This window comes from Leucoraja erinacea, chromosome 37 (assembly GCF_028641065.1).
Source record: "Leucoraja erinacea ecotype New England chromosome 37, Leri_hhj_1, whole genome shotgun sequence".
In the NCBI taxonomy this organism is placed as follows: domain Eukaryota; kingdom Metazoa; phylum Chordata; class Chondrichthyes; order Rajiformes; family Rajidae; genus Leucoraja; species Leucoraja erinaceus.
In genome coordinates this window covers 11,247,374-11,318,475 of record NC_073413.1, presented here as the reverse complement: position 1 = coordinate 11,318,475, position 71,102 = coordinate 11,247,374, and the positions used below count along the sequence as shown (strand labels likewise).

Sequence of the window (71,102 nt, the reverse complement as noted above, 5' to 3'; positions counted from 1 at the left end):
TTAGTCCTGAGGGAGGAAAGATTTTAAAGGGAAATCGTGGGGATCTTTTTTTTGATAATGGCCACGCCGAGCTAAAAATAGACAGGGAGAAGTCAACACTACGTGAGTTGAGGACTGTGTTGTTGAAGATTAATTTTGTTATCCTGGTGCTTTCCCAGAGATTGTCCAGAGGTCAGGAGATTACACGAAGTGTCGAGTACACAATACAAGCCAATTTCACCTGCTGCGTTTGGAAATTTGCGAACACAAGCCCAAAACATCACCCATTCCATTTCCTCCACAGATGCTGCCTGACCCACTGATTTTTCCCTCAGTACTTTGTGCTTTCATGTCACCAGCCCAGTAATGAAGCTAATTTAAAACGCTCGCCCACAACCAGGTGACCAAACGACACGGTGGTGCAGCGGGTAGAGCTGCTGCCTCACAGCGCCAGAGACCAGGGTTCGATCCTGACTACTGGTGCTGTCTGTACGGAGCTTGTACCTTCTCCCCGTGACCAGCGTGGGTTTTCTCCGGGTGCTCCGGTTTCCTCCCACACTCCAAAGACTTGTGGGTTTGTAGGTTAATCGGTTTTGGTAAAAAGTGTAAATTGTCCCTAGTGTGTAGGATAGTGTTAGTGTATGGGGTGATCGCTGGTCAGTGGGCCAAAGGGCCTTTTTCCGCGCTGTATCTCTAAACTAAAGTAGACATACACTCTCACACACTCAAGATAGAGTCACAGCATCGAGAAGGGCCCTTCAGGCCCACCTTGTCCATGCCCACCCAGTTAGCATACTGGGTTAGTCCCAGTTGCTTGTTTTTGGCCCATATCCCTCTAAACTTCCTTCCTATCCTGAGTGATGTTTTGGGTCGAGACCCTACTTCAGACTCTCGATCTGAGACGTCACTTATTCCTTCTCTCCAGAGCAGAGATGCTGCCTGTCCCGCTGAGTTACTCCAGCTTTTTGTGTCTATCTGAAGATGTCTATCTTCGGTTTAAACCAGCATCTGCAGTTCCTTCCTACACATTTCGTGAACTGAAATGAGTTATTCCAGCACTTCTCTGCACCCACAAATCCCAGCGTTCAGAGCCTTTTGCGTTGGCACAAGATTCAAACCCTGATAGACACAAAATGCTGGAGTAACTCAGCGGGACAGGCAACATCTCTGGAGAGAAGGAATGGGTGACGTTTCGGGTCGAGACCCTTCTTCAGACTCAATCAAAACCTTGGCTAGCACAGTCGAGACCATCGGGCAGATCTGAACTGCATAGTTCACTTGCATCTTAATGCCCTACTTACAGCCCACTATTCTGCAGAACTGATCACTGAAGGGTTTGGGTGCTGTGTAGCGGAATTACTGCATCTCCCACCACCGACCACAGTCCACCGATGCTGCTTAAGATAGGTCACTAGTCAAGGATGATGCGTGGGGGAACTTTCCTGCTTACCCCCTGATTATCCTTAGCGTGGAACCAGCCAGCCAGCCAGCACTTCAATAACCCACTTAAGTATTATTTTTAGAATTCATCTATCACGCCATGCTGATGTAGACTTCTAGAATTTTCCATATAAATGCCCTGACATTTGATTGTCCACAGGACGTGGCTGTCGGTCACGGCGCCCCATTTATCATCCCCTGTTAATTGGTTTCAATAAAATTGTAAATTGTCTCCTAGTGTGTGTTGGATAGTGCTGGTGATCGCTGGCTGGTGCGGGCTCAGTGGGCCGATGGGCCTGTTTGTATCTCTAAACTAAAGAATGCCAGTCAGAAACACACACACACACACACACACACACACGCACACACACGCACGCACGCACACACACCCACACACACACACGCACACACACGCACACACACACGCACACTCACGCACACACACACACACACACACACACTCACACACACACACTCACTCACTCACACACACACACACACACACACACACACACTCACTCACCCACACACACACACACACACACACACACTCACACTCACTCTCACCCACACACACACACACACCCACACACACACTCACACTTACACTCACACTCACACTCACTCTCTCACACACCCACACACACACACTCTCACTCTCACACACACACTCACTCTCACTCTCACTCACACTCACACACACACACACACACTCACTCACACACTCTCACACACACACACACACAATCACTGGACTCCACACGTGGTTCAGCCTAAAGTAAACATCTGTGTACAAATAAATGAGCATAAATAAACATCACCATTTATTTTAATAGTTGGCAACGTTGTAATAAGTGCCTCTCATGTTACCAAATCATAGGATCAGGAATGTAAATTAACGTCAATGATTTATATCCCTATTTCCCTGCAGGATATGATCTCCTTAAATATTACAATAGACAATAGACAATAGGTGCAGGAGTAGAGGCCATTCGGCCCTTCGAGCCAGCACCGCCATTCAATGTGATCGTGGCTGATCATCCCCAATCAGTACCCCGTTCCTGCCTTCTCCCCATATCTTTAAGAGCCCTATCCCCTGACTCTGCTATTTTTAAGAGCCCTATCTAGCTCTCTCTTGAAAGCATCCAGAGAACCTGCCTCCACCGCCCTCTGAGGCAGAGAATTCCACAGACTCACCACTCTCTGTGAGAAAAAGTGTTTCCTCGTCTCCGTTCGAAATGGCTTACCCCTTATTCTCAAACTGTGTGTGTGGCCCCTGTTTCTGGACTCCCCCAAACCTTACGTGTAATACACCCCAATTAAAATCCCGGCCATGGGTTAGTTTAGTTTGGTTCAGAGATACGCCGCAAAAACAGGCCCTTCGACCCACCAGGTCCGCGCTGCACACTAACACTATCCTACACACACTGGGGACAATTTACAATTTTTAACCAAAAGCCAGTTAACCTACAAACCTGCACGTTTTTGGAGTGCGGGAGGAAACCGGAGAACCCGGGGGAAACCCACGCAGGTCACGGGGAGAACGTGCAAACTCCGTACAGACAGCACCGATAGTCAGGATGGAACCCGGGTCTCTGGCGCTGTGAGGCAGCAACACTATTCCCAGCCATTCATTTGTTGTTTAATCTTCTGTAGGCATTAAATCAGTTTATTCTACTGTAAATTCTACTTACAAAATTCTTAAGGGGTTGGACAGGCTAGATGCAGGGAGATTGTTCCCGATGTTGGGGAAGTCCAGGACAAGGGGTCACAGCTTAAGGATAAGGGGGAAATCCTTTAAAACCGAGATGAGAAGAACTTTTTTCACACAGAGAGTGGTGAATCTCTGGAACTCTCTGCCGCAGAAGGTAGTTGAGGCCACAGTTCATTGGCTATATTTAAGAGGGAGTTAGATGTGGCCCTTGTGGCTAAGCGGATCAGGGGGTATGGAGAGAAGGCAGGTACGGGATACTGAGTTGGATGATCAGCCATGATCATATTGAATGGCGGTGCAGGCTCGAAGGGCCGAATGGCCTCTACTCCTGCACCTAATTTCTATGTTTCTATGTTTCTAAATGTTTGTCTATAAAATGTCAGGTGGTGAAACATTAACCTAGTTAGTTAATTAGTGTCGGCGCTTGGAATTTTGTTCTGATCATCTGGCTGCGTTTCAGGGATCAGATTACCACTGACATACAACATGACTGTTTTCAGATTCAAACCTCGGGCAAGGAAGTTAAGTTATTTAGTTCACATGTGCTCCCAACTAATCACAAGGCAAAGACTCCACCATAAATCAGGCGGTGGATGATCAGGGCACAAGACTTTTCACACAGAGGGTGGTGGGTGTATGGAACAAGATGCCAGAGGAGGTAGTTGAGGCCGGGACTACCCCAACGTTTAAGAAACAGTTAGACAGGTGCACGGATAGGACAGGTTTGGAGAGATATGGACCAAGCGCAGGCAGGTGGGACTAGTGTAGATGGGGCATGTTGGCCGGTGTGGGCAAGTTGGGCCGAAGGGCCTGTTTCCACACTGTATCACTCTATGACTCCAAGACAAATGAGCAGAGGGTTCTGTTTCACAGCTTGGAGCTACTGACTTTACAATAAGGGTCTGAAGAAGGGTTTCGACCCGAAACGTTACCTATTCCTTCGCTCCATAGATGCTGCCTCACCCGCTGAGTTTCTCCAGTATTTTTGTCTACCTTTTGATTTTTCCAGCATCTGCAGTTCTTTCTTAGACTTTTACAATAAGGTCAGAACCAATTCCGTGCTGTGTCAAGACGCAGGAGTGTTCGTTTGTCATCTGCAGCTAAGATATTCTGAAGGTCGACACAAAATGCTGGACTAACCCAGCGGGACAGGCAGCATCTCTGGAGAGAAGGAATGGGTGACGTTTCCGTCCCAGTCCGAAGAAAGGGTCTCGATCCGAAACGTCACCCATTCTTCCTCTCCAGCGATGCTGCCTGCCCCACTTGAGTTACTCTAGCATTTTGTGTCTACCATCGGTTTAAACCAGCATCTGCAGTTCCCTCCAACCCTGCTGGGAGGTTATTTCTTCCTGCAGTTTTACGAGCAGATTAAGGACCACAGCACGGCAAACTGTTGGGATATTTGAGGCAAGCCTGACCATGGTGGAGCAAGCCAATGTACACAGTGGAGGGTCAGTCGCACAAAGTCCACAGCAGCTCGGTGGTTGAGATAGGGTTGTGGTCAGGGTGGGTTGAAGGGAAGAAGCCATTCATGAACCTGTCTCAGTCACAGCCTCAGGTTCCTGGTCCTTCTTCATGGAGGTAGTTGAGGCAGGTACTATCACAAAGTTTAAGAAGCATTTGGACAGGTACGTGGATATGGTGGGTCATGTTGGTCAGCATCGGCAAGTTGGGCCGAAGGGTCTGTTTCTAATCTGCATGGCCCTCTGGCTCTTCGACGGGGTGGTCTATGTCTTTGACAATATCGGCTGCCTTTTTGAGCCATTTCTGGTAATAAGGTCATAAGTGATAGGATTAGAATTAGTCCATTCGGCCCATCAAGTCTACTCTGCCATTCAATCATGGCTGATCTATCTCTCCCTCTCAACCCCATTCTCCCTGCAACTTTTGATACCCGTACTAATCACGAACCTGCCAATCCCTGCTTTAAAAATATCCATTGACTTGGCCTCCACAGCCGTCTGTGGCAATAAATTCCACAGATTCACCACCCTCTGACTAAAGAAATTCCTCTTCATTTCCATTCTAAATGTAAGTACTTGTATCTGAGACTGTGCCCCCTGGCCCTACACTCTCCCACTAGTTTACACATTCTCCCCACATTCACTCTATCCAGACCTTTCACTATTCAGCATCTCAGAAAATAATAAACCATTATCTATAGCAATATGTTTTCTTAAAAATGTATAATGTTTACAGTTAGGCTAAAGGTCACTTCTGTATCTGTTTTATTTAATTCTCTGGAATGGTTTTCATAAGATATGAGGCCACTGTGATATGATATGGATGATGAAATGTAAACATCATGATCAGAGAAGCAATGTGGAAGGTCATAGAGTGATACAGTGTGGAAACAGGCCCTTCGGCCCAACTTGCCCACACCAGCCAACATGTCCCATCTACGCTAGACCCACCTGCCTGCATTTGGCCCCTATCCCTCCAAACTTGTCCTATCCATGTACCTGCCCAAGGTGAGTAGATATGTTTAAATGATAATGTTTTATTTTTTAATTGTTTACTGTATATACGTGTTGTTACTTGCGAGCAAAGCACCAAGGCAAATTCCTTGTATGTGTACATACTTGGCTAATAGCATTTATTCAATTCAATTCAATTCAAAGCGACAATGAGGCAGGAATGGACTCCTGGTGGTTTGGCTTTGTACAGGATTATATTCCAACATTTGTTAACTGGCACTAACTAGCTTGCGGTTAAAAATAAAATAGGTGCAGGAGTAGGCCATGTACCTGTCCATGTACCTGTCCAAGGTGGGTAGATATTTTTAAGTTTTATTCTGGAGTCACAAAGAATAGCAGATGCTACAAAACTGGAGTGAAAATCACAAAGTGCTGGAAGAACTTCCCTTTTGCGGATTGACCAGACGATGTTTCAGGCCAGGACCTTCCTTCAGACCAACCCAAAGCATCACCTGTCCATTCCCTCCACCTGAATCATCGAGTTCCTCCAGCACTTTGTGTTTTATTGGAGTTTTACGATGCTTTTTCTATGGCTGCAAACATAGCGCTCAAATAAAAGTCAAATATCATGTTTCAACCATTAATTTCTCCAGATGGACAGATTAAATGCACAACAGTGAGTGGTTGATCAGGTTGATCAACTCAGATTATTCACTTTGCAAACTCTGACTGATATGACAATCTTGCATAACAAACATGCACAAAAGATAAGCCTTTGAGATTCTGACAAGCTTCATCAAGCTTCTGCCCACATGGGTTTTCTCGAGTTTTGCTCCCACTCTCCAAAGACGTGCAGGTTTGTAGGTCAATTGGCTCTGTAATTTTTTTTTTCTCTAGTGTGCAGGATAGTGCTGGTGTGATTGTTGGTCGGCACGGACTCAGTGGGCTGAAGGGCCTGTTTCCACATTGTATCCCTAAAGTAAAATCGCTTCAGGAATTATGGCAATGTTTAGTCTGTTGAGAACTAACACCGTCCAGCAGAACAGCCTATGCTACACTGACATATTCCTTTGGGATATTTCACAACCACATTCGTGAGGTTTAATGTCTCACCTCTTAAAATACAAGATCATGGGTGATTAGTTTTAATCTTTATAGATTAAGGTTGTGGCATCATCAGATTACGTTTTGAGTGAAGGCCAAGAACTTGAGTATTGGGCATGGAACGGTGGTGCAGCAGGTAGTTGCTGCATTACAACACCAGAGACCCAGGGTCGATCCTGACCGCAGGTGCTGTCTGTACGGAGTTTGTAAGTTCTCCCCGTGACCGCGTGGGTTTTCTCCGGATGATCCGGTTTCCTCCCGCACTTTAAAGACGTGCATGTTTGTGGGTAAATTGGTTTGGGTAAAATTGTAGATTTGGTACAATTGTAAAATTGCAGAAACACTTTTTCTCACAGAGAGTTGCGAGTCTGTGGAATTCTCTGCCGCAGAGGGCGGCGGAGGCCGGTTCTCTGGATACTTTCAAGAGAGAGTTAGATAGGGCTCTTAAAGATAGCGGAGTCAGGGGATGTGGGGAGAAGGCAGGAACGGGGTACTGATTGGGGATGATCAGACATGATCACATTGAATGGCGGTGCTGGCTCGAAGGGCCGAATGGCCTACTCCTGCACCGATTGTCTATAGATTGTCCCCAGTATGTGTAGGATGGTGTTATTGCACAGGGAGATCGCTGGTCGGCATGGACTCGGCGAGCCTGTCAATGTGCTTCTTCAGTCTGAAGAAGGGTCTCGACCCGAAATGTCACCCGTTCCTTCTCTCCAGAGAGGCTGCCCATCCAGCATTTTGTGTCTATCTTTGGTATAAACCAGCATCTGTAGTTCCTTCATGCATTGTTAATATGCTGTCTCTGTAAACTAAACCCTTTTGGATCGTGAGCCAAAGAAAGGAAGGTGGGTCTATGTTGATGCACCGCAGTTCTGGAGCACCACTTCACTTTCCCACCGATCGGATTAAGGAGGTGACTCACAGACCCAGAGGTAAAGGCTTATGCAGCTCAAGGTTCAGAGTAGCAAGTAAATGTTGATAGGACTGGCATTTATGGTCCCTGAACACATCCCACAGAGAAGGCAATAAAGCAGCTCAGGCAACATTGCGGTGAATCGCTTCTGTACCCGTTCCAACTTAGTGACATTTCACGTAGGTAGACAAAAATGCTGGAGAAACTCAGCAGGTCCAACAGCATCTATGGAGCGAAGGAAATAGGTGACGTTTCGGGCCGAAACCCGTCTTCAGTCCTTCACTCCATAGATACTGCTGCACCCGCTGAGTTTCTCCAGCATTTTTGTGTACCTTCGATTTTCCAGCTTCTGCAGTTCCTTCTTAAACACATAATGACATTTAACCACAGGTATAGTCAGATGGCACGGTGGTGCAGTGGGTAGAGCTGCTGCCTCACAGCGCCAGAGACCTGGGTTCGATCCTGACTAAGGTCGCTGGCGGTAGAGAGTTTGTACGTTCTCCCCGTGACCTGCGTGGGTTTTCCCCGGGTGCTCCGGTTTCCTCCCACACTCCAAAGGCGTACAGGTTTGTCAGTTAATTGGCTTGGTAAGATTGTAAAATTGTCCTTAGTGTGTGTGGGACAGTGTTAGTGTGCGGGGGATCGCTGGTCGGCAAGGACTTGGTGGACCCAAGGGCCTGTTTCTGTGCTGTATCTCTAAACTAGTCTGTGGAATTCTCTACCTCAGAGGGCGGTGGAGGCCGGTTCTCTGGATGCTTTCAAGAGCCAGATAGGGCTCTTAAAAATAGTGGAGTCAGGGGATATGGGGAGAGAGCAGGAACGGGGTACTGATTGTGGATGATCAGCCATGATCACATTGAATGGCGGTGCTGGCTCGAAGGGCCAAATGGCCTCTACTCCTGCACCTATTGTCTATTGTCTAACTAAACTAAACCCACTGAGTATTTCCAGCAATTTCTGCTTTCTTTCAGATTTCCAGCATAGGCAGGATTTTGCTTTCTGCTGTGATAGGACTCAGATCTCAGCTGACGAAGGACAATTTAGGGCAAGTGAACTTGGTTTCTCTCAGCTTTCCGCCCGTGTTATCAGCTCAATCAGTGTCGTGTTTGACGTGTTATCTTTCTAGGCTATCTTTCAGCTGTCTAAAAAAGATTGACGACCACATTTAACCTGCAAACACGCATTCCTCAAGAATCAAGCAGTGTTGGGTGCTCTGAATAATAGATGCACTGATCACAACAGGATTCTTGAGGTAGGAGCTAGCTGAGATACTGACGATCCCAATCAGCTATGGTGCTTTGTTCATGAACCACACTATTACCAAGAAGAGAGACTTCTGCTTTCCCAAGATTCAGTTCAGAAGAAAAAATGATAATGCATCTGTAAATAAAGCTCAGGTCTAATGTAATTGAGTGCAAGATTTGCAGAGGTACCATCAATGCACACACTTAGAGCATACCCTACAGTTCTGGTCGCCCAGCTAAAGGAAAGATGTCATTAAGTTGGAAAGGGTGCAGGAGAGATTCACCAGGATGTTACCAGGACTTCTCTAACCCTTGCTTTCCCTCTCTCCCCATCCCTCCCCCAGCCTAGTTCTTTGACCAGTCTGTCTGCCCTCTTGATTAAATTTTATCTTTGCATGCTTCGTTGTCAACTTCCCCTAGCTACCAATGATCTCTTCTACATTTCCCCTTTGATGGCTTGTTTTCACACCTTACCCTTCCATATCTCTATGTCTCTCCCTCTCCCCTGACTGGCAGTCTGAAGAAGGGTCTCGACCCTAAACGTCACCCATTCCTTCTCTCCGCAGATGCTGCCTGTCCCGCTGAGTTACTTTTCGTGTCTATCTTCGGGTTTAACCTGCATCTGCAGTTCCTTCCTGCTCAGCACAGAGGCTGGTTCAGCGGCGGGGAGAGCAGGCACGGAGCCGGAACAATGCAGGGCTGAAACTGAAGCCATGTATGTGCCATCCATCAGTGGCCCTTTGTGTCTATCTACAGTAAACTTGAACCTGACCCGACAGTAACGTTTATAACGTTTCAAAACAACATCTCTACGCCCAACAACCATAAGAGATTGTCGCCTAACATACATCTGAAGTTGAGATAAAGTTCAATAGAAACTGATACGGCAGCATTGAAGGAAGATTTTTAAAAAAAAGATGAATTGAATTTGTGATTCACCAAGCGATATCGGGGTAAAATTGTGTCGCATCTGATGCGATCAGTTTAGACATCATCGCATCACCACAAGACAACTGCAAACTACCTTTCCATACACTTCTCTGCAGAACTGCACAATGTTAACTGAGGATAAGAGCAAAGTCTAAAAGCAACACTTTAACAATCTTTAGCAAACATGCACGCTGTTTGTGTGTCAAGATTACACTCACATTACCATGTCAGTCCAGAGTCTACATAAACCGTCTGTGTGAAGCCACACCCAAGGTCTGTAAATCAGCACCATGTGGGTATCTAATCAAGTGCCAAGACTGTATGTTGACATATGTCCCAAACCGTAACTATGAAATTCTTAATTACAGCAACATAGCAGAATATGTAAACATAGTAAATAATATTTTAAAAAGTTCAGTATACATATAGGAATGAACTGCAGATGCTGGTTTAACACAAAGATACACACAAAAAGCTGGAGTAATTCGGCGGGACAAGCAGCATCTTTGGAGTAAGGGAATAGGTGACCTTTCAATAGACAATAGGTGCAGGAGTAGGCCATTCGGCCCTTCGAGCCAGCACTGCCATTCAATGTGATCATGGCTGATCATCCACAATCAGTACCCCGTTCCTGCCTTCTTCCCATATCACCTCACCGTAACCTAGAGCACACCTGTCTCTCTGCAAATTGGGTTCATAAGTTCTAGGAGCAGAATTAGGTCATTCGGCCCATCAAGTCTACACCACCATTCAATCATGGCTGATCTATCTTCCCTTCTCAACCCCATTCTCCTGTCTTCTCCCCATAACCCCCGACACCCATATGGATAAAAAAATCTGTCACTCTCTTAAGTTCCCCGACAAGTTGGCACAAACATGGATGTCCTGAAAAGATAGTAAACTAAAAAAAAATATCCCAAATTGATATTTGAATGCAGACAGTAATGTCAACAACCTTTGCAGCCACTGGGGTTTTTAGAGCATAAATTTGCCCATTCTAGATAGAAATACTTCACAAGGCTAGCAAAAATAAATATTAATTTAACAAAGAGCTGGAACAGGCACAATGTGCCAAATGGCCTTTTTCAGTGCACTGATTTCATAAACAAACGTCCATGTGAAAATGGGTCGAGACAAAAAAAGCAGGTATCTCTCATTCTAAATTAGGAATGAGGTGCATTTTCCCTGAAATTCTGGATTATAGTTCTTGATATACAGCGCCGACCCACCATGACTCCTCTCGTCAGTGCTATATTTGGCATCGCACAGAGATGCACGTCAAATGTGGAGTTAGGCAACATTCATTACATGAGCAAACTTGCAAGTTGTACACACTGATTCTTGGAACAGGAAGCATTCAACTCTGACATGTTGGTCGAATGCCACAGAGATATCTTGCAGATACCAAATGTTCCATTGCCGAGTCTTGTGTTGATGAAGACTATTGACCATTTGTAGCCCGCTCCCATCTCTATGTGGTCAATGTGTTTTCGTGGCCACCACGGGTCTATTGTGTTCCGGATTATCACCAATATCTATTCCTCATCAAACTTGGACACAAATCACTCTTCCTTCCTAATTTTTAGTTTAGTTTAGAGATACAGTGCGGAAACAGGCCCTTCGGCCCACCGAGTCCACCCGGACCGCGACCCACACATTAACACTGTCCTACATACACCAGGGACAACTTTATTTTCACACACACACACACACCAAGTCAATCTACCTACCTACCTGTATGTCTTTGGAGTGTGAGAGGAAACCGAAGATCTCGGAGAAAACCCACGCAGGTCACGGGGAGAAACGTACAAACTCCGTACAGACAGCACCCACAGTCGGGATCAAACTCGGGTCTCCTGTGCAGCAAGCGCTGTAAGGTAGCAACTCTACCGCTGCGCCACCTCTCTCTGCATACCTACCTGCTGCAGGGGAAAGAATAGTGAGGCTTAATCACTAGCTCATCACGTGTACCAAGCTGCAGCGAAAAGCTTTTGTTGTGTGCCAACCAGTCAGCGGAAAGATTACAATCGATCTGTTTACAGTGTATAGATAGATACATGATGAGGGAATAACGTTTAGTGCAAGGTAAAGCCAGCAGATAGTCCGAGAGTCACCAGAGGGGTGGATGGTAGTTCAGCACTGCTCTGGGATTTGGGAATATAGGGATGTGAATTGTACTAATGTGTTGACATGGCCTACAAATAGAGGCATGGATTGCAGTAATGGCACCCAAGTTTCAGGAACTATTGGTGATGTTCTCACTTCTCCCATCATTGTGATAGAAAATTAGATCTACTGTCAACCGAGGTAGACTTGCCGATAATCATTTTATTCTGTAAACAAGGCCTCGTTAAATCTTTCTATAATCTCCACTCTGTAATTAAGACCCCGTTTTACTTTCTGTCTAATCTGGTCAGTTGAGAATGTAAAAGCTGTATCGAAGTCATGCTCAGGAGATCAGCTGTGACTGGTCTCCTGGTGCCCCCCGGTTTTAATAATAGGCCCCGCTACTTCGAACACCAACGCCGCTTGGCCTTTTCATTTGCTCCTCCACAATCCAGCAATGCTTACAATAGCACGGGAGGAGACCATTCTGCCAATAAGGTTCTTATTAAATCTTTCCCGTTTCCCCTCACAAACCTGTGCCCTCTAGTTGTTGATGCCTCTACCCTCTGTAGTCATGGGCCTTTGGTTTTTCGAGCATGTTTGAAACCTTTCCTCAAGCACTGATCTTTCACCACCAGGGGGCGGCACACGATTGGCAACCCCGCCAACCCCGTCTGTTTTTCCGTCTTTATAAAACATTTTTTTAGTATGTGTTAAAAGTTTGTGTAAATGTTCTCCGGTTTGTTATATGTGGGGGAAGGGGGTGGGAGTCAGGGGATTTTTTTTCTCCAGTTTCTTACCTTGCCGGAGATGTGATTGTTTTCCGGGTCGTATCTCCTGTCGCGCTGCGGCCTACCATCGATGGAGCTGGAGGCCTCCTCAGACTGTCTTTGTGCCCCACCAAGGGGCGTGGACTTGCATCGGAGCCGATACGTTGCCTGCGATTGCCCCCACCGCAGCTTGCGGACTTTACCATCGTGAGCTCGCAGTCTCGGGAGAGGCTAGTTGGGAGCTCCAACGAAGCAGAGGCTCGACTAGCCCTGACGCGGGGTCCGATCATCGGCACGGGGTAGCGGTCACCCCCCCCCTCCCCCCGATGCAGAAGCTGATCACCCCGATGCGGAGGGCCCAAACAGTGCCGGCTACAGGGAGTCAAGATCGTCCCATCAACAGAGGGCTCGAGGCCCCCCGACCGTGGGAGAGCAAAGAAGGGAAGAGATTTAACTTTTTTTCGCCTTCCTTCACAGTGACGAATGTGGAGGAGTCACTGTGGTGGATGTTTATGTTAAAATGTATTTGTGTTCCGTTGCTTTTTATTTGTGTGACTGGCTTGGCAAATGAAATTCCTCGTATGTCGCAAAACATACTTGGCTAATCAAGTATTATTGTGGCTGTGATTGATTGAACTGCTGCTATCTACTGGATCGTTACTTCATCACTTTCACAAATGAAAGCCAGCGGCAGCTGGAGTGCTCAAACATTCGTGCAGGCGGTTCAGACCATTAAACTCACGCTAAAGCAAGCTATTCTAGAAGTATAATGGGGAATGTAAATGCTTGGCTCTGAAAAGGTCCTGATAATACAGGTTTAACAGCAAAATAAATGAAAACTCACTGGGAAGCATATGGTATGCAATCCTTCAAGGGACCAGGTCTTCAGTACGAGTTAGGATGTCCCACTACAGATGCACAAGACATTGGTTAGAGTACTGTGTGTCATTCTAGCTGCCTAGCCATAGGAAGAACGTGATTGGGCTATAGGTGCAGTGGATGCACGAGAATGTTGGCAGCACTGGAGGGCTTCAGTCTCCAGGAACGGACAGGAGAGTGGAGAGCGACTTCGAGCTGTACTGAAAACAAAATGGAGAAATGCCAAAGGATAGAGCTTAGTTTCTGATGTTAGACGTCTACACGTCAAAAAAAAAAAGTGCTGGAGGAAGCCAGCGGGTCAGGCAGCATCTGTGGAGGGAATGGTCAGACGACGTTTCGGGTCGAGACCTGTCTGACTGATGGAGTAGGAGGGAGAGTGCTGGAAAAGGGAGGTGGGGGGGGCAAACCCGGGCAAGTGATAGGTGTGATTGGCAGATTGTGGAGTAAGTGCTAAGCTGGAGGTGAAATGGAGCCAAAAGGGTGCATCAGATAAGAATAAATGCAGAGCTTGAGAGGGGATATGGGGAGGGGGGGGGAGAGAAGAGGGATAAAAGATGGGAACGGGAGGTTTGGGGGGACGAGCAGGGAGCAGGGTAACTGGGCTGGGGTGGGATGTGTGTGAGCACCAGGGTGGGGGTAAGGAAGAGGGCAGGGGAGGGATAACTTGGAATTGGAGAACGCAGCATTCATACCATTATGGTGTAAGCTACCCAAGCGGAATATGAGGTGCTGGTCTACCATAGTCTGAAGTGACGACACTTAAAAATGTTTTGGTAGACTCTACTATTCAAAGTCTAAACTGAATGAGATCTTTCCAAAATGTATCTCCTGTTTGTGACAAATGTCTCCCTCAAGAAGCAACTATAACACATTCCTTCGCCTCTTACATAAAATTACATAACTTTTGGAGAGAAAGTTTTGAAATTCTCTCAAAAACACTAAAAACTAAATTGGACCTCGACACAGAACAGAAAAGCCTTTATACAGTAAGAAAGCTTCTCACAGACAGTGCGGTTCTGCAAGTGACTGCGAAAAGCTGTTGGACCCTGATCATAAGGATTAGGAGGGGAATTAGGCAATTTGGCCCATCAAGTCTACTCTGCCATTCAATCCTGGCTGATCTATCTCTCCCTCCTAACCCCCTTCTCCCCTATAACCTCCGACAGCTGTACTGATGAAGAATCTATCTATCTCTGCAATAAAAACATCCACTGACTTGACCTCCACCGCCTTCTGTGGCAATGAATTCCACAGTTTCACCACTCATTATACCTGCCACCTCAACATGAAAGCTTTAGATTGACATTAATTTTATGTGTACCACTTAAATATTGATTCAAATCTAAACAAGTGCACCTCAGGTTTTGTTGTAGACTGGTTCCTTACATTTCCTCTCGCACTTTATTGATGTGTAAAGCATTTGAGCTGAACCTCAAAACCCGCACAGTATACCGTGACCTGATAAGATGAGAGAAAATATACAGAAGGTACAAAATGTATATTTTATACATAAGGATTTCATTAAGTTTAATAACCTCAGTCTTCTTCGATCAGTTTCTCATGTTAACTAAACCTTGCAGGAATTTGGGTTACATGTTTCTGTTAACAGTAGGAAGCACCGATAGACTCTGGCTGTCCATCAAAAATCACTTGGAATTAGACAGCAACTCAATGTTTTACATTTTTGCACCAATGCTACTTTTCTGATCTTGCCAAGAAAGGCCTCATTTAGCACTGAGATTACAGCAGGCGTGTGCAGTACGGCCAGCTTAGAAGGAAATAGGTCGAGAGTGTTTTTGTCTTATAAACACTTAAAAGGCAATGAAGAGGCGGACTGGATACAAACAGAGCTCCAAGACATACCGATAAATGACTGCAGCCCTGTTCAGTAAAACACAGTGAACGCAGCAATTGGGCAAAGGCGCATCCTGCCCACATTCTGTTCCAAAGGCAAAGCATCATAACAATACTTGCAGCTCTTCAAAGAATGTTGGCTCAGCATGAAAGGCGGGTACAGGTAGCAATGCCAAGTTATTCTGGTGCGGCGGCACCTGTAACAACCGTGGTGAAGTTGTGGCACGGGGCAAACCTGTAGCAAGCACAATCCGTGACCTTGAGCCCAGATTTACACTCCTGGGATAAAAAATAATTTTGACAGTCGGGAAAATTTTCCCTTCTGTCTCACTGGAGGGCGAGTAAGGAAGAGGGGTTTCCACACAAGAAAAGTCAAACGTGTAGAACGGGTTCCCTCCCAACCAGGGTTTGAGGAATTCTGTCTGCCTGTTGGGCAGAAGAAAGGGGGACTCTCGGGAAAGAAAGGGGACTCTCGAGAATTGGCACAAGTCAGCAAACTAACATCAGCCATTGCAGGCATGGACGGAGGGGAGGAATGCGGGAAAGCAAAGATCTGGCAGGTCCCAAAGTGTTCAGCTCTTAACAAGGTTCCATGGAATCGGCTCGGAGTCAAGGTGGAAACAGTCCAACATTCAAAAACAAACAAATAAAATATTTCCATCATGACGCATAGCTGAACCTTATTGTGTAGGGAGGAACTATAGGTGCTGGTTTACACCGAAGACAGACACAAAATGCTGGCATAACTCAGCGGGGCAGGCAGCGTCTGTGGAGGGAAGGAATGGGTGACGAAGAACTGGCTGAAGGGTCAGTACTGACCCGAAACGTCACCCATTCCTTCTCGCTAGAGATGCTGCCTGTCCCGCTGAGTTACTCCAGCATCTTGTTGGACATTAACCTGTTGTAACATGATGAATATTTTGCACTTGCTTTGACCCCCAGCTGTTGGTAGAGAGCTCTTACGGTGCTGTTGGGACATCAGACACCCTGCCAGTACACATGTTCAAGCTCAGACCAGATGCATGTTCTACCATATTGGAAGACACCAATGGCTAATCAAAGCATTCATATAACAACGGGAGGGTACGTGATTGTAGCTGCGCGGAACTCCCGTTCACTGTGTTACTGGGCCGCATAGGAACGGATGGTTACGCCTGGACAGGTTGGGATGTCTGGACGACACTGGGTCTAGTTGGCAAAGATTTCCCCCATTGGGATCCAGACGTTCTTGCACTGTGTTGCGTGATAGAGGAACTCCTCCCCGGATCCCTGGCGGGTGTGGCACCAGAGTCGCGGGACACCGTAATTCACCCAGGTCCGCTTCAGATTCTCAGCCGACGACCACTCAATAAACTTCGACCCCTGGGGAAGATCACAAAAACGGGCGTGAGGTTGGCCTGACATTGAGAACGTGGAACAATTTCAGCACAGGAACGGGCCCCCGCGGCCTACAATGCCCACACCGAATGCCATGCCAAGACAGAGGGAGACACAAGCGACTACAGAGGGTGGAATCTTGTCGCTCAGCGGACAGGGCAGCATCTGTGGAGGGAATGGACAGGCAACACATTAGATCTGCTCCCTTCTTCAGACAGATCATTAGATAGGCATAATTTTGAGTCGGGTCAGATCACCTCAGTCTGTGGAAGGGTCGGACAAAACTCTGATTATTAATAACCCATTTTCTGTTATTTGCATTTTATCAGTTTATTTATTCATGTGTGTATATATTTATATTATGGTATATGGACACACTGATCTGTTTTGTAGTAAATGTCTACTATGTTCTGTGTGCTGAAGCATAGCAAGAATTTCATTGTCCTATACAGGGACACATGACAATAAACTCACATGAACTTGAACTTGAGGGTCCTGACCCAGAGATGTCCCTCCAGAGATGCTGCCTAACTCACTGGGTTACTCCAGCAAGTTGCATATTCGAATGGGTTCTTCTCACATTCCAAAGATGTACAGGTTTGTAGGCTAATTGCCTTTAGTAAAATTGTAAATTGTCCCTAGTGTGTGGGATGGTGCTAGTGTCCAGGGTGATCACTGGTTGTCACAGACTCGGTGGGCCTGTTTCCACGCTGTATCTCTAAAATCCACAGTCTAACTCCTCTTGAATCCTTTAGATTTACTTCATCTACACCAGTTGACTTTGTACACCTCGATAAATCTCCCTGAAGCCACCTCTATTCTGGAAGATAGCAACTCCTGCCCAAGCAACCTCTCATGACCCAAATTCTCCAGATGCGTACAGATACTTGTAAACGAGAAGCGAAATCTCTTTGTGGTATTAGTTTCCTTTACTAACCAGTCCTTGTGGTGATCTGTTGCCTTACGCAATGGTTTCATGTCGCAAGTCTCAGATGGTCATATTAATTGGAGCAGGAATGTAAATTGCGGCATTATAAATTATTAGGGGGAATTACACAAATTGCTTGCATCAAGTCTGGGAGAATCGGACGTCACCTCAAGCAAGTACAAAAAACACCACAAGAGAACAGAGGAAATACCAGGCTCAGAAATGAAATGATTAACTGAATGTAACAGGTACAAATTAGATCTTCAAATCTTTCCATTGTATTAAAGAGTCTCACTGTTGACTTTATTTTTAATGGAATGGAAGGAATGGAATGACAGAGTCAGAGCTTAACAGCACAGAAACAAGCCCTTCAGGCCACCTTCATAATACTAACCGTCTTGATATACTGGATGAGTCCCATTTGCCTACATTTGGCCTAAATCCATCCCAGCCTTTTTTGTCCCGTTTACCCCTGGCAACTTTAATAGCACAGAACACTGTTATTTCACATTTATGAACAACTAATGATGAATGGAGACCAGTAGGTAGACAAAAGTGCTGGAGAAACGCAGCGGGTGCAGCAGCATCTATGGAGCGAAGGAAATAGACAACGTTTCGGGCCGAAACGTTGCCTATTTCCTGAAATGGTTCCTATTCGGCCCGAAACGTTGCCCATTTCCTTCGCTCCATAGATGCTGCTGCACCCGCTGAGTTTCTCCAGCACTTTTGTCTACCTTCGATTTTCCAGCATCTGCAGTTCCTTCTTAAACAGATACAGGTATACCAGAACCAAACACAGTCCGTCAATGAGACAAAATATGTACAAATCCAGAATCAACAAATTTACCCCTGGGGGTAAACTTGCCCCAGGTTGGGAACCCTTGCTCTCAACCCTTCCTAGTCATATATCTGTATTTAAGTCAGAATTGGATCTGTTACCACAGCTTCCTTTGGCAGGTCATTGAAGACACAGACTACCCTTAAATCTCTCCCCTCTCACCATCAGTCTTTGTCCTCTGATTTTAGAATCTACCCTTGGAAAATGACTGAGCATCCATTGTATCCATGATCTTGTACAAGATCACCCCTCAGGTTTCTCTGCTTCAAAATTTCTCGTGCAGCGAGAAAATTTCTCGTGCAGCAAGAAAATTTCTCGTGCAGCGGGTAGAGCCACTGCCTCACTTTGCCAAGTGTGATCCTGACCTTGGGTGCTGTCTGTGTGGAGTTTGCATGTCCTCCCTGTGAAGAGCTCCAACTGATTAGGCTTACCACCTTTCGGGTGCAGAATGTATTTCCACTGTATACATGTCACACTGATAAACCAATACCAATCCCAAATTCCAGATCATAAATAAGATATTAGTCACCTCTCTCTTGTATCAGTTATCCAAATCATAAATCCACTTCTCTGACCCCTGAACCATCTGCCAATGATAGTAGAATCTATTTAACCATTTTAAAAGCTGATACAATCTTGTACATATGCCATGTCTCAAACAATTGGAGAAACTTGCTGATATTTTAGAGTGGATCCGTGGGAGTGGTGAAGGCAGTCTTTCAACCAGACGCTAAACAGAAGGAGTACTGGACCGATTCAGTAGACTCAGAAGCTTGTGGGAACCGATTGAGTTAGAGCCAAGAGCTTGCTAATGTCCGGCACAATGTCCTGCCTTCTTCTTCTTGCCTATGGCATGCACAGTCTAAAGTTGTAGGTCAACTTGATCTAATCTTTTTTGTGTTTTTTCTGGTTTAAAAAAAAAAATATATATATATTTATTCAAACATTAAAATAGTATTTACAACACAATAAAACAAAGCGGAACCCGCCATCATAATACAAGACAAACACATATACTAAGTAAACTACGAAACAACTATATTACGACCCTAGTCCAGGAAACAACAACCCCCTGTGGTGCCCAGTGGTCCTGGAAATCTCCCAGGGTGCCCGTGAACAGCGCGTAGTCCCTTTCTAGTACCTCCCGGGCAGGGCGTAAATCCTGATTTGATCTAATTGTTTGTGCACGTCGGGTTGATTGCATTCGCCGAAACAGGGTGGTTTCTGCCGACAACCACGCCAGCAGCAACAACCCATTCGAGTAGCGTTTATTGTCATATGCACGAAAATGCAGAGGTACAGGAACAATTTAAATCTTGCTTGCAGCAGCAGCATCACAGCCACACAAACTCCGACAACATGAAATATAAATTATACATACGTTATAAAGACAACAACAATGTAAAAAACAAGAGACAATTACAAAACACAATCAGAAACAAGTCCAGGTAGCGCAGGAGGTGGTCCGTGGTGTTCCGTTGCTGAGGTGGGATTAGGGGCGTGCGGCTCGGTTGAAGAACCCGATGGTTGTGGGAAAGTAGCTGTTCCTGAACCTGGTGGTGTGGGACTTCAGGCTTCTGTACCTGCTAGCAGAGGGCAGCAGTGAGGAGAGGGCAGCAGTGAGGAGAGGGCAGCAGTGAGGAGAGGGCAGCATTGAGCAGAGGGCAGCAGTGACCAGAGGGCAGCATTGAGCAGAGGGCAGCATTGAGCAGAGGGCAGCAGTGACCAGAGGGCAGCATTGACCAGAGGGCAGCATTGACCAGAGGGCAGCATTGAGCAGAGGGCAGCAGTGAAGAGAGGGCAGCAGAGAGAGCAGCATTGAGCAGCAGGAACAGAGGGCAGCAGGAGAGGGCAGCAGTGAGCAGCATTGAGGAGAGGGCAGCATTGAGCAGAGGGCAGCATTGAGGAGAGGGCAGCATTGAGGAGAGGGCAGCATTGAGGAGAGGGCAGCATTGAGGAGAGGGCAGCAGTTGAGGAGAGGGCAGCAGTGAGGAGAGGGCAGCATTGAGGAGAGGGCAGCAGCATTGAGGAGAGGGCAGCATTGAGGAGAGGGCAGCAGTGAGGAGAGGGCAGCAGTGAGGAGAGGGCAGCAGTGAGGAGAGGGCAGCAGGGAGGAGAGGGCAGCAGTGAGGAGAGGGCAGCAGTGAGGAGAGGGCAGCAGTGAGGAGAGGGCAGCAGTGAGGAGAGGGCAGCAGTGAGGAGAGGAGGAGAGGGCAGCAGTGAGGAGAGGGCAGCAGAGCAGAGGGCAGCAGTGAGGAGAGGGCAGCATTGAGCAGAGGGCAGCATTGAGCAGAGGGCAGCAGTGAGGAGAGGGCAGCAGTGAGGAGAGAGAGGGCAGCAGTGAGGAGAGGGCAGCAGTGAGGAGAGGGCAGCAGGGAGCAGAGGGCAGCATTGAGGAGAGGGCAGCAGTGAGGAGAGGGCAGCAGTGAGGAGAGGGCAGAAGTGAGCAGAGTGCAGCAGTGAGGAGAGGGCAGAAGTGAGGAGAGGGCAGCAGTGAGGAGAGGGCAGCAGTGAGGAGAGGGCAGCAGTGAGGAGAGGGCAGCAGTGAGGAGAGGGCAGCAGTGAGGAGAGGGCAGCAGTGAGGAGAGGGCAGCAGTGAGGAGAGGGCAGAGGGCAGCAGTGAGGAGAGGGCAGCAGTGAGGAGAGGGCAGCAGTGAGGAGAGGGCAGCAGTGAGGAGAGGGCAGCAGTGAGGAGAGGGCAGCAGTGAGGAGAGGGCAGCAGTGAGGAGAGGGCAGCAGTGAGGAGAGGGCAGCAGCATTGAGGAGAGGGCAGCAGTGAGGAGAGGGCAGAGGGCAGCAGTGAGGAGAGGGCAGCAGTGAGGAGAGGGCAGCAGTGAGGAGAGGGCAGCATTGAGGAGAGGGCAGCATTGAGGAGAGGGCAGCAGTGAGGAGAGGGCAGCAGTGAGGAGAGGGCAGCAGTGAGGAGAGGGCAGCAGTGAGGAGAGGGCAGCAGTGAGGAGAGGGCAGCAGTGAGGAGAGGGCAGCAGTGAGGAGAGGGCAGCAGTGAGGAGAGGGCAGCAGTGAGGAGAGGGCAGCAGTGAGGAGAGGGCAGCAGTGAGGAGAGGGCAGCAGTGAGGAGAGGGCAGCAGTGAGGAGAGGGCAGCAGTGAGGAGAGGGCAGCAGTGAGGAGAGGGCAGCAGTGAGGAGAGGGCAGCAGTGAGGAGAGGGCAGCAGTGAGGAGAGGGCAGCAGTGAGGAGAGGGCAGCAGTGAGCAGAGGGCAGTGAGGGCGCAGTGAGCAGAGGGCAGCAGTGAGCAGAGGGCAGCATTGAGCAGAGGGCAGCATTGAGGAGAGGGCATGATCCAGATAGTGTGGATCTCCGATAGATGCCACCTTCTTGAGGCAGTGCCTGGTGTAGATGCTTTTGATGGAGGGAACAGCCGTGCCCACTCTCTGTAACCGCTTGCGATCCTGTGCAATGGAATTGCTGTCCCAGGCAAAGATGCAAGTATGGAGAAATCTGAAGAAGGGTCTCGACTCGAAACATCACTGATTCATTTTTGCCAGAGACGCTGCCTGACCCGCTGAGTTACTCCAGCATTTTGTGTCTATCTTCGGTGCATCTGGATTTCCTTCCTACGCAACGAGCAACTCATCGGTGGTGCATGTGTTGAAGTTTGTCGAGACTGTGGAGGTTCTAACGTGACTTCTGCATGACGACGTCTATCAGTTGGGTCAAGCACTTCACCCCACAGATGAATTCCGTGAGCAGGGCGTCACGCTGACCAGACTGACCATTTGTGTGACAATGAAGGCGGCAGGCACAGCTGCTTACAGCTGCTCTGTGTTCACATAAATAGTGGACAGCCCAGCAGGCTTTTTCCGAGAATGGATCAACATTGCGAAAGAGCATCAGGGTGGCCAACTCTTTCAATGTGGAGCAAAGGAGGCTCACACCAAAATAGCCCATCAACTCGACTCCACCATTCCATCATGGCCCACCTACCGTTTCCTCTCCACCCCATTCTCCTGCCTTCTCCCCATAACACCCGTACTAATCAAGAATCTATCAATCTCTACCTTAAAAATATCCATTGATGGCCTCCACAGCCAAAATTCCACAAATTCACCACCCTCTAAATGAATTCATCCTCATCTGCTTATTCATGTGTGTATATGATTATATTATGGTATATGGAAACACGTATCTGTTTTGTAGTCAATGCCTACTATGTTCTGTGTGCTGAAGCAAAGCAAGAATTTCATTGTCCTATACAGGGACACATGACAATAAACTCACTTGAATTTGAACTTGCCAAAGGTAGGTCAATAGACAATAGGTGCAGGAGTAGAGGCCATTCGGCCCTTCGAGCCAGCACCACCATTCAATGTGATCATGGCTGATCATCCACAATCAGTACCCCGTTCCTGCCTTCTCCCCATATCCTCTGATTCCGCTATTTTTAAGAGCCCTATCTAGCTCTCTGTTGAAAGCATCCAGAGAACCGCCCTCTGAGGCAGAGAATTCCACAGACTCACCACTCTCTGTGAGAAAAAGTGTTTCCTCGTCTCCGTTCTAAATGGCTTACTCCTTATTCTTAAACTGTGGCCCCTGGTTCTGGACTCCCCCAACATCGGGAACATGTTTCCTGCCTCTAGCGTGTCCAAGCCCTTAACAATCTTATATGTTTCAATGAGATGCCCTCTCATCCTTCTGAACTCCAGAGTGTACAAGCCCAGCTGCTCCATTCTCTCAGCATATGACAGTCCCGCCATCCGGGGAATTAACCTTGTAAACCTACGCTGCACTCCCTCAATAGCAAGAATGTACTTCCTCAAATTAGGGGACCAAAACTGCACACAATACTCCAGGTGTGGTCTCACTAGGGCCCTGTACAACTGTCCTTTTATTCTGATGCCTTGGCCTCTGGTCCTAGACTCTCCCACTAGTGCAAATATCCTCTCCATGTCCACTATCCAGGGCTTTCACTATTCAGTGAGTTTCAATGAGTCCCCCCCCTCCCCTCCCCTCCCTCATCCTTCTAAACTCCAGCGAGTACAGGCCCAGGGCCGTCAAACGCTCATCATATGTTAACTTATCTAATCAGCCAGTCCTGCTGCTCAACACCCCCTTCTATCCCCTTTAATCCCCACCAATGCTTCCAATGCCATTGCGGAACCAATTAATATTCTATGTGACGAGTTGCAAGATAGAACTGGGCACACCGCATTATAATCATGTGCACAGGATCGTTTTTAGCAGCTGTCAAAGTTAATCCCGCTTCTGTCTGCAGTTCTAAACGATTACTCCAGACAGCACACCTTGTGATAAGTGATAAATAAAGCCAAATTATGAATCTGATAACCATCTTGATGTGTCACCATGCAGCGATGAGCAAGTTTACTATAATTTGAGCAGTTGTTTGCTCTGAAAGTTTAATAGGCAATTCATTTCCAGGCTACACCCAAAATGCTGGAATAACTGCAGGATTTTGTGCCCATATTCGGTGTACACCAGCATCTGCAGTTCCTTCGCACATAATGATTTTTCCACAATGGAAACAATCTGTGAGAAGATGTCAAACCCTTGCATCTCTCCACATCCATTGCACAAGTAACGGAACTTTGCAACAGCAGCATTTGGAGACTGACGGTTAGTGGTTTAATTTCGATGTGGATTAAATGTCATGTATATTCACCACCTCCTCCTAATTATCCCCAACACTCCTTGACTGTACAAGTTTAGTGCAGGTTCAGTAGGAAATGTGATCGACTCTAGATGCTGCCCACTTTTCCCCCCCGCAACCTCCCCTGGATGGAAACAGTGACTGCCACTGCTGGTCAGCCCTCCATCACGGGGAAAATACCCACGTTTCCAGCATCAGGCTTCATCAATCCCGCCACACGAGCAATGGACGGCAATAAATCAAGGTCAGCGTCTATTTCGGTAACAGTGAGAACAGCATCAAAGAAATTAATCGAAGATCAGAAACATGACTGTAATCTACCAAACCACACACAAGCTCAAGCCTTGACGAAACTAGGCCAAGCTTCATCAAACCCCAACGCTCGCTCCATCATTTGGGTTAATGGGTGAGAGTTCCCAGTCCCAACACTGTATGCATGAACCGTAAAGACCGAACTTTAATGTTGAGATGTGACAACAGACAATGGGTGCAGGAGTAGTTCATTCGGCCCTTCCAGCCAGCACCGCCGTTCACTGTGATCATGGCTGATCGAAGGGGATCTCATAATTACTGATAAGATATTGATAGCAGTAGAATTTAGGTCAGCATAGCATAATAGCGCAGAGATAGAGATGCTGCCTGATAGCATTTTTGAAAGTGGGGGGGGGGGGGGGGGAGGGATTACTGATCACCAACCTCGGGTGTACCCGGCAAAGGTGCGGAGCACCCGAGTGGGAGGGGGAAACCCCCCCCCCCCCCCCCCCCCCCCCCCCCCATCCATCCCATAGTGGGTTCCTGCCAGGTACTTTTTGAAAATTGATGTATTAAATTCATGTTTTAGAGCAGTGGTTCCCAACCTGTTTTAGCTCATGGCCCCCTTGGGATCTTTTAATTTTTCTGTGCCCCCCCCCCACCCCTGACATTATTAGCGGAAAAAAGTACTTCAATATTATAATACCTTCCATAAAAATATCAGTGTCTATTAATTGCACAAATATTCTCTTTTATTCTATTCCACAAACATCAAAAATATTTCAACTACATAGATTTAAATTTATTAGAACTGAAATTTAGGAGGCAACAGGGTGGTAGCTCTGTGGCCCCCTTCATTGAACCTGTGGCCCCCTAAATCCCAACATTTTTCCGTGGCCCCCCTGAAATTTGCCATATGGCCCCAGGTTGGGAATCGCTGAGAATTATAGAAGTATGATTTCAATGTTTTTTGTTTGAAGTATTTTTAAGATAATTTAGGGCCTCCATGAGAGATACGAGCAGGTGATTATTATTTTTGTTATTGCTCGACCTGCAACAACTAGGGGATAATAATACAGGCCATGCACCCACCTCAAAAAGTGGGACTGAGTCTGTATGGAGTTTGTACGTTCTCCCTGTGACCTGGGTGCTCTGCTTTCCTTGCACACCGCAAAGATGCAGTTTCGAAGGTCGATTGGCTTTGGTAAAAATTGTCCCTAGTGTGTACGATAGTCCGAGTGTAGAAGGATCACTGGTCGGCGCAGACTCGGTGGGCCGAAGGGTCTGTTTCCAAATTCTGACATACCAAAAGAACAAAAAAAAAAACCTAAGTGGATCACAGCCAAACTGAAAAAATAATAAAATGTCAGTTTCAGGACAAATCGCTCTGATCAGCTTTCTGTCCAAACAGTGATATAATTATATCCTCGACTCATGGCCTCTGCTCACACTGAAAATAAAACACATATTTGGAAATCAAGTTCCCTGCTGAAGCTGGAAAGCTTTCAAAGGACTAAGCCCCCATCAGCCTCTTCAATAACCATTGGAGGAGAATGTCACATTATACTTGGAGAGACACAGAAGGAGCTTGCAATGATGTGTAATCCCTAGTCTTATAAAAAGCATGCCTACACTTGCATCTCAGCAAACTCTAAACGTAAATGGGTCCATTTGGTTTGTTACACTGGAATTGATAAGTCAGCATATTGTTCCTTCATAGAGTCAAAGAGTCACACAGCATGGAAACAGGCCCTTTGGCCCAACTCACCCGTGCCGACCAACGTGCCCCAGCTACACTCGCCCCACCTGTCTGTGTTTGGCCCATATCCTTCTAAACCTTTCCTATCCATATACCTGTCCAAATAATTTTGTTTAATGTTATAGTGCCTGCTTCAACTGCCTCCTCTGGCAGCTCATTCCACACACCCACCACGTTTGTGTGACAAAGTTGCCCCTCATTAAATCTTTTCCCTCACCTTAAACCTATGTCCTCTGGTTTTTGATTCCCCTACTCTGGGTAAAAAAAACTGCATTTACTTATCTATTCCCCTCATGATGTAAACAAAATTGCTGGATAAACTCAGCGGGTGTGTCAGCATCTATGGAGCGAAGGAAATAGGCAACGTTTCGGGCCAAAACGTTGCGTATTTCCTTCGCTCCATAGATGCTGCCACACTCGCTGAGTTTCTCCACCACTTTTGTCTACCTTTGCTTCTTAAATGTTGGGATAGTGCCAGCCTCAACTACCTCCTCTGGCAGGTTGTTCCATACACCCACCACCCTTTGTGTGGACAAAGTTACCCCTCAGATTTTCATTAAATCTTTTCCCTTTCACCTTAAACCCATGTCCTCTAGCACTCGATTCCCCTACTCTGGGCGAGAGACTGTGCATCTACCCAATCCATGCCTCTCATGATCTTATACACCTCTTTCAGTTCACCCCCCTGCGCTCATCCTCCTGCGCCCCAAGCTAGTCCCACCTGCCTCGTGATAAGGTGGCGTATAACTGCAGTTACCTTTGCAGAGCCAAAGTACCACATGGCTTGGACATCCTGGTGCTCAACCAGAGTTTTGCTCAGATGATCCCGTGATCCAGTCAGAATATTCACCACACCAGCAGGAAGATCTGAAGTTTCAAAGACCTAGGCAAGAAAAAAAGCTCATGTCATTTAGCCTGGCATAGTTTAGTTTAGTTGTTTTCACAATGAAGTTTATTATTGTCACATGTATGAAGGAACAGTGAAAAGCCTTTTTGTAGCGTGCTATCCAGTCAGCCGAAAGACTATACCTGATTACAATCAAGTGTACAGATACAGTGTGGGTGGGTGGCTGACACAACATGGATAGAGGTTGAGAGACCGGAGGTAAAAAAGAGGTCGGAGAGGTTTTTTCTTTAACGAAAAGGGGGAAGTTTTAAGGATACGGGGGAAGTCTTTTAGGACCGAGATGAGAATTATTTTTTTTCACACAGAGAGTGGTGAATCTGTGGAATTCTCTGCCACAGAAGGTAGTTGAGGCCACAGTTCATTGGCCTCAACTACGAGGCCTTCGAGGGTGGTATGGCTCTCTCGTCGGGGCGGCCCGGCTCGAGGGAGGAACGGCAATCACGTGGGGGCGATCCGGCTCGGGGCTGGAACGGTGCTCCGGTGGCTGGGACGGCGTTCTGGCGGCGGTGACCTGAGTCCGGGGTTCAGCCGCGGGCCAGCGGCTGCGTCCGCTGGACTGGAGGGCGGCAGCTTCGACCACCCCGGGCCGCGGTGTTTGAGCCGGCCCGTTTGCGGGGTTCGGTGAGCCGCGGGACTGGTTGTACCATCGCCCGGTGGGGTATCGTCTCAGCGCAGAGAGAGAAGAGGAGGGAAGAGACTGCAGCCCTAAGATTTTTGCCTCCACCACAGTGAGGAGGTGCTTGGAGGACTCACTGTGGTGGATGTTAATTTGTGTTTGTTGTTGTTTATTATTGTATTATTGTATGTATGACTGCAGGCACGAAATTTCGTTCAGACCGTAAGGTCTGAATGACAATAAAGGTAATTCTAATTCTATATTTAAGAGGGAGTTAAATGTGGCCCTTGTGGCTAAAGGGATCAGGGGGTATGGAGAGAAGGCAGGTACAGGATACTGAGTTGGATGATCAGCCATGATCATATTGCATGGCAGGGCAGGTTCGAAGGGCCGAATGGCCTACTCCTGCACCTATTTTCTATGTTTCTATGTTAGTGATGGCTGGAACTTAGAATGAACTGATGGAGGCAGAGACACTCACAACATTTAAACAGCATCTTGACAAGTATTCAAATCCGCAAAATGTAGCTTCATGGGACATAGATAAGTATAATAAATGGACAAACGGAATAGTTGATGTTTTGGGTCAAGACCCTTTGTCACCCATTCCTTTTCTCCAGAGATGCTGCCCGAACTGCTGGGTTACTCCTGCTTTTTGTGTCTATCTTCGGTGCAAACCAACATTTCTTAGACATGATGGTCGACATACACATACATGGTGGGCCGAAGGGCCTGTTTCTACGCTGCACATCTCAAATTACTCTAAAATGGGTTTAGGCGGGGCAGCTCACTTTCCACAGGCATAGACACGCCGTATGGAAGATGGATAATGGAAATGGGTTTACAGTCAAATTACTGTAATTAAATACACGTTGAAACCACAAATGAGTTGAATACTGGAGTGTAAAACTGAGCACGTGGAAACAGTCATAGATACATAGACAAAAGGTGCAGGAGTAGGCCATTCGGCCCCTCGAGCCAGCACCGCCATTCAATGTGATCATGACTGATCATCCACAATCGGTACCCCGTTCCTGCCTCGTTTCCGCTAGCCCCAAAAGCTCTATCTAACTCCCTTTAGAATGCATCCAGTGAATAGGCATCCACTGCCCTCTGAGGCAGAGAATTCCACAAATTCAGCCCTGTATGTTTGTGACCGCAAAGTTTATTCTGCAGATGTTTTGTTACAAACATAACAAGTCATGACTGCATGTGCTTACGTGAATGCTGGCTTCAAAAAGCCAACACTGTTTCTCACCCACATGCTGTCAATCCGCCTAACCAGGTATCGATCAGGCCACAGATAAGACACAAAAAGCTGGAGTATATCTCAGCGGGTCAGACTGTATCTCTGGTGACGTCTCAGGCCGAGACCCTTCTTCGTGAAGAAGGGTCTCGACCTGAAACATTACCTATTCCTTCTTCATGAAGATGGGTCTCGACCTGAAACGTCACCAATTCCTTTTCCCCAGAGATGCTGTCTGACCCGCTGAGTGGCTCCAGCTTTTTGTGTCTATCTTTGGTTTAAACCAGCATCTGCAGTTCCTTCCTACCCATTGATCAGGCCATTCCAGTTAAGTGTCAGTTATGGTGTTGGGCATTTAACTGCCAAGGTGCCACACACAGACAATAGTAATCTTTAGACTTTAGAGATACATGGCAGAAATAGGCCCTTCAGCCCACTGAGTCCGTGCCGACCAGCGATCGCCCCGTGCATTAGCACTACTCTACACACGAGGGACAATTGACCGAATTTTACCGAAGCCAATTAACCTGCAATCTCCAAAGTCTAATAAAAGTGAGAGGTTCCACAAGAGTGTCCGTGGTTGAGCAATTCCTGGAGGTACCGAGGTCTAGTCGGAGGCTCAGAGGGGATAGAGCCTTCTCTGTTGCTGCTCCGGCACTCTGGAACACCCTGCCGTTGCACATCAGACAGGCCCCCTCACTGTCCATCTTCAAATCCAGTGTTAAAACACATTTGTACTCCCTGGCTTTTGACCATGCCTGAGGCTTTGCTTCTGTTTGTGGTGTTTTTGATGTTTCTTTATTTTACATGTCTTTTCCTACTATTTCTTTTGATTGTTATTTTTGGTGTGTATTAACTTTTTTGTCAATGATTAGTGATGTACAGCACTTTGTTGCAGCTATGTTTGTTTTTAAAGTGCTCTATAAATAAAATTATTATTATTTATTGTATTAATTGTTGCAGTGTAAACCAAAGTTGAGCACATCTGTGTGTACCTGGTAAAGTTCCAAGGCTGGCAGAGGATACCGCTCGCTGGGAACAATAACGACCACATTCCCTCGAACGACTGCCGGTGCAAAGAGACTCACAAAGTTGAGCAGAGGGTTCTCATCGGGGCATGCAATGGCTATCACACCAATGGGCTCCCGAACCATGATGGTGGCACCGTAGAGCTGAGTTTCCTGAAAAAAGACAAAGAGCACAATGTGTTTCAATAGACAATAGGCAATAGTTGCAGGGGTAGGCCATTCGGCCCATCGAGCCAGCACTGCCATTCAATGTGGTCATGGCTGATTATCCCCAATCAGTACCCCGTTCCTGCCTTCCCCCCCCATATCCCCTGACTCCGCTATCTTTAAGAGCCCTATCTAGCTCTCTCTTGAAAGCATCCAGAGAACCTGCCTCCACCGCCCTCTAGGGCAGAGAATTCCACTGACTCTCCAAACCGGAGTCGTTTTCTCTGGAACGCTGGAGGTGAAGGGGAGACCTGATATAGAGTATGTCAAATACTCTCAGGTAAACAGTCGCAGCCATTTTCCTGGGATGTTAATGTCAATGACTAGCTTTAAGGTGAGAAGGACATACGTTAAAGGTGAAGGTAGACAAAAATGCTGGAGAAACTCAGCGGGTGAGGCAGCATCTATGGAACAAAGGATCCTAGAAAGGTCTCGACCCGAATCGTCACCTATTCCTTCGCTCCATAGATGCTGTCTCACCCGCTGAGTTTCTCCTGCATTTTTATCTACCTTCGCTTTTTCCAGCATCTGCAGTTCTTTCTTAAACATGAATACTTTAAAGGTGATGTGTGGAGCAAAGATGTTTATTTTTCAACACAGAATGGTGGATGCCTGGAACTCACCGACAGGGATGGTGGTGGAGGCAGACACCATTGGGGTATCTGAGAGGACTTTAGATAGACACATGGATATGCAGGGAATGGAGAAATATTCAACATGTGCAGGCAGATGAAATTAGTTTATTTGCCATAATTTTCAGCACAGACATTGTGTGTGTGCCTGTACTGTTCTATGCTCTACGTACAACAATGGCAGAGGATTCATTCCTTTGTTCTTGTTTAAGAAGGAACTGCAGATACTGGAAAAATCGAAGGGAAACATAAATGCTGGAGAAACTCAGCGGGTGAGGCAGCATCTATGGAGCAAAGGAATATGTGACGTTTCGGGTCGAGACCCTACTTCAGATAGAAGGGTCTCGACCCGAAACGTTACCCATTCCTTCTCTCCAGAGATGTTGTCTGACCCGCTGAGTTACTCCAGCATTGTGCGTCTAACATCAGTTTATCCATCGCACACTACCGCACCACCGGCCTACCCACCTGGACAGTGCCCCCATACTTGTCACTGTAGGCAGCCCAGTAGAACAGCCGCTCGATGCAGGCTTCCACTTCGGCCCCAGCCTCCTCCACGGTCATGCCCGTCAGTCTACTCAGACTGTGCGACATCTCGTCCCGCCGCTGCTCAAGGTTCTCCGCCACGTAGTAGATGATCTGAGCACGGTTGTGGGCCGCTCGCTTGCCCCAGCTGTGTAACACAAGCCAGATGCCGTTTGTTAAGCTGCCCTGTTTACCTGCATCGTCAAAGACCCATCACCAGAGAGTTGTGAATTTGTGGAATTCCCTGCCACAGAGGGCAGTGGAGGCCAAATCACTGGGTGGATTTAAGCAAGAGTTAGATAGAGCTCTAGGGGCTAGTGGAATCAAGGGATATGGGGAGAAGGCAGGCACGGGTTATTGATTGGGGACGATCAGCCATGATCACAATGAATGGCGGTGCTGGCTCGAAGGGCCCAATGGCCTCCTCCTGCGCCTATTTTCTATGTTTCTATGTTTCACCCTGGCCATGCTCTCATCTTACTGCCACCATCAGGAGGATGATCCGGTACAAAATTCCATTGGGAAAGCGAGAATAGAGAAATAGATTTGTAAACAGCTACCTCAGCGCACCAACCACCAATTTAAACAGATCTACATTCATCGTATTATTTTTATTCTCCCCAGAATGTCATCAGCTCCAGATTGTTGTGCTTCCTTGCATTTCCAAGAGGGATGGCTCTACTTCTGCTCCTCTGGGGAAGCTCAGCCTGCCCTCTAAATGCCGCCAATTAAAATCTTCAGTGAATTTTCAGAAAGTTGCAAAACAGGCCACAGTTTTTTAATTCCAGTTCCACGGATCCCTGGAACCTGCTTTATCTGCCTCTTGCCCCACAGCCACTCGCACGCACTGGAGACGGACCCCACAGACAGGGTGGACACAGAATGCTGGAGTAACCCAGCGGCTCAGGCAGCATCCGCTTCAGCACCAGACTGAAAGAGGGTCTCGACCCGAAACGTCACCCGTTCCTTCTCTCCAGAGACGCTGCCCGACCCGCTGAGTTACTCCAGCATTTTGTGTCTATCTTCGGAGTAAACCAGCGTCTGCACTTCCTTCCAACTCACTTAGAGGGTGTGCCCTCCAGGACTGGCTTTGCGTACAAGCTTCACAAGCTTAAGCTTAGGGCCTCGAGATCTAGGGGGGCTCAGCAGGGCCGGATTTACCCATAGGCTTCTGATTCAGATTCAATTTCAATTTTAATTGTCATTGTCAGTGTACAGTACAGAGGCAACGAAATGCATTAAGACAACGAAATGCATTAAGACAACGAAATGCATTAGACAACGAAATGCATTAGGGTTGGATAGGGTTCATAGGCTGATTGGGAGGGGCCTCACAAGTGGAATAGTCTAGGGCTTCTCTTCATCTAAATGCAGCCCTGCCACCCTCCCATTATAAATATACAAAGGTGACCATACTCTCTGCTCTGCCGTGCTCAGGGAGATGATGGAGATTCACAGCAAAGGCTGGAGCAGAAGAGTCGCCGCCACTCACCCTGGAGCTGCGGCATGGGCTGCCTCCACCGCATTCCGGACGTCCTTCCTGTTGCAGTCACCGACATAGGCCACGTACTGGCCGTCGTGGTCGAAAATGGGCCGTGAGTACATGCTGTAAGGCCTCTTCTGGGCACCCCCGTAGTAAACCTTGTAGGTCCGGTCAACACTGTGGACAAAATCAGCAGCAGGTCAAACGTATAGTATGGGTCGGCAAAAAACATGGAAAATAGTGTAATGGAACATAGGTGGAGGGATAGGCCATTCGATAGGCCAAACATGGAGTAATGGAAAATAGGTGCAGGGATAGGCCATTCGGCCCTAAGAGCCAGCATCGCCATTCAATACGTCTTTCTTACAGTTTGGCTTTCCTCCCAACCAATTGTTCAAGCGCTTTTGATTGCAACATGCGCCTTAATTTAGTTCAACAAAGAAACTGACAAGTTACTAAAGAACCTGGCTGATCATCAGTACTCTGTTTAAGAAGGAACTGCAGATGCTGGAACATTGAAGGTAGACAAAAGTGCTGAAGAAACTCAGCGAGTGCAGCAGCATCTATGGAGCGAAGGAAATAGGCAACGTTTCGGGACGAAACCCTTCCGGGTTTCGGCCCGAAACGTTGCCTATTTCCTTCAAGGGTTTCGGGACGAAACGTTGCCTATTTCCTTCAAGGGTTTCGGGACGAAACGTTGCCTATTTCCTTCAAGGGTTTCGGGACGAAACATTGCCTATTTCCTTCAAGGGTTTCGGGACGAAACGTTGCCTATTTCCTTTGCTCCATAGATGCTGCTGCACCCACTGAGTTTCACCAGCACTTTTGTCTACCATCAGTTCCTGGCTTTTCCCCATATCCCTTGATTCCGTTAGCCCTCAAAGCTGTGTCTAACTCTCTCTTGAATACATCCAGTGAATTGGCGACCGTCCAGGGCCTTGTGTGGGGCAGTTGGAGGTTTCCGCACCTTGGGCGAGCGTCGGGCTCTGATGGATCTGGTGGCTGAGCAACGTGTCCTGGGATGGGTGGAAGATCCACTCCGTGCAGAGCCGCAAACGTCTTGTACTTGACCTCCACCGGCTTCGGCCTGGGCCGCTCCTCCCAGGAGGGTCTCACGTACTCGTACAGGCCCTGTGTGGGAGACATGGACACAAAATGCTGGAGTAACTCAGCGGCTCAGGCAGCAACTCTGGAGCAAAGTTCATTAGTGCGGGTGTCAGGGGTTACGGGGAGAAGGCAGGAGAATGGGGCCGAGAGGGAAAGATAGATCCAGCCATGATTTGAATGGCGGTGCAGACCTGATGGGCCGAAAGGCCTAATTCTGCTCCTATCACTTATGAACGAAAGAAAAGGAATAGGTGACGTTTCGGGTAGAGACCCTTCTTCGGACCGAGAGTCAGGGGAGAGGGAAGCGAGAGATAGAAACATAGACAATAGGTGCAGGAGTAGGCCATTCGGCCCTTCGATCCTGCACCACCATTCAATATGATCATGGCTGATCATCCGACTCAGTATTCTGTACCTGCCTTCTCTGCAGACCCCCTGATCCCTTTAGCCACAAGGGCCACATCTAACTCCCTCTTAAATATAGCCAATGAACTGGCAGAGAATTCCACAGATTCACCACTCTCTGTGTGAAAAATGTTTTTCTCATCTCGGTCCTAAAAGATTTCCCCCTTATCCTTAAACTGTGTGACCCCTTGTTCTGGACAACATAGGAAAACATAACAGATAGGAAAACATAAACAGGACAAATGAATGAAAGGCATGCAAATCAAATATAAGTCAACAACGATGATCAAGGAAAAGTGGAGCCCACAATGGCCTATTGTTGGCTGTGGAGATGGTGATAACGAGTGATACAAACAGTGAAACTAGTACGTTGACCAGGATGCCGGGGTGGATGGAGTAAGAGGGGATGCAAGGATTACTTGAAGTTAGAGAAATGAAGTTTGATTACCGTCAGGTTGTAAGCTGCCCAAAGTGTTGTTCCTCCAAATTGTGTTTGGCCTCAATCTGACAGTAGAGGAGGCCCTGGACAGAAAGGTCAGTGTGAGAATGGGAGGGGGTGTTAGAGGGTTTGGTAACAGAGTTGGGTGGGAGGGAGGTAAGGCAGCTGTGAATGTCCACACTAAGCAATAGTGCTTGGAGGTGTAAATTGTCCCCAGTGTGTGTAGGATAGTGTTAGTGTGCAGGGATCGCTGGTCGGAGCAGACTCGGTGGGCCGAAGGGCCTGTTTCCGCTCTAAACTAAACTAAAGCTCCTCGATTTGCAAACTGGCCAAAATGTCCGTATCTGATGCCTCCGTTAAAATGTGGCCGTGTGTAAAGAACATTTGTTGTATTTTTAGTACAAATACATGGAACGACGTCAACTTCACTGACCTCTTTGCCGCCGTCTCGTCCGAAGCCACTCTCTTTGTAGCCACCAAATCCAGCTGCTGCGTCAAAGATGTTGTGTCCATTCACCCAGACGGACCCAGCCTTCAAACTGGAGAGAGAGAGAGCCCCGGGTGACAAGTCAGGAACACCAGCAACAAACACAGCCTGCAATGACCGCACAGAGAGGATGGGGAGAGCGTGAATGGACAGTGTAGGAAGGAACTGCAGATGCTGGTTGACACCGAAGATAGACGCAAAATGCTGGAGTAACTCAGCGGGACGGGCAGCGTCTCTGGAGAGAAGGAATGGGTGACGTTTCGGGTCGAGACCCTTCTTCAGACATCTCAAGAAGGGTCTGATCCTGAAAAGTCACCCGTTCCTTCTCTCCAGAGACGCTGCCTGTCCCGCTGAGTTACTCCAGCATTTTGTGTCTAAGAAAGAAGAGCGGTGAAAGGAGAGGAATGCGAGTTGGGAAAACCAAATGAGAGGAGAATATAAGATGGAAGTAAATCAATGCAGAGGGGGTTTGGGGCGAGGGAGGGGCAAGCAGCTAAAGATTCTACTGAGGAAAGTCTATCATCAGCAATGTCAATGAGGGAGTGCAGCGTAGGTTTACAAGGTTAATTCCCGGGATGGTAGGACTATCATATACTGAGAGAATGGAGCGGATGGGCTTATACACTCTGGAATTTAGGATGAGAGGGGATCTCATTGAAACATATAAGATTATTAAGGGTATGGACACGCTAGAGGCAGGAAACATGTTCCCGATGTTGGGGAAGTCCAGAACCAGGGGCCACAGTTTATGAATAAGGGGCAAGCCATTTAGAACGGATACGAGGAAACACTTTTTCTCAAGAGAGTGGTGAGTCTGTGGAATTCTCTGCCTCGGAGGGCGGTGGAGGCCGGTTCCCTGGATGCTTTCAAGAGAGAGCTAGGTAGGGCTCTTAAAGATAGCGGAGTCAGGGGATATGAGGAGAAGGCAGGAACGGGGTACTGATTGGGGATGATCAGCCATGATCACATTGAATGGCGGTGCTGGCTCGAAGGGCCGAATGGCCTACTCCTGCACCTATTGCTTATTGTCAATGCATGCTGTGTCACCTCATGGCCACCTCCAGTGCCAGCGGCAGGTTCTCAGTCCATACGCTGCCAGCGAGTCCATATGGAGAGTTGTTTGCCAGGGCAATGGCCTCCTTTGCCGTACGGAATGTCATGGCTACCAAAACCGGCCCAAATATCTAAAGAATTAAAGAGCAACCATTCACTAAATTCAGTGACAGCAGCGATCGTTCGCTGGAAAGGGAGAAGTGGCCTGCAGAGACCATCCCGGGTATGGTCTAACCAAGGTGTAGGAAGGAACTGCAGATGCTGGTTTTAATCGAAGATAGACACAAAATGCTGGAGTAACTCTGCGCGACAGGCAGCATCTCTGGAGAAAAAGGATGGGTGGCGTTTCTGGTTGGGACCCTTCTTCAGGCACAGTCTGATCCGAATCATCACCCATCCTTTTTTCTCAGGTAGACAAAAATGCTGGAGAAACTCAGCGGGTGAGGCAGCATCTATGGAGAGAAGGAATAGGCGACGAAACGTCGCCTATTCCTTCTCTCCATGGATGCTGCCTCACCCGCTGAGTTTCTCCAGCATTTTTGTCCACCTGAGATTTTTCCAGCATCTGCAGTTCTTTCTTAACCATCCTTTTTCTCCATTGACCCAAAACTTCACATAGAAACATAGACAATAGGTGCAGGAGTAGGCCATTCGGCCCTTCGAGCCTGCACCACCATTCAATATGATCATGGCTGATCATCCACCTCAGTATCCTGTACCTGCCTTCTCTCCATACCCCCTGATCCCTTTAGCCACAAGGGCCACATCTAACTCCCTCTTAAATATAGCCAATGAACTGTGTGGCCTCAACTACCTTCTGTGGCAGAGAATTCCACAGATTCACCACTCTCTGTGTGTGAAAAAAAAATGTTTTTCTCATCTCGGTCCTAAAAGATTTCCCCCTTATCCTTTAACTGTGTGACCCCTTGTTCTGGACTTCCCCAACATCGGGAACAATCTTCCTGCATCTAGCCTCTGTCCAACCCCTTAAGAATTTTGTAAGTTTCTATAAGATCCCCCCTCAATCTTCTAAATTCCAGGGAGTACAAGCCGAGTCTATCCAGTCTTTCTTCATATTCACGCAGCCCTTCTCTCCAGAGATGCTGCCTGTCCCGCTGAGTTTCCTTCAGCTTTTTGTGTCTATGTGCAGCCTAACCAAGGTCTATCTACATGAAAACATCTTTCTCTACAATTCAAGTCCTCTTGCAATAAAGGCCAATGTATCAGCTGCCTTCCTGATTACCACACCTACTTTGCTGCCATATCTACAGGCTAGCTTTGCAGATAAAATGATGTCTCCCTTCCACACTGAGCAGCTGCTGAATGTGGTAGATAACACTACCCTAGACTTAGCATTACCAGCTGGTGCAAAATCCCATCTTTATTTCAAAAGTACGATTGAATCAACATCATAAACAAAGTTCATATGTGATAGGAGCAGAATTAGGCCAATTGGGCCCATCAAGTCTACTCCACCATTTAATCATGGCTGATCTATCTCCCTCCTAACCCCATTCTCCTGCCCTCTCCACATAACCCATGACACCCGTAGTAATCAAGAATCTATCTATCTCTGCTGTAAAAATATCCATTGACTTGGCCTCCACAGCCGTCTGTGGCAAAGAATTCCACAGATTCACCACCCTCTGGCTAAATAAATTCCTCCTCATCTCCTTCCTAATGGAATGTCGTTCAATTTTGAGGTTATGACCTCTAATCCTAGACTCCCCCATTCATGGGAATGTCCTTTCCACATCCACTCTATCCAGGCCTTTCACTATTCTGTAAGTTTCAATGACTCATCCTTCTAAACTCCAACGAGTACAGGCCCAGTGCCATCAAACGCTCATCATATGTTAACCCACTCATTATGTGTTAACCCACTCATTCCTGGGATCGTTCTTGTAAACCTCCTCTGGATCCTCTCCAGGGCCAGCACCTCCTTCCTCAGATTATGGGGCCCAAAATTGCTCACAATATTCCAAATGCGGCCTTACCAGCGCCTTATAGAGCCTCAGCATTACATCCCTGTTTTTTTTGTATTCTAGCTGGGGCTCTGTAGAAAGAGGAGCGAGATGCAGGGCTAAATGGAGAACCTTGCAGCTAATAAATCACAGTAAAAAGGCGTTAAAGTGAAGGGCTGCAATAAATCATTTGTGGCTCAAGTAAACATAGAAACATGGAAACATAGAAATTAGGTGCAGGAGTAGGCCATTCGGCCCTTCGAGCCTGCACCGCCATTCAATATGATCATGGCTGATCATCCAACTCAGTATCCCGTACCTGCCTTCTCTCCATACCCCCTGATCCCCTTAGCCACAAGGGCCACATCTAACTCCCTCTTAAATATAGCCAATGAACTGGCCTCAACTACCCTCTGTGGCAGAGAGTTCCAGAGATTCACCACTCTCTGTGTGAAAAAAAGTTCTTCTCATCTCGGTTTTAAAGGATTTCCCCCTTATCCTTAAGCTGTGACCCCTTGTCCTGGACTTCCCTAACATCAGGAACAATCTTCCTGCATCTAGCCTGTCCATCCCCTTAAGAATTTTGTAAGTTTCTATAAGATCCCCTCTCAATCTTCTAAATTCTAGAGAGTATAAACCAAGTCTATCCAGTCTTTCTTCATAAGACAGTCCTGACATCCCAGGAATCAGTCTGGTGAACCGTCTCTGCACTCCCTCTATGGCAATAATGTCCTTCCTCAGATTTGGAGACCAAAACTGCACGCAATACTCCAGGTGTGGTCTCACCAAGACCCTGTACAACAGCAGTAAATGTAACTCTCTGAGGAAAACGGCACTAACCTCCTCACGAACAACACGGGATGCAGTGTTCACGTTGGTGATGAGGGTGGGTGGGTAGAAGAGGCCTTTTTGTGGCATCCCTTCAGTCAACTGAAACACCTGCAATGAGAAGAATGAGCAAATTCACCGTCGATGCTCTGTAGAAATCCAAATATATACGCCATGTTATAGGAAAGATATTGCCACACTTGAGAGGGTTATAATAGTATATGGTATATGGACACACTGATCTGTTTTGTAGTCAATGCCTACTATGTTCTGTTGTACTGAAGCAAAGCAAGAATTTCATTGTCCTATCATGGACTCATGACAATAAACGCACTTGAACTTGAAGGTTTCAGAGAAGATTTACGAGGATGTTGCCAAGACTAGGGGGTCTGTGTTATAGGGAGAGATCGAGTAGGCTGGGTTTCTATTCCTTGGCGCCTAGGAGGATGAGGGGTGATCTTATATAGAGGTGTATAAAACCATGAGAGGAATAGATCGGGTAGATGCACAGAATCTCTTGCCCGGAGTAGAGGGGTCGAAGACCAGAGGACATAGGTTTAAGGTGAAGGGGGAAAAGATTTAATAGGAATGTGAGGGGGTAACTTTTTCACACAAAGGGTGGTGGGCGTATGGAACGAGCTGCCAGAGGAGGTAGTTGAGGCTGGGTACACAAAAATGCTGGAGAAACTCAGCAGTTGCAGCAGCATCTATGGAGCGAAGGAGATAGGCAATGTTTCGGGCCGAAACCCTTCTTAGTTGAGGCTGGGACTATCCCAAAGGAAAGAAAATGGGTATTTATAAAGTGACTTAGAAAATCCTAGTATGTCTGAAGAGTGCTTTACTGTCAGCGAGGTATCGTAATATAACAAGCCTCTTGGGCAAAATGTCTGTGTCGCACATGTTGCCAAGTTACATTAATCACCTCTGCCTACACGATCTACATATCTCTCCACGTCCATGTGCTTATCTAAGAGAGACAAAGTGCTGGAGTAACTCAGCACCACTATCTTATCTGCCTCCCTCGCCACCCACTTCCCCAACACTCACATCCCCATTCCTGAGGTTAAAGTGATATGCTCTGGACTTTGGCATTTCCACAATCTCTCTATGTTTATAATACAGCATAACAGTATGACTGATTTGCCAATTTAAACTACAAAATAATGCAGATAGACCGGGCTTCTTTTCCAGTGATTGGTTTCTAAGGGATTAATAAATATTGACAGTGAAACAACTTTGGAGGACACGAAAACACAAGGAATTTCATCAGTCCCAAACTGAAAGGTCGTTTGTCTATTTCCCTGTGCAGGTATTGCCAGAGTTCTTCCTGCACTGTGTCTTTAGCTCAAGTGAAGCTCTGTACGCTTATTCAGCTCTCACCTCGGCTCCATCGCTCTTTGCCTCCTCGACAAACTCTGTGATTGTCTTCAACTGGGACTCGTCCACCAGTGCGCCCATGTCAACGCCCTTATCCAGGCTGTCACCCACCCGCAGGCATTGCATGCGATGCTTCAGGCGAGTCGTGAGTTGCTCAGCGATCGATTCCTGCATCAGGAGCCTGGAGCCCGCGCTGCACACCTGCAACAGAGGCAGCACCGTCAGCAAAGGTCTGGCAAGCCTTTGATCCTTCATCACCCATGACAAATCAAGAGCTACTCCTGGGATCATATGGTCGTAGGTGATAAAAACATAGAAAATAGGTGCAGGAGGAGGCCATTTGGCCGTTCGAGCCAGCACCGCCCTTCATTGTGATCATGGCTGATCGTCCGCTAACAATAACCCGTGCCTGCCTTCTCCCCATATCCCTTGACTCCACTAGCCCCTAGAGCTCTATCTAACTCTCTCTTAAATCCATCCAGTGATTTGGCCTCCACTGCTCTGTGGCAGGGAATTCCATAAATTCACAACTCTGTGAATACGTTTTTTCTCACCTTGATCTTAAATGATAGGAGCAGAATTAGGCCATTCGACCCATCAAGTCTACCCTGCCATTCAATCGTGGCTGATCGATCTCTCCCCTCCTAACCTCATTCTCCTGCCTTCTCCCCGTAACCTCTGACACCCAATGGTCTTATTTCCTTCAGAAATTGGTGACAGCGTACACTTTCGGGTTGAGCAAAACAAACCCCCTTTGAATTGACTCCAAGCCTGCACCCAGCCCTTCTGAAGCCTAGGGGGAGGCTGGACTTGCTTGTGATGTGCTGGACCCAATGTTTGGGTCTATTTACAATACTAGCCATCCTTGTGAAGCTGTTGGCTCCTGTCAATGGGCTAGAACGACAGCAGGTAATTATAACTCCATTTCCCTTCACTGAAGGACCAATATTACTGAGAATCTAATTTGATCACCTGGGGCAAAGCCACACAGATGTTATTTGCCTCCTTGTTTGTGCCGATTTAGCTATTCTCAGCAGGAGCGCTTTACATGCGGGCTATGGATGTCAATTAATTATCGTTAACACATGGAATCAACTCAAATGTATGTCAGGGATGCTGCCAACTCTTTTGAGCATTTGCAGCCTCTCTTGCTTGCCAACATATGCTGCAGTTTGGTTTTCCATGGCTTTTTTTAACTGCTAATTGTAGATGGTAATAAGGAAACAACCTGGTGTGTTTGAGACATATTTCACAATATCTTGCATTGATGATTTGTGGCCTCTCCTCCCCTCCACTACCGGGCACTTGAGCCCCCTCTGCCTCTGGTGGCAATACCGTCACCCTCAAGCTCACAGCTCAAGCACCAACATCACCATTGCATGGGGTTGCACCAGAGAAGATTCACGCCAGCACTAGAGGGTGTGAGCTATAGGGAGAGCTTGAGCAGGCTGGGTCTCTGTTCCTTGGAGCGCAGGAGGATGAGGGGTGATCTCAATATTGAGCTGCTGTAACGCTAAACCTAGACCTAGTTGGCAGCGTTTAACAGTGCCGCCTGGCCTGGGGAGGCAAGGCTTTTAGCGGTCTGCTGACGCGGTAAAGACATTGGTTTCGCTTTGAGGGCTTGTAAGCTGCTCGTGGAGGAGGCCACTTTGTCTCCAGTGGAAGTCTTTGAGACCAGTGGAAGTCAGCGGAACCGTCTAGGCTACACCAGTACATCAATGACCCCATGGACGTCCCTGGCCAGGACCTGCCCCGAAAGCAGTGGACAACCCTCAACCGCTTGAGGACAGGCGTCGGACGCTTGGTGGGGCCTCGTGGACAGCAAGCGCCTCCTGCGAGAGTGGGGACCCAACACAGACAGTGGAGCACATGGTCACCCAGTTGCCCCAAACACCAGCCACCGAATGGTGAACGAGGTCTGACTGACCTGGACCATGACACGTTAGCCTGGCTCGCCTCAATGGAGCTGCAGGTCTAAAAGACACACAACAGAAGAAGGGGTGATCTTATCGAGTGAGAGAGCGGGCAGTTAGTACTAGTGTAGCTGGGGCATGTTGGCCGGTGTGGGCAAGTTGGGCGGAAGTGCCTGTTTCCACGGTGTATCACTCTATGAATCTATGACTAAGTCAAGACTGATCTGACCCGATGTCCGGGACTCTAGGCTCTGCCTCTCTTGCCACTATTCAACCTACTAGGTAGGAGGCTGCTTTGTGACAGAAAGAACATGGTGGGTCGAAGGGCCTGTTTTTTTTTTTTTACAGTTTTTACAGTATTTTTATTAGACAGCCATCCTGATAATAATTCTAGTAAACATTATCAGCATAACCTTTGTCATTATCTCATGGAATGTTTATGGTTGCCAACGGAAGTAATAACTCGAGAGGCGTAGCAGCGACCACAGAGGCTTTATGGCCCCGACCACGGATGAACAAAGGTGAATACTGTGTATGCGTGTGATACACCAGCTGCACACCGGCTCAGAGGAAAGCACTCCAGAGGGCCATTGACAACGCCCAGAGGATTGTCGGCTGCCCTCTCCTTACCTTGGAGGACTTACACAGTTCCCGCTGCACCAAAAAATCCCAGAGTATCATAAAGGACATTTCCCACCCCGGACACTCCCTGTTTGAACTGTTGCCGTCAGGCAGACGGTACAGATCTACAAGGACAAGGACGAACAGACTAAAAAACAGTGTTTACCCCACTGCTATAAAAGCACTAAATGTAGCCGCCAAGGAACGCAGGGGCGATACATACTAAGGGACTGTGGTACACTGTGAAATCGACAGAAGGATGGAGGGTTGGGTGTTTATGCGTGATATTTTTGTGATATTTATTTAGTTGTTTATCTTTTAATATTTTACCTTGTATGTATCGTTAGCTTTTAGAAATGTTTGAATGGTGCACTGACTGGCTGACATTTTTAAATTTCGTTGTACGTGGTTCATGTTACAATGACAATAAAGAAACTATTCTATTCTATTCTATTCTAACTATTCTATTCTATTCTAATTGACTAAACTTTGTTGCCTTCCACCAAAGTGAAGAATGCTGTGGTGGATGGTTGCGTTAAATTCTATTGTGTATTGGGTGTCCTTTTTTTAAGTGTATCGCTGCTGGCAAATTCATTTCACTGCACCTTCGTTGGTGCATGTGATGAATAAATTTACTTGGAGTTTGACTTTGAAAGCAGCGAATGTACAGACTGGGCTCCTCTCGGCCGGTCATCTTGGGCTCACAATGCCCTTTGCAACCAGAGTCTATTAACTCTACCGTCTGAACTCTCACCACCACCACTCTCACCTGGCCTTGGTTGAACCAAATGGCATCTGCCAGACCTTCCACCACGCTGTCCAGATCTGCGGTGTCAAACACAATGAAGGGAGACTTCCCGCCGAGTTCCAGCGAGAGCTTCTTTCCCGTGCCAGCGGTGGCACGCCGGAGGATCCGCCCGACCTGTGTGGTACAGCGCAAGTCTTGTGTTATCATCATCATCAGTCTGTATCAATGCCACCCCGTCAGCTCACGAGTACCAGCTACTCCCATACGTTAGGGGAGACCCCGATCTTCCAACCTACCTCAGTGAGAGAGAATTGGAAACAAATGGGCATGAGAGCTCATCTCGTACAGTACCTCAGTGGAGCCGGTGAAAGCGATCTTGTCCACATCTTCGTGCATTGCCAGCTTGCTGCCAAACGCACCATTCCCCGTCACCACGTTGAAGACCCCGGGAGGCAGGCCGGCCTCGGTGCAGATCTCGGCAAACAGCAGGGCTGTGAGCCGCGTGTAGGTGGCCGGCTTCAACACCACGGTGTTACCTGCAGATCAGACCACAGGTCAGCACTCGGAGGTACAGTTTTACCAGGAATGTTGCCAGGACTTGAGGGCCTGAGCAAATAGGGAGATATTGAGCAGGCCCGGACTCGGGGCGCAGATCGGAGGGTGATCTTATAGAGGTGTGCAAAATCATGAGAGGAATGGATCAAATAGACACACAGTCTCTTGCCCAGAGTAGGGGAATCGAGAACCAGAGGAAATAGGTTTAAGGTGAGGGGGAAAAAGATTTAATGAGAATCCGAGGGGTAACCATTTCACAGAAAGGGTCATGGGGCAAGTCTGCAGATTACATTGAAAATGTAACTACATTAGGAGAATGGGGTTAGGAGGGAGAGATAGATCAGCCGTGATTGACTTGATGGGCCGAATGGCATAATTCTGCTCCTATCACTTTTGTACTTACGAACCACTGAGTTCCTCCAAATGTTTGTCTTTTGTTTCAATGTACGATTGACTTCTGCTGAAAATTGTTTCCCAAGTTGCTCCTTGCCTCTTTTAGCTAATGTTTCACACCCTTGTAATCTTTCCAAATCTAGTGAGATGCACTATCTGAGATTCAGCTATCTGCGATAAGTGAGATGCACTATCTGAGATCCCGCACCTTCCCTGGGCAATGCTCCAGGCAACTATTTTATTAGTCTGTGTAAAAAAACATCCCATTTAAATGCCCTTTAAACTTTCTCCTACTTTTGCTAAAGTTATGTCAAGAAGCACCGATAACACTGCTCCTACAGGCCAGGGCACAGTCCTGATTTTACAACACACATTCATTGCAGACATTGGAGCTGTAACACTACAATGCTGGAATGCTACTACATGCTATGCTGTACTCTGGTATTTGGACTTTGCTATCCTGTTGTACTTAGGGAGGCACGGTGACTCAGCCGTACTGTTGCCGCTTTACTGCGCTAGAGACCCGCCTTCAATCCTGATTACCGGTGCTGTCTGTACAGAGTTTGCACGTTCTCCCCGTGACCATGTGGGTTTTCCCCGGGTGCACCGGCTTCCTCCCACACTCCACAAAGACGTGCAGGTTTGTAGGTTAATTGGCTTTGGTAAAGACTGTAAATAGTCCCTAGTGTGTAGCGCGGTGCTAATGTACGGGGATCGCTGGTCGGAGCGGACTCGATGGGATGAACTAGGGCCTGTTTCCGCACTGTATCTCGAAACTATGGTGTTTGGCTTGATTGCAAATCATCGGATTTAATTAGATAGCATGCAAACAAAAGCTTGTCACTGTTTCACAGTAGGTAACGATAATAATAAACCAATAGCAATTGGTTGGTACAGCCACCCTTGGTTGCTCACTGGTATCAGTGACGAGCAGATACCTTACGTGGACAGGATGCCAACGCCTTACCCATTGCAAGAGCAGGACAAATCTTCCAGGCCAGCAACATCAATGGGAAATTCCAAGGAACAATTGCAGCAACAACCCCTGAGGAGAGAAGTTAATTCATATGTTACGGCGTTTAACAAAACAATCAGGACTCATCAGAGACAAAGGCACAAGAAACACAACATTTTAAGTATAGCTCATATCTTCTGGTGCTTTGAAGGATCTTTCAGCCTCGCTGAGATTTAACAAAGCATAATGTGGAGACATATTGGCACAATGGATGAGAACCCTGGTAAGCCAAGAGTCTGATGTTTCTGCTGGCTCAAGCTCAAGATGCTTTCAAGTAAAAATGTTGCTTAGTTTGTTGAATGCAAGACACAAAGACGCAAATACTGGGCTAAATCTGGCACTAGACCATCGGCATCAGACTGGGATGTCACGTGGGAGATTGGTGCGGCCACTAATTGAAATGGAGGCACGAGAGACTGGAGATGCTGCAACCTGGGGGTTAAAACAAAAATAGAGGAACTCACAGAGCCTGGCAGTAAATGTGGAGCAAAATGGACAGCCAACATTTTGGGTCAAAGCTTTTCATCAAGACTGAGAGGAGAGAAGTAGCCCGGTGATTGAGAGGCACAAGAGAATATCGCAGGGGACGATGAAAATCTTTGTATCCTTTCAAATATGAGAGGATGGATAGGGTAGATAGTCAGAAGCTTTTTCTCAGGATGGAAATGTCAAAGATTAGAGGGCATATATTAAAAGTGAGAGGGGTAAAGCTTAATAGAGATGTGCAGAGCAAGTTATTTTTTTTACACAGAGGCTCTTAACAATGCATTCTGCTCAAGGTTCACTTGGTATCGGCAATAACTGCAGTAATGCCCAAATCCTGAAACGGAAATGATACTGAACAGAGCACATGGGCTAGGCGTAAGCGCTGGGCAAGTTTTCAGAATAGGTTTGTGCCAGTATTCAGTCTCACTGAGGCTCATTCATGGGGCTTGGCAGCCAGATTCTAGGGAATGCTTCCAAGTCATTCGCTCTTCCTTCACCCCTGGCTACTGGCTCCATCTGGTGTTGAAATTCAATAATAAGCAAAGAAACTACTGATAACAGAAGAAAGTGCAGATGCTGGGGTCTGGAGCAAAACACAAAGTGTTGAAGGGACTCAGCAGGTCAGGCAGCATCTGTGGAGGGAATGTTGTGGGTCAGGGCCCTTCTACAGACTGATTTTACTGTGAAATCTCCTCACAATATACCTACTTTGAAGAAGTGCTCCTTCTCTCTCCATCAGTCTGGAGAAGGGTCCTAACCAGAAATGTTTTCTATTCAAGAAAGAACTGCAGATGCTGGAAAATCGAAGGTACACAAAAATGCTGGAGAAACTCAGCGGGTGCAGCAGCATCTATGGAGCGAAGGAAATAGGAACTCCACAGATGTTGCTGCACCCGCTGAGTTACTCCAGCACTCTGTGAAACGTCACCTATCCATGTTCTCCACAGATGCTGCCTGATGTTGCTGCACCCCATGCTGAGTTACTTACTCCAGCACTCTGTGAAACGTCACCTATCCATGTTCTCCACAGATGCTGCCTGACCCGCTGAGTTACTCCAGCATTTTGACACGCTCGATCGTTACGAAACTCTTCAAATAGCACTCTGTGCCGAAACCCTTCCGGGTTTCGGCCCGAAACGTTGCCTATTCCCTTAGCTCCATCGATGCTTCTGCACCCGCTGAGTTATTCCAGCACTCTGTGAAACGTCACCTATCCATGTTCTCCACAGATGCTGCCTGATTCACTGAGTTACTCCAGCATTTTGTGAAACGTCTATTATCATAATGAACCAGCATCGTATCGGGCTGAAACTCTTCCGGAAATAGGCAACGTTTCGGGCCGAAACCCTTCCACGGGTTTCGGCCCGAAACGTTGCCTATTTCCTTCACTCCATAGATGCTGCCTGACCAGCTGAGTTACTCCAGCACTCTGTGAAACGTCACCTATCCATGTTCTCCACAGATGCTGACCTGACCCGCTGAGTTATTATCTCCAGCACTCGGGCTGAAACTGAAACAACGTTTCGGGCCGAAACCCTATCGGCCCGAAACGTGTTTCTCACACAGATGCTGCCTGACCCGCTGAGTTACTCCAGCACTCTGTGAAACGTCACCTATCCATGTTCTCCACAGATGCTGCCTGACCAGCTGAGTTACTCCAGCACTCTGTGTCCACCTTTGTGTGACCCACACGAGTGGCCTGTGTCTATTGTTTCTCTCGCACTGACCTATTGGCTTCCACGGCCTCATCTCGACGTTCATCAGCTGGGCCCAGCCGGCATGGTGGTAGAAGTGCCGCACCACCAGCGGGATATCGCAGTCCCGAGACTCACGAATCGGCTTCCCATTGTCCAAGCTCTCCAACACGCTCAACAGCCTCTGATGCTTCTGAATATTTCTCGCAATGCTGCCAAACGAAAACAACAATTTGCATTCATACAGCACGTTCATGTACAGCAAATTATCCCAAGGTGCTTACAAAACAAACAGTTGGGACTAGTGTAGCTGGGACATGTTGGCCGGTGTGGGCAGGTTGGGCCGAAGGGCCTGTTTCCACACTGTATCACTCTATGACTAAAACAAACTGATATCAAATCACAGATGTATTTGGGTAGATCCACAGCTTATAGAAATGCCTCAGAGAAGTTTTAGTTTTTGAGTTTTTACAGCGCGGAAACAGGCCCTTCGGCCCACCGAGTCTGCACCAACCAGCGATCCCCGCACACCAATACTATCCTAACACACTAGGGACAATTTTACATTTATACCAAGTCAATTAACCTACAAACCTGCAGGTGTTTGGATTGTGGGAAGAAACCAAAGATCTTGGGGGGAAAAACCCACACAGGTCACGGGGAGAACGTACAAACTCCATATAGACAGCACCCGTGGTCAGGATCGAACCCTGTCTCTGGCGCAGTGAGGCAGCAACTCTACCGCTGTGCCACCCTGTTGGGAGGTTTACGAAAGGAATCCCAGGGTTTGGGGGGTGGGGAGGGGGTGGTAGCTGAAGGCACAGCTGCAGAATGACCATACATGTGGCCCTTCTAACCCTTCCATTAGATCTTCATCAAACACATTCCAAGCAATCTTGTACAATAAAGTCTCGTCACACCTGATAGCCAGGATGCCATGGAAACTGTAGTTTGCAAATACCAAGCTTGTTAAACTTAATTCAATGTTGTAAACTGAACTGGTTTCACAATAACCTGCAGAGTTATCTGCAAGAATTTCAATTAGTCAGAAGTGAAATATAAAGGCAGCATTATCATGGAGTATGCACGCAATGAATGGAAAGTACAAATTATTGCTCAGGGACTATTTGCTAATAGAGTCACATGCATGATATGAAGAAGGATTTCGGCCCGAAACGATGCCTATTTCCTTCGCTCCATAGATGCTGATGTACCCGCTTAGTTTCTCCAGCTTTTTTGTGTACCTTCGACTCTCCAGCATCTGCAGTGCCTTCTTAACCACATGCATGATATGTTCAGCTTGCATCCTAAATTTCATTCGACTCAAGCAGGATGTGTGCTGTTGGGGAAGATGCTTAGGATTGCATATTGTGGCTGTGGCTGGAATTGTGGGTCTGACTGCACACCTGACAGATAAGAGTATTGATCAAACGTGCTTGCTATACTTTACAGGTTTACTGTGGGCAATTGATACAAAGTCCATGCCAAAGATCAAGTTCAGTTAGTGATTTTACACAATTAACTGTCTCCCAACAACCAATTTGCCGGTTGAAGAATGGTCCTAATCCAAAACGTCACTTATTCATGTTCTCCTGCACCTGACCCGCCGAGTTACTCCAGCACTTTGTCTTTTATTGTAAACCAGCATCTGCAGTTCCTTGTCTCAACCCAATTTGGATACTCCACCGACAACTTGTCAAAGTGAAGCTATGTAAAGAATCTCTGCTTGTCCGTTGGCACCTCTGGTTACTTGATAAACCAGCTAGAGTATTGGCAAAAGGCTACAGGTTGTTACTATAGTATGGTGAAATACAAATTTAAATTTAAATCCGATGCTACGATGGGTGAGGGGGGGATGGGGGGGCAAGGTATATCTCCATCTTTTCTTTTCTTATTTCTTTATTTCCGCTGCACTGCTTTGGTAGCTCAGTGGTCTATTTCTTGTTCTTTTAGATTTTATCTCTTCTTTTTCTCTTCTCTTCTTTTCTTGCTTTGCCTTTTTTTTCTTTTTTCCTTTTTTTTAAATTTAGGTTATAAGGTTAAAAATGAAGCTGCACAATAAATGTAGATGCCGAGCATGTTATCCTTGTACAATTGCTTCTAATAAAAATAAAATTTAAATGAAATAAAAAGACTCCAGGTTAGTTTAGAGACACGGCGCAGCGAGTATATGCTGACATGCGATCCTTGCACATTAACACTAACCTACAAACAAGAGGGACAATTTACAATTATACCAAGCCAATTAACCTACACACCTGTCCGTCTTTGGAATGTGGGAGGAAACTCACACGGGTCACGGGGAGAACGTACGGACTCCTTACAGACAGCACCCGTAGTCAGGATTGAACCCTGGTGCTGTGAGGCAGCAGCTCTACCTGCTGCGCCACCTCAAGATGTCAGAACCTTGAGCAAAAAATCTAAATAGTGGGGAAACCCAGCACATCTGTGTCGGGTTCAGGACCCCTCTTGAGACTGATGAAGGAGAAGGGAGATAGCTGGTGAGAGGGTGTGATGGGACTAGGGCTGGAGATGGAGAAAACAAAAGGGCTTCAGATGATGGAATGAGCGAGAATAGACAGCTCCTTTGTACATTTGGGGTGAGTGCAGCGTAGAATTCCTCAAACCCATTGCAGACAGGGACATTGTAGAGAGTGAAAAAAAAATCCAGAGAAACAAGGCTGAGGAACATTACCTGTACAGGTGCCTCGCTCTCACATGACAAGAAAGCTTGCTCCACACATCAAACGCTTCCTTTGCTGCATTTACTGCCAGATCTACATCTGCGTCCTGGCCCTCCGTGGTGGAGGCCAGAGACTCTCCTGAAGGAAATAAAATACACCAGGCAGTGAGCAACGCTCCCACAGGGGGTTTACCCACTCAAGATCACTCCAACACACACAGGACATCCCAATCCCAAGCCATTCTCCTGCCCCAGCTCCATAACCCTTAATGCCTGCAGGGGGCAGTCGGCTGAGTCTAGAGCAACTACTGGTGGATAAAAACTGTTTTTATGTCTGGCTGTGGCAGCTTTGGCAGTCCGCTGTCGCCTTCCAGAGGGAAGTGATTCAAAGAGTTTGTGGCCAGGGTGAGAGGGGTCAGCGATGATCTTGCCCGCTCGCTTCCTGGCCCTTGCAGTGTACAGTTCATCAATGGAGGGAAGGTTGCAGCCAATAACCTTCTCTGCTGATCGGACGATTCCCTGCAGCCTCCAGGTGTCGTGCTTGTTGGCTGAGCCAAACCAGACCATGATGGAGAAGGTATGACTATGCACGTCCTATATCACAGTGCTCCCTCGATTTGATATCTCTTTGAACGTCTCATCCCACCGATAGCTGAAACCTCAACCTGCCCTTTGTTACCTGCTGGATGGACCACACCTTCAGAGCGGACATTGTGGGCCAAAGGGCCTGTTCCTGTGCTGTACTCTACTATGTTCTATGATTCTGAATCTTGGTTTATAATCTTCAATAACAGGACAAGATGAAGCTACAGGTGCACAAGCCTCTGTTTTGAGAAGATGTGTGTCTTACCGGTGGCGGGGTTTTTGGACTCGTAGAACTGCCTGTTGGCTGGCTTCACCCATTTGCCTCCAATGTAGTGACCAAAGCAGCGCTTGTGAGAATCCAGCCAGGCCTGGGGGAAAGAAACGGGAGTTAACAAAAAGATATTTCCTTTGTCTCCAGTATTAGACCTGGATACCGCACCTTGTTCTGCTTCAGCCAGAGACGTTTGCCACACCTCACCCAAGTGGTAATTACAGCAGGTGAACTTTCAGCAAAGTGCAGTGAATAGTGTTGGGAGTTGGAACTTGGTAGCTTTCCAGTCTCTCGCGTCTCACTGGGAAGTCTGCCAACTCCAGACAAGGGCTTTCATAGCAAAAGGATTTGAGTATAGGAGCAGGGAGGTTCTACTGCAGTTGTACAGGGTTCTTGGTGAGACCACACCTGGAGTATTGCGTACAGTTTTGGTCTCCAAATCTGAGGAAGGACATTATTGCCATAGAGGGACTGCAGAGAAGGTTCACCAGACTGATTCCTGGGATGTCAGGACTGTCTTATGAAGAAAGACTGGATAGACTTGGTTTATACTCTCTAGAATTTAGGAGATTGAGAGGGGATCTTATAGAAACTTACAAAATTCTTAAGGGGTTGGACAGGCTAGATGCAGGAAGATTGCTCCCGATGTTAGGGAAGTCCAGGACAGAGGGTCACAGCTTAAGGATAAGGGGGAAATCCTTTAAAACTGAGATGAGAAGAACTTTTTTCACACAGAGAGTGGTGAATCTCTGGAACTCTCTGCCACAGAGGGTAGTCGAGGCCAGTTCATTGGCTATATTTAAGAGGGAGTTAGATGTGGCCCTTGTGGCTAAAGGGATCAGGGGGTATGGAGAGAAGGCAGGTACGGGATACTGAGTTGGATGATCAGCCATGATCATATTGAATGGTGGTGCAGGCTCGAAGGGCTGAATGGCCTCTACTCCTGCACCTAATTTCTATGTTTCTCTCTTAACGACCTACCATATGCCATGTCACATGCGATCGTATGCCATGCAGGGACTGACCCACTGGAAAATTATGCATCTTAATTTTTAAAAACGGACAGACGAAGCAAGTACAATACTTGGAAATACAACATGCATATTCTATAATCAGGAACTGTCATTGCAAAACATAGGATCACTTTTATTTTAATAGGGGATAGAGGGGTAAAAACAATAAAGTGAACATAACTTCCTTCCTTTATGAAGTTTACTGTACAGAGTGAAAGTGATTCACTGCAACACACTGGTTCCTTGTACTTTGCACTTTCTCTTGCATTTCTGTATGGTTTCGACTGTAAACATGTTTGATGTTTTTGCCAGGATAGCACCCCAAAGTTTTCCACGGTATCTCGGTGCAAGTGACAATAATAAACCATATAACCATATAACAATTACAGCACGGAAACAGGCAATCTCGACCCTTCTAGTCCGTGCCGAACACATAATAATAAACCAATTAGAATTCTATTTGCTTAGTGATCTGTCACTATGGATCAGGGATTATCAGTCAAAACAACAAGGTCATGGAGATGATTATTCCCAGAGTGAGTAGGGGATGATTGAGCAATTTCCCTTGTCAAAGAACACCAAAGAGGAGGATGACTGAACTTTGGGCCTTCCCTCACAGTGGGAAACTTTGATTCCGCTGTGTGGCAATGTTTACCTTAAAGTCTATCGTGTTCTGTTCTTCTTTTTTTATTCGTATGGCTCTATGGTGAACCCAAATTTCACTGTACCAATTAGTGCATGTGACAATAAATGTCTCTTGTCTCTTACATAGAAACATAGAAACTAGGTGCAGGAGTAGGCCATTCGGCCCTTCGAGCCTGCACCACCATTCAATATGATCATGGCTGATCATCCAACTCAGTATCCTGTACCTGCCTTCTCTCCATACCCCCTGATCCCCTTAGCCACAAGGGCCACATCTAACTCCCTCTTAAATATAGCCAATGAACTGTGGCCTCGACTACCCTCTGTGGCAGAGAGTTCCAGAGATTCACCACTCTCTGTGTGAAAAAAGTTCTTCTCATCTCGGTTTTAAAGGATTTCCCCCTTATCCTTAAGCTGTGACCCCTTGTCCTGGACTTCCCCAACATCGGGAGCAATCTTCCTGCATCTAGCCTGTCCAACCCCTTAAGAATTTTGTAAGTTTCTATAAGATCCCCTCTCAATCTTCTAAATTCTAGAGAGTATAAACCAAGTCTATCCAGTCTTTCTTCATAAGACAGTCCTGACATCCCAGAAATCAGTCTGGTGAACCGTCTCTGCACTCCCTCTATGGCAATAATGTCCTTCCTCAGATTTGGAGACCAAAACTGTACGCAATACTCCAGGTGTGGTCTCACCAAGACCCTGTACAACTGCTCTTGTCAATCAAGTCTTGCAGGCAGGTTACACAGAAAAGCTGGAGAAACTCAGCGGGTGCAGCAGCATCTATGGAGCGAAGGAAATAGGCAACGTTTCGGGCCGAAACCCTTCTTCAGACTTGCAGGCACATTGCTGGAGTGAAAATCAATCAATCAATCAACCTTTATTGTCATCTTGCAAGCAACAGTTGTACAGTGCAAAATGAAAAGACGTTTCCCAGTGAATAGCGGAGCATCGCACATGAAATTTAAACACTTCACACACATAATAACACTAAAAACAATCCAGTCCCTGATGGAACAGTATAAATAGTTAAAAGCAGGTTAAAAAAACACAATGTTAAAATTCAATAAACCAATCATAAAAAAATGTCCGGGGCCGCTGATTTTAGTGGATTTTATTGAATTTTATAAAATCGATTTTATTTAGTTTGTGTGCACATCCCCTCTGCCTGTGTGTTATTGGGAAATTTCTGGGCTAAATGGGCAAGGACATCTAACCAATTCCCCTCTCACTCTCCCCTCCTCTCCTCTCCTCTCCCCCTCCCCCTCCTCCACCCCCCGAGCCCCGCTTGACCCAGCCAGAGCGGTTGTCCAGCGGCCGGACGGCCGGACCCACAGCCACCGCCCCCCGGTCCCGGTCCCGGTCCCCACCTGCACGGTGTCGGGGCTCTCTCGGGTCGGCCCGTAACTCATGCTGCTGAAGATTTCGCTCACACTGGCCTTGTGCTGCGCGCCGCCGTCAGCCATCACTGCCCGTCGCCACGGCGACCCCGCCGGAAGAAGGTCAACGGATCCTGCCGGCCCGACCTCACCCGCCGGAAGAAGGTCAACGGACCCTGCCAGCCCGACCTCACCCGCCGGAAGAAGGTCAACGGACCCTGCCGGCCCGACCTCACCCGCCGGAAGAAGGTCAACGGATCCTGCCGGCCCGACCTCACCCGCCGGAAGAAGGTCAATGGACCTACCGACCTCACCCGCCGGAAGAAGGTCAACGGACTCTGCCGGCCCGACCTCACCCGCCGGAAGAAGGTCAAAGGACCCTGCCCGCCCGACCTCACCCGCCGGAAGAAGGTAAACGGATCCTGCCAGCCCGACCTCACCCGCCGGAAGGAAGGAGGTCAACGGACCCTGCCAGCCCGACCTCACCCGCCGGAAGGAGGTCAACGGACCCTGCCAGCCCGACCTCACCCGCCGGAAGAAGGTCAACGGACCCTGCCGGCCCGACCTCACCCACCGGAAGAAGGTCAACGGACCCTGCCAGCCCGACCTCACCCGCCGGAAGAAGGTCAATGGACCTACCGACCTCACCTGCCGGAAGAAGGTCAACGGGCCCCGCGTCCCGCACCCACATCCATCCCCCCCCCGGCAGGAGAACAAGCGCCCCCTTTCCTCACGCCCCACCCTAAATCAAATCCACAATCCCTCTCTCTCTCCAACCAACCATCCAACTCCTCCTCTCTGTGTCTTTACTATCATTACACAGTCTGAAGAAGGGTCTCGACCCGAAACATCCCCCAAATTCCTTCTCTCCAGAGACGCTGCCTGTACCACCGAGTTACTCCAGCATTTTGTGTCTTATATTCGGTGTAAACCAGCACCTGCAGTTCCTTCCTCCACATTGTACATTTGCACGTTGCAGGTTCTGCTCGGGGTGGGTGGGGGTCAGGAACACCTCGCCATTGTGTATTTTTAATTTGTTTTCACCCGGCCCTTTTGTGCGCGGGTTTAGTTGTCGGGGGAGGAGATGGGGAGGCGCCCATAGCAACGGGATCGGGGCAGCAGGTGGGAGCCGGGCCGGGCGGCCATTCGGGGCGATGTGTGGGTGTGGGCTAGCAGGGCAGTGGGTCAGCAAACCGAGGGCCAGAGTGTTTATCTGTCAGGAACTGGACAACCAAGTTCTTATTTGATTCGGGAGGAAGGAACTGCAGATGCTGGTTTACACCGAAGATTTATAAGAAACATAGAATAGACAATAGGTGCAGGGGGGGGAGGCCATTCGGCCCTTCGAGCCAGCACCGCCCTTCATTGTGATCATGGCTGGTAGACACAAATTACTGGAGTAAGGACAGGCAGCATCTGTGGAGAGAGAAGGAATGGGTGACGTTTCGGGTCGAGACCCTTCTTCAGACTGTTCTAAGTCCTATAGACTACCCATCAACATACTAGCAGAGCTAGGTTACACAAAAAAGCTGGAGAAACTCAGCGGGTGCAGCAGCATCTATGGAGCGAAAGAAATAGGCAACGTTTCGGGCCGAAACCCTTCTTCAGACTGATCGGGGGCGGGGGGGGTGGGGACAAGAAAGGGAAAAGGAGGAGTAGCCCGAAGGCTGGAGGGTGGGAGGAGACAGCAAGGACTAACAAAATTGGGAGAATTCGATGTTCATGCCCCCGGGGTGCAGACTCCCCAAACGGAATATGAGGTGCTGTTCCTCCAATTTCCAGTGCTGCTCGCTGTGGCCATGGAGGAGACCCATGACAGAGAGGTCGGAGGCGGAGTGGGAGGGGGAGTTGAAGTGCTGAGCCACCGGGAGGTCAGCTTGGTTATTGCGGACCGAGCGGAGGTGTTCGGCGAAACGATCGCCCAACCTCCGCTTGGTCTCACCGATATAGATCTGCTGACATCTAGAGCAGCGGACGCAATAGATGAGGTTGGAAGAGGTGCAGGTGAACCTCTGTCGCACCTGGAACGATTGCTTGGGTCTTTGAACGGAGTCGAGGGGGGAGGTAAAGGGACAAGTGTTGCATCTCTTGCGGTTGCAAGGGAAAGGTAGTAGCAGAGCTAGTTTGTTAGTGCTTTCCTATTGAGCAAAGTCATCATTTTAATTCAAAAAGAGTCAGGGCTCATGGATGCAAACTGGAGCGTTGTCAGACTAATGTCTTTGTGTGTTTTTTTCCTGTAAACAGTGACAGTCACATTGGCTTTGATATTCACTCCTCTGCCAATTTTGAGAAGTCTGTGTGGGTTTTACACACTCTGCAAGTTGGGCCATGGCAGTGACGACAGACAGAAGCTTGCTCTCAGCTGAGATGAAGGAAGAGGAGGAGGAACTGTACGAACAATTGCTGCTCCAGGTGCGTAAGCATCGTGACCCCTATCTCATCCTCAGCTTTGTGCTACAGTAATTCCATTAATCCATAATGCTTGATACTTAAGTGAATCCAGAGTACTGGATTTTCCAGACCATCGTATTATATTATACAATTGTGTTTTAATTGTAATTATATTCCAACCAATATGCCAACAAACTTGTAATTCACAATTTCTGTAGATGTTTCACAGTTGTATTGTAGATCTTCCAGTAATAGCTTTAAATTTATCGGAATGCTTCAAAGCATGGCTCTATCCAAGTGCAAGGAATTGCATAGAGCTGTGGATGCAGCCCAGGCCATCACGCAAATCAACCTCCCTTCCTTTGACTTCATCTGCACTTCACGCTGACTCCGCAAGGCCAGCAACACAATCAAGTTCGAGTCTCACCCTGGTCACTCCCTCTTCTCCCCTCTCCCATCAGGCAAGACGTGCAGAAGTTTGAAAACGCACACCTCCAGATTCAGGGACTGTTTTTTTGCTATTGTTATCAGGCAGCTGAACCATATTATCATCAACTCGAGCAGTTCTGACCTCCTTCAAGTCTGAGGAAGGGCCTCGACCTGAAATATCACCCATTCATTCTCTCCAGAGAAGCTGCCTGTTCTGCTGAGCTACTCCAGCAATTCTGACCTACCATCGACCACATTGGAGACTTTTGGACTATCTTTCATCGGACTTTATCTTGCACTAAATGTTATTCCCTGTATCCTGTATCATATGCTGCTGACCGCTTGATTGTAACCATGTATAGTCTTTTTGCTGAACAGATGACACGCAAAAAAAAGCTTTTCACTGTACCTCGGTAATCGTATTCAATCCAGTCTGAAGAAGGGTCCCGACCTGAAACATCGCCCATTCTTTTACTCCAGAGATGTTGCCTGACCCGTTGAGTTACTCAGATTCAGATTCAGATTCAGATTCAGATTCAACTTTAATTGTCATTGTCAGTGTACAGTACAGAGACAACGAAATGCAGTGAGCATCTCCTTGGTAAGAGCAACATAGAATATGATTTCAATAAATAAATCTATTTACATGCATACAGTCATAGTGTTTTTCCTGTGTCCGGGGGGAGGGTGATTGGCAGTCACCGAGGTACGTTGTTGAGTAGTGTGACAGCCGCAGGGAAGAAGCTGTTCCTGGACCTACTGGTCCGGCAATGGAGAGACCTGTAGCGCCTCCCAGATGGTAGGAGGGTAAACAGTCCATGGTTGGGGTGAGAGCAGTCCTTGGCGATGCTGAGCGCCCTTCGCAGACAACGCTTGCTTTGGACAGACTCAATGAAGGGGAGCGAGAAACCGGTGATGCGTTGGGCAATTTTCACCACCCACTGCAGTGCTTTCCGGTCGGAGACAGAGCAGTTGCCATACCATACTGTGATACAGTTGGTAAGGATGCTCTCGATGGTGCAGCGGTAGAAGTTCACCAGAATCTGAGGAGACAGATGGACCTTCTTCAGTCTCCTCAGGAAGAAGAGACGCTGGTGAGCCTTCTTGACCAGAGTTGAGGTATTGTGGGTCCAAGAGAGGTCATTGGAGATGTTGACCCCCAGGAACCTGAAGCTGGAAACACGTTCCACCTCCGTCCCGTTGATGTGGATGGGGGTGTGCGTGCCGCCCCTAGACTTCCTGAAGTCTACAATGAGCTCCTTGGTCTTCTTGGAGTTAAGGGCCAGGTTGTTGTCAGCGCACCATGCTGCTAGGAGCTGGACCTCCTCCCTATAGGCCGACTCATCATTGTTGCTGATGAGGCCAATCATCATTGTATCATCTGCATACTTGATGATGGTGTTAGTACCATGTACAGGTGTGCAGTCGTAGGTGAAGAGGGAGTAGAGGAGGGGGCTCAGCACACAGCCCTGTGGAACGCCGGTGTTCAGGGTGAGCGTTGAGGAGGTGTGCTTGTCTAACCTCACAGACTGGGGCCTGTTGGTTAGAAAGTCCAGTATCGAGTTGCAGAGGGAGGGGTCGATGCCCAGGTTACCGAGTTTGGTGATTAGTTTAGAGGGTATAATGGTGTTGAATGCTGGGCTGTAAATGTTGTGCATATCTTTGGTATAAACCAGCACCTACAATTCTTGGTTTCTACATTCCCTGTAGGGCCCTGACCCAAATTGTCATCTGCTGATTCCCTCCACAGATGCTGAGCATCTGCTGAGTTCCTCCAGCACTTTGTGTGTTACTTAATTTAATGAATGACTTTGAATGTTTTCATTATTATTTGCTAAAACGCAATTGTTTATTGGCTTTCTCATTCCCTGCAGGCTGCAAAAGAGATGCAGGGCACCAGCGTTCCACCAGCACAGGAATCCAAGCAGATCAGACCACAGCCAGGTAAGGATTTAAAAAAAAAAATGACATGGATCATGGTTTTGGAAGGAACGGCAGATGCTGGCTTAAATCGAAGATAGACACCAAATGTTGGAGTAACTCAGCGGGACAGGTAGCATCTCCGGAGAGAAGGAATGGGTGGCTTTCAGTTTCAGATTCAATTTTAATTGTCTGATACGAGTCTGGGTCTGGGTCTTGACCTGAAACGTCACCTATTCCTTCTCTCCATAGATGCTGCCTCACCCACTGAGTTTCTCCAGCATTTTTTTGTCTACCACACATCATTAATTCATTCTTTTTTTCAGGCGTTACACAGTAACATTCTAAATTTCCCAGTGAACAAGTGAGTTTAAAAAGGGGTCTGGGAAACCACTGGGAACATAGAAAATAGGTGCAGGAGTAGGCCATTCGGCCCTTTGAACCAGCATCGCCATTCAATATGATCACGGCTGATCATCCAGAATCAGTACCCCGTTCCTGCTTTTTCCCCGTATCCCTTCTGGACGAGAAGGATGGGTGACGTTTTGGGTCGGGATCTTTCTTGAGTCTGAAGAAGAGTCCCGACCCGAAACGTCATGCATCCTTTTTCTCCAGAGATGCTGCCTGACCTGCTGAGTTACTCCAACACTTTGTATCTATCTTCAGAATATATCGGCATCTGCAGTTCCTTTCCACACAAGCTTAAAGAGAGCGCAGGGAATTGGGCAGGGATGGGTCTCGAGAAGTCAGCTGAAGCCTGTGGTGGAGGGAAGCATTTTATGAAGCTGAACTGCAATGATGATGAATGATTTTGTAAATACATCTCCCTTTTTACAGGCTTCTGTGTGAAGGCAAAGACCAGAAGCAGCGAGAAGATTTTCATTAACGTCTGCAAATCTGACCAAATCCCACCTCCACCAGATCTCTCCGAGGAGGATCTGGTGATCTTGCTGGAATCCGAAGATCCTTCAGGATATAGGATTCCCATGAGCCTGGGGGAACCTCATGCCGAAGTCGACAACAGTAGGTATTTGTGTAGTATGTCGTGTTGAGTGAACTATCCTGTCCACTCAAGAGGCTGGTGCATAGAGCCACTCAGTACAGCAACAAGCTGTAGATCAGCTTTGTGCTGAGCATAAAGGGCCTGTCCCACTTACTCGACTTGTCGGCACCCGTCATAGTCGCAGCAGGTGGACAAAAATGTTCAACATGTTGAAAATCCAGCGGCGACCAGAAAAAGGTACGACTCTTTGGGCGACTACTCACGACCTTACAGGCGTCACCCCGCGACTTGGTCACGTGAGGGTAGCGCTTCAAGGCGAGAGGGACAAAGTTTAAAGGAGATGTGCGGGAATGGTTTTGTCAACAAAGAGTGGTGCATGGCTGGAATGCTGTGCCTGGGATGTTGGTGGAGGCAGATACAACAGTGGCATATATGAGCTTTTAGAAGGACACATGTATATTCAGGGTATGGAGGGATATGGATCACGTGCAGGCAGGAGGGGATTAGTTTGACTTGGTATTGTGTTCAGCATGGACATTGTGGGCCGAAGGGCCTCTACTTCTGCAGTACAGTGGCCAGCCTGGAAAACCTTATAACAGTAAGCCCTCATGGCCAAGGTGCTAGTGGACATCTGTTACAGTGGAAGACTGTGGCAGAAACACAGCAGCGAAGCAAAAATATTATTAGGAAAAAAATGGCTTTGTGTGATTTAAATGGCTTTGTGTGAAGTCAGTGGAGGCCAGTTCACTAGATATTTTCATGAAATAGTTAGATTTAGCTCTTAGGGCTATAGGAATCAAGGGATATGGGGAAAAAGCAGGAACAGGGTACTGATTTTAGATGATCAGCCAGGATCATATTGAATGGCGGTGCTGGCTCGAAGGGCCGAATGGCCTACTTTTCTATGTTTCTAAATTTATTTTATTTTACAGGTGGGAATGGTTGTACTGCATACGACATCGTCATCAATCCTACTTTTTACAACAAAATTCATGTAAGATTTAATTATTCACATTGATGGGTATCACGGGTGGTGAATCTGTGGAATTCTTTGCCACACAAGGCTGTGGAGGCCAAGGCAGTGAATATATTTAAGGCAGAGATAGATAGATTCTTGGTTAGTCCAGCTGTCTGGGGTTATGGGGAGAAGGCAGGAGAATGGGATTAGGAGGGAGAGATAGATCAACCATGATTTAATGGCGGAGTAGACTAGATGGGCCATTCTATCAACATATGACAGTCCCGCCATCCCGGGAATTAACCTGGTGAACCTACACTGCACTCCCTCAATAGCAAGAATGTCCTTCCTCAAATAGCAAGATCTGCCTGCTCTCTCACTAAATGTCATGTAGCACAATCATACATGGGTGTCCCTCTGTCTCTCCATACCTGCCTGTTGGATGGCTGCTATCACCTTGCTTTTTGTAGGGACCTGTTTGCGCATCAGCGGCCACATTTCCTGTGTTGCAAGTCGAGATATTCCTCAGTGACTGTAAAGCACCCTGGGCTGTCCAGAATCATTGTACCAATGCAAGTCTTTATCATTTAAGGCAAGAATTGTAATATTTTTCATACTTTGTTTTACCACAGAGCAATAAACTCTTCATGGAATTTTTCATGACAATTGGGTTTGAAGGTTTAGAAAACAAGTATAACTTGGAGATGTCCCGAGGTAAGTTTACTCTGGATTGCCCTCAAAATGTTAACTAATACTCTTCGCTGGTCTAACACTAAATGAACTCTCACTTGCTGAACCAGAATGGCCATTCACTGACACCAATTTGCTGGAGGCATTAGCAAGGTGTGATACTCCCCAGGTCATTCACTCAATTCTTTATCCACAAGGTTAAACTTCATTCATTAAATTTGTAAATACATAATATTTCACATCATACATTGTAATTCATAGCACAAGGCGCATCATTCCATTTGGTTACAACATTTAAATGATACCAATATATCAGCTGATCTTTTTTTCACACATGCTCTATGACCCTTAACTACAAAGGATTTTTACCAGTGGCTTCCATCTCCTTGCTGGGCTTTTGTCTCCTTGAGAATGGGGTTCAGAGGGGAAGATAAATCAGCCATGATTGAATGGCGGAGTAGACTTGATGGGCCAAAATGGCCCAATTCTGCTGGTAGAACCTTTGAACTTATGATGGGCTTCCAGCTCCTCAATGGGCTATAACAGGAAGATAGTTTAGTTTAGTTTAGTTTAGAGATACTGCCCACTGAGTTTGAGCTGACCAGCGATCCCCGCACATTATCACTATCCTACACACACTAGGGACGATTTACAACTTAACCAAAGCTAATCAACCTACAAACCTGTACCTCTTTGGAGCGTGGGAGGAAACCGGAGCACCCAGAGAAAACCCACACAGGTCATAAGGTGACAAGCAATAGGAGTAGAATTAGGCCATTCATCCCATCAAATCTACTTCGCCATTCAATCATGGCTGATCTATCTCTCTCTCCTAACCCCATTCTCCTGCCTTCTCCCCATAACCCATGACACCCGTACTAATCAAGAATCTATTTATCTCTGCCTTAAAAAATATCCACTGACTTGGCCTCGGGGAGAACGTACAAACTCCGAACATTCTTGGTTCTTGGTTTCTTGGTCCTTCAAAATATTCCAAATGGAATTTAAACTGGAGGTGCAAACACTTCCTATAAAACTGAATCCAAATTTGGTGCTTAATCCAGTGTGCTATCTCACCTCTAGAAGACAGCGGGTCTTTATCATCTGTGTCTAATCGCAGGTTGTAGTGGCAGAAGAAGTTCCAAACAGGTTACTGGTAGACTCAGTCTGAAGAAGGGTCTCGACCCAAAACGTCACCTATTCCTTCTCCCCATAGATGCTGCCTCACACGTTGAGTTTCTCCAGTATTTTGGTCTCCCTTCGATTTTTCCAGCATCTGCAGTTCTTTCTTAAACACCAGGTTACTGGAATCGTTAACAATTCCCTTCTTCCCAGAATGGCGAATGTTGAAGAACAGAAAGTTCCTGGGATCTGTGGTGGAGCAGAACATTCGAACAAAATCAAAACCTGTTATCCAGGAGCTGAAATCCAGGTAACAAACTGAAAGAAAAAAATCACCTTAAATACCAATTTAAGTACATTTCTGATTCATTATGATTCAGCAACATGTCATTGTTAAAAAGCAAAATGCAATAAAACTCTGTAAATTCTCTTGTTTGAAAAAGCTGGCAGATATTCGGATGCTGTTCCAAAATGCCTCAGCAACTCACTTTGAACTTGCTTTTACAGTAGATGTAACACAATAGCACAGTAAAAGTCCCAACAAACCCTGTGTGTCAGAGAGAGTGCGGGATCAGAGAGTCCAGTGTGTCAAAGGGAGCCACAGTATGCCAAAGAGTGTGGGAATAGTCCCAGTGTGTTAAAGGTAGTGTGGGAATCAGTCCTAGACCTGGGGCCATTGGTTTTGTCCTTTTCCACTATTATCCTTTGTTTTTTGATGTATGAATGTGTGTTTTATATAGATACATACTGAACTTACTTTCTCGTTTATTTTATTGTTTAATGCATGGGTGTCAAACTCATTTTAGTTCACAGGCAAAATGTGACTCCATGCGCGCCAGGCTCGCACCATGCACGCACGAAACGCAGCCCCATCTGGCACCGGGGACAGCTGCAGCCCGCGGGCCAGATTGGACCGCTCTGCGGCCCGCACATTTGACACCTCTGGTACAGAGAGTATATGGTTACATATTCTGAAGATAGACACAAAAAGCTGCCGCAACTCAGCGGGACAGGCAGCATCTCTGGAGGAAAGGAATAGATGACATTTTGGGTCAAGGGGCCTCGACCCGAAACGTCACCCATTCCTCTCTCCAGAGATGCTGCCTGACCCGCTGAGTCACTCCAGCATTTTGTGTGTGCCTTCGGTTTAAACCAGCATCTGCAGTTCCTTCCTACACAGTTACATATGTTGCTGTGCTGATGCAAGTAAGAATTTCATTGTTCTTTCTGGAACATATGACAATAAAACACTCTCTCTTTTGAATGGGTCCTGAAGTGTTAAAGGGTGTGTGGCATAGATCCCGATGCACTATAGGAGTGTGGGAACAGGAACTATGGTGTGTCAGAGACAATGAGACTAAGAGTACATGAAAAGCTGGTTTGTCCTTGTTGTTTCTTAAGGGCCTGTCCCACTTACGCGATTTTTTTCGAAGACTTGCCAGCACCCTTCATAGTCGCAGCAGGATGCCGAAATTGTTCAACATGTTGAAAATCCAGCAGCGACCAGAAAAAGGTACAACTCTTTGGGCGACTACTCACGGCCATACAGGCGTCACCCCACAACATGGTCGTGAGTAGTCGCCCAAAGAGTCGTACCTTTTTCTGGTCGCCGCTGGGTTTTCAACATGTTGAACAATTTCCGGCAACCTGCCGTGACTATGCAAGTCGCTGAAAAAAATTGCCTAAGTGGGATCAGGCCCTTAACCAAATAACATGACAGTGTAGAAATAACCATCAGTGAGGCTACAATGGCTTTGTACAATTGGGTAACAGCTGCTGCACATGTTTTTGACCCAATTTAAAACTGGTAGAAGGCATAGTATCACAGGCCCGTACAGTGTAATCACTAAACACACACACAGTCCTGTTTTGTTTCACCAGCACCACGTCCACGGAGAGCGGCACAAAGCCTCTTGTATCGGAAGTGGAAAGGTAAGGTCAGATCATGTGTTGTTTAGGTAGAAGACAGATTGCTTGTCAGTTGAATGCTAACTCTCAACTCCAGCCTCCCAGCTTCGACCCTGGCCTCCAATCTGTGGCATGTGTGGAGTCTGTACGTACTCCCCGTGACTGTGTGGGTATTCACCAACTGCTCCAGTTTTCTCCCACACCCCAAAGAAACGTGGGTCCATAGGTAAGTGGATTGCTGTAAATCGCCCCAAGTGTGTGGGTGAGTGGTAGAATCTAGAGAATGGACCCAGCGTAGGATTAGTGTAAATGAACATGGTCCCAACCTAAAACATGATGTAATCATGTCCTGCAAGGTTGCTGGCCGACCTGCAGGGTTACTCCAGCACTTTGTGTCTTTCTTTCATAAATCAGCATCTGCATTTCCAATGTATGATTAGTGCAAAGGTGTTCTTGATGGTCGGCATGAAGGGCCTGTTACTGTGATGAATGCTAGTACTGGGTGCTAGTGTCTCCATTCACCTGGGCTTGGGTTTCAGTTGCAAGGTAGTTGGAATGTCCGTGAGGAATGTGTATCACGCGGATGTGATTATTAACTGAAACTCTCCCTCCTCTGGCAGCAGCTGCGTGGAGCCGGACTACACCATCGTGGCCGAGCCTGCGGACCAACACCAACACCCCAGCTTCCTGGTTGCAGAGATCTCCTTACCAAAAGTGGTTAGTATTAGCTCTACACGGTCCTTGTGCAGGGCCAGAGTGAGTGCACACACACCCTACGCAGGTAGGAACTGTGTAAGCACTGCATGGCCACCATTAAGATTATGAAAACAAAGCCAGCAAATATACACAGAGTGTTGGAGTAACTCAACAGGTCCAGCAGGGCCAATGGAGGAAAAGGTACACAAAAAAGCTGGAGAAACTCAGCGGGTGCAGCAGCATCTATGGAGCGAAGGAAATAGGCAACGTTTCGGGCCGAAACCCGGAAGGGTTTCGGCCCGAAACGTTGCCTATTTCCTATAGTGGAGACTGTTCAACTCTTTGCATGGAGCAAACGTTGCCTATTTCCTTCGCTCCATAGATGCTGCTGCACCCGCTGAGTTTCTCCAGCTTTTTTGTGTACCTTCGATTCTCCAGCATCTGCAGTTCCTTCTTAAACAATGGAGGAAAAGGATGGTTAAGAAAGAACTGCAGATGCTGGAAAAATCTCAGGTAGCCAAAAAGCTGGGAGTAGCTCAGCGGGACAGGCAGCATCTCTGGAGAGAAGGATGTTTCGGGTGGAGACTCTTCTGTAAAACTTGACTCTGTCTGTGCTGCAGGATTCTGCGCGATCGTTACTACTTGATCTGGGCGAGGACAGGATTGTCTTGTGGGCCAGGCCTGACCTTTATCACCTGGATATTTACATCCCATACAACGTAATTCCAGAGGAAAGCGGCTCGCAGTTCAACACAAACACCAGGGTAAGGCCACCTCTATCACTCGGGCAGAGTTCCCGTCACATTCAGGCACTGGGCTAGAGATGTGGGAAAGGTCTCACGATAAAGCCGCCTATGTTAAGACTGCACACAATACTCCAGGTGTGGTCTCACTAGAACTCTGTACAACCACAGAAGGAAGATGTGGGTAAGGTCCCAAGATAAAGCCGCCTATGTTAAAACAGCACAAGCGAGAGGCAGCAGTGATGCGAGTGAGTTATGGCAGGGGGTAGGAACGGTATGGTACCTATTCCGGGTGTCTGCTGCCAAGGTACAGGTCCCAGCAGATTCACAAGCATGCTCAAAACTATCATGCAGGGGTGAGCTGTTCATCAGGATAGGTGTAGAATAGGTAGATGTTCGTTAGGATAGGTGTAGGCTCATTATTGTCACGTGTACCAAGCCACAGGGAAAAGCATTGTTGTGCATGCTATCCAATTAGATCCGATAATACCTAACATAAATACAATTAAGTTAAACTCAAGTACAGTAGTTGAGCAAAGGGGAAGATAGAGAATGCAGAATATAGTTCTCAGCATTGTAGCACAGCAGATCAATAGACAAAGTCCAAAGTCCCCAATGGGGTAGAGGTGAATCGGACAGTACCCTAGCTTGTACCATCTCATCGGATCAGGTCAGCGAAGGACTTCAGTTCTGGGTGTCATAGGATTGTCCGACCTGCAGGAATGTTAAAGAAAATATCATTGGACCATTTAGAAATGGCGATAGATTTCCAGGTGGGGAAGATGTATAAGAACGTGGATCCTTCTCTGGACAGAGCACGCAAAGAGGCGCCACCTTGCCCGCCTTACACTGTCCAGTTGACAAGAAGAGCAAGGCGTAGAGTTCCAGCCTGAATGACATACACGTTTGTCGGCGTTTACGGTGGGAGAGTTGATTTAACATCCCCACTGTTCTTGGCAGGTTCTGACCGTGACGATGCCGGTGCAGCCAGTCTAGTCCAACACCTCCACGACCAGCAGCATTCACGAAGAGCGGACAACTAGGGCCAGCCCTCCCTTCCCGAGGGTGAAACTGTGAGCGGTTTGTGAGTGAGTAAAGCACCTGCTATGTTTTTGGTTTCACCCATCTTTACCTGAGGATTAAAAACCAAGCAGGTCGGGCGATGTCTGTGGAGGGGAATGACAAATTCAAAATGAAGAAAGATCCCAACACAAAATATCATCTCTCCATTCTCCCCACAAATGCTACCTCACCTGACTCGCCGAGTTCCTCCAGCACTTTGTGTTTTTGTTCAAGATTCCAGCATCTGCAGTTTATTGTGTCTTCTCTGCAGCAGACCATCTGTAAATAAAGATCTTACTCAAACCAAATCGAACACTGTTTGAAAGTTTGCTTCTGCAGAGCTTGAATTTTGTGTTTATTGACGAGTTGGTTACGGTTTGGGCTTGGGTTTAAGTGTCGGTAGCAGCTTCGGTGGGAAACGCTCGGGGTATCAAGACTGCTGTACCAGGCTGTAATGCAACCAGTCGGGATACTTAACCAAGTGGAGAGAAAGGTTTCCACTTAGGCGACTCTTTAGGCGACTGCCAGGGACTAGTTTTAATGGAATTCACCCACGACAGTAAAAATTGTCGCCACTGTCACCGAAAAATGTTCAACGTGTTGAAAATGTTGGGGTAGTTGCCCAGAAAATCACCTAAGTGGGACTGGCCGGCCCATTACACTTCAGTAATGCCATCATTATCCTGCATGTCTCGAGCTCTCCTCCCCTTTCAATCCCTCCTTCAATCCTCCCTCACAATCACTGTCACCTTAGTTTAGTTTAGAAATACAATTTGGGGATGTGACCTTCGGCCCACATAGTCTGTGCCGACCACAATCACCTGTTCATTCACACTAGTTCTTAGAAAATCTCCTTGGATTTTCCTTAATTTTATTTGCTGGAGCTATCTCCCGCCCCTTTTTTTGCCATTGTTTCCATCTTAAATGATTGATTAATTGATTGAAAGATACAGCACGGAAAGAGGCCCTTCGGCTCACCGGGTTCACATTGACCATAGATCATCTGTTCACAGGAGTCCTGTATTATCCCACTTACTCACTAAGGGAAATTTACAGAGGCCAATCCCACATTTGTAGTGGCCTACTATCCACATCTTCCCGGCAATCCCACATGTGGGCGGCGACTAATGGCTGCAACTCTACCGCTGCGCCACTGTGCTGCACGATTGTTAGTTGAGGACAGAAATTGGGAAGCATTAATAATATAGCCCTCGTGCCCATTAACCTAAACCGCCCCTTCACCCCTCATTCCCCCTGCTCCACTCCTGGTGAACTTGCCTTCAGCCACCATGACCTAATCCCTGCCTAGCACCCCCAGGAGGGAGGGGGGGGGGGGGGGGGGACAAGTCAAGTCAAGTCAAGTTCATTCGTCACATACACATACGAGATGTGCAGTGAAATGAAAAGTGCAAAAAACAAACTAGAAACAGAATGGAACAGAATCACATATTACATATTTGTGAGAAGGAAGAAAAAGAAAAAAAACAGCAATTTAAAAAAGACACCACACAACAGTAGAATGGTACAGTAAAGTTAGTCCCTGGTGAGATAGGAGTTTACAGTCCGAATAAACTCCTTCTCAACCTCTCCGTTCTCACAGCATGGCAACGGAGGCGTTTGCCTGACCGTAGCAGCTGGAACAGTCCGTTGCTGGGGTGGGGGATTCGGAGCATCAGGGCGAGGGTGTTGTACGGCTGTTGTATTGATCTGACATCCCAGGCTGGAGGTGTGTGACTGTTCTTGTGGCACTGGGTGGCAGTATAGGCACATGCACTGCTGCCTTAGTTTAGTTGGTATCTTTATTGTCACTTGTACAGAGATGGAGCATGATTAGTAGGTTTGCAGGTGACACGACTGGGTGCTATCTTCGATAGCAAAGGCGGTCGTCAATATTTACAGCAGGATCTTGATCAGGGAGGCACGGTGGCGTTGCAGTAGAGTCGCTGCCTTACAGCGCTTGCAGCACCGGAGACCTGGGTTCGATCCCGACCACGGAGTTTGCACGTTCTCCCCGTGACCTGCGTGGGTTTTCTCTGAGATCTTCGGTTTCCTCCCTCACTCCAAATAATGTAAAAGTTGTCCCTAGTGTGTGTAGGATAGTGTTAATGTGCGGGGATCGCTGGTCGGCACGGACCCAGTGGGCCGAAGGGCCTGTTTCCACGCTTTATCTCTAAACTAAACCAAATTAAATTGAACTGAGGAATGCAGTTTAATGCATTTAAGTGTGAGATGTTGTATTTTGGGAAGGGTTATGGGCTAAATGCAGGCAAGTGGGACTAGTGTAGATGGGGTGGGTATCTTGGTCAGCATGGGCAAGTTGGGTCGAAGGGCTGTATGCCGCTATGACTTTATTTGGGCTCAACAAGGTCCCACAACACCAACGACTGCTGCCTGAAGACGGACTCGACCCGAAACTTCATCTGTCCATTCCCTCCGTGGATGTTGCCTGACCCGTTGATGTCCTCCAGCAGATTGTTTGTAGCTCTAGGTTCCAGCTTCTGCAGTCCTTGTGCCGGCTGTGGGAGTGAATCATGAGTCAAGACTATTTAATTGTCATATGTGCTGGCAATGAAACATTTACCTTGTTACTTGCTGCAGCTTAAAGGCCTGGCCCACCCGATTTTTTCAGCGACTTGCTGGCATCCGTCATAGTCTCAGCAGGTCTCCGAAAATTCATAACATGTTGAAAATCCAGCGGCGACCAGAAAAAGGTACGACTCTTTGGGCGACTACTCACGACCATACAGGCGTCACCCCGCGACCATACAGGCCTCATCATTTCCTTCGCTCCATAGATGCTGCTGCACCCGTTGAGTTTCTCCAGCATTTTTGTCTACCGAGGATTGGGAGCTAGCCTGCTTGGATTGGAGAATGCCTGAGAGCCATTCCCCGTTGCCACAGCAAAGCCTCATCAATGGCCGGCAGGAGGGTGAACCCGGGCAGTACCTCCAGCGCCTTCAAGGTTGGCTGCAGGAGGCGCCCCGAGACACAAAGGTGGCCGGGCGAGTTCAAGTTCAAGTGAGTTTATTGTCATGTGTCCCTGATAGGACAATGAAATTCTTGCTTTGCTTCAGCACAACAGAACATAGTAGGCATTGACTACAACACATGAATAAATAAACTGATAAAGTGCAAATAACAGATAATGGATTATTAATGTTCAGAGTTTTGTCCGAGCCAAGTTTAATAGCCTGATGGCTGTGGGGAAGTAGTTATTCCTGAACCTGGTCGTTGCAGTCTTCAGGCTCCTGTACCTTCTACCTGAAGGTAGCAGGGAGATGAGTGTGTGGCCAGGATGGTGTGTGGGTCCTTGATGATACTGCCAGCCTTTTTGAGGCAGCGACTGCGATAAATCCCCTCGATGGTAGGGAGGTCAGAGCCGACGATGGACTGGGTAGTGTTTACTACTTTTTGTAGTCTCATCCTCTCCAGGGCGCTCAAGTTGCCGAACCAAGCCACGATGCAACCGGTCAGCATGCTCTCTACTGTGCACCTGTAGAAGTTAGAGAGAGTCCTCCTTGTACTGTGCACCTGTAGAAGTTAGAGAGGAGAGGAGAAGAACGTTGGTGTGTGGGCCGATCCGATCGAGGGCGACGGGGGAAAGTGCCGGACTGTGGACTTTGGGAATGGCGCCCAAAATGCAAATATAATCTCACTGTACAGTTGCACAAGTGACAAATAAAGCATCATTGAACCATTGCCATTCCCATCACCATTTCTCTGGTTGGATTTAATATCAGTG

The 71,102-nt window shown here is 47.5% G+C and overlaps 2 protein-coding genes across 5 annotated transcripts; one reads left to right on the top strand and one right to left on the bottom strand.

The window, feature by feature from the left end:
* Positions 1-14,998: 14,998 nt before the first annotated feature.
* LOC129713971 (aldehyde dehydrogenase family 16 member A1-like) lies at positions 14,999-54,581 on the bottom strand. Of its 3 annotated transcripts, XR_008726297.1 has the most exons (18): positions 54,430-54,581; positions 51,396-51,498; positions 50,558-50,684; positions 47,896-48,074; positions 45,635-45,712; positions 44,071-44,255; positions 43,741-43,893; positions 40,441-40,638; positions 39,073-39,171; positions 36,263-36,399; positions 35,162-35,267; positions 33,745-33,908; positions 32,787-32,954; positions 31,238-31,442; positions 29,898-30,083; positions 26,891-27,016; positions 16,252-16,715; positions 14,999-16,090 (listed from the first exon to the last, which is right to left on the bottom strand). XR_008726297.1 is itself a non-coding variant. In XM_055663404.1 (17 exons), the coding sequence occupies exons 1-17, from the start codon at positions 54,523-54,525 to the stop codon at positions 16,542-16,544; spliced, it is 2,484 nt and encodes an 827-aa protein (XP_055519379.1). In that variant the 5' UTR covers positions 54,526-54,581; the 3' UTR covers positions 14,999-16,541. The 3 variants fall into 3 exon arrangements, 2 of the variants coding, with proteins under 2 accessions (XP_055519379.1, XP_055519380.1); XM_055663404.1 differs by having other exon boundaries at positions 14,999-16,715; XM_055663405.1 differs by lacking the exons at positions 14,999-16,090; positions 16,252-16,715 and adding an exon at positions 16,753-16,895.
* An 835-nt stretch (positions 54,582-55,416) lies between these two features.
* pih1d1 (PIH1 domain containing 1) lies at positions 55,417-67,668 on the top strand. Of its 2 annotated transcripts, none has more exons than XM_055663407.1 (11): positions 55,417-55,560; positions 56,683-56,850; positions 59,133-59,202; positions 60,016-60,201; positions 61,114-61,175; positions 61,772-61,853; positions 63,165-63,261; positions 64,833-64,883; positions 65,483-65,576; positions 66,176-66,319; positions 67,259-67,668. In XM_055663407.1, exons 2-11 carry the CDS (start codon positions 56,767-56,769, stop codon positions 67,292-67,294), a joined length of 906 nt encoding a protein of 301 aa, XP_055519382.1. In that variant the 5' UTR covers positions 55,417-55,560; positions 56,683-56,766; the 3' UTR covers positions 67,295-67,668. The 2 variants fall into 2 exon arrangements, with proteins under 2 accessions (XP_055519382.1, XP_055519381.1); XM_055663406.1 differs by having other exon boundaries at positions 55,418-55,560; positions 65,480-65,576.
* The last annotated feature ends 3,434 nt before the right edge of the window (positions 67,669-71,102 follow it).

Bases quoted from the DNA above. Each gene is read 5' to 3' on its own strand.
- LOC129713971 (XM_055663404.1), bottom strand. From the start codon at position 54,525: ATGGCTGACGGCGGCGCGCAGCACAAGGCCAGTGTGAGCGAAATCTTC. The intron at 44,256-45,634 runs GTAAGGCGTTGG...TCTGATCTGCAG, and splicing joins TTGTCCTGCTCTTGCAATGG to GTAACACCGTGGTGTTGAAG. The intron at 30,084-31,237 runs GTGGGTAGGCCG...GTCTTTTTTCAG, and splicing joins AGTATGGGGGCACTGTCCAG to GAAACTCAGCTCTACGGTGC.
- pih1d1 (XM_055663406.1), top strand. From the start codon at position 56,767: ATGGCAGTGACGACAGACAGAAGCTTGCTCTCAGCTGAGATGAAGGAA. The intron at 60,202-61,113 runs GTAGGTATTTGT...TTTATTTTACAG, and splicing joins TCATGCCGAAGTCGACAACA to GTGGGAATGGTTGTACTGCA. The intron at 66,320-67,258 runs GTAAGGCCACCT...TGTTCTTGGCAG, and splicing joins AGTTCAACACAAACACCAGG to GTTCTGACCGTGACGATGCC.